Source organism: Onychomys torridus, chromosome 4, assembly GCF_903995425.1.
Source record: "Onychomys torridus chromosome 4, mOncTor1.1, whole genome shotgun sequence".
Classification (NCBI taxonomy): Eukaryota; Metazoa; Chordata; class Mammalia; order Rodentia; family Cricetidae; genus Onychomys; species Onychomys torridus.
Genome location: NC_050446.1, coordinates 106,371,460 through 106,440,118, shown reverse-complemented (window position 1 = coordinate 106,440,118; position 68,659 = coordinate 106,371,460). Strand labels below are relative to the sequence as shown.

The 68,659-nt window shown below is 48.2% G+C and overlaps 1 protein-coding gene across 1 annotated transcript; it reads left to right on the top strand.

Moving 5' to 3' along the window:
* The first annotated feature begins 9,756 nt into the window (after positions 1-9,756).
* Rassf2 (Ras association domain family member 2) lies at positions 9,757-48,777 on the top strand. The gene is made up of 11 exons (XM_036185289.1): positions 9,757-10,038; positions 28,331-28,421; positions 31,311-31,386; positions 33,382-33,533; positions 35,483-35,571; positions 36,338-36,498; positions 37,938-38,039; positions 40,102-40,153; positions 40,797-40,918; positions 43,139-43,236; positions 44,951-48,777. The coding sequence occupies exons 2-11, from the start codon at positions 28,363-28,365 to the stop codon at positions 45,018-45,020; spliced, it is 981 nt and encodes a 326-aa protein (XP_036041182.1). The 5' UTR covers positions 9,757-10,038; positions 28,331-28,362; the 3' UTR covers positions 45,021-48,777.
* The last annotated feature ends 19,882 nt before the right edge of the window (positions 48,778-68,659 follow it).

The following is a 68,659-nucleotide window of genomic DNA, read 5'->3' as shown; positions in this document are numbered from 1 at the left end:
GGAGGCTGCAAGGATGGGATAAACCTGACTCTACCCAACTCCGGGACATATCCCAGCCTCAGCCTCAGCCTCAGCTCAGGTTCATCACCGGTTTCAGGTGTAGGTTGAAGGTAGAGTCTTGGTGAGGGTCAATGGGCATCATCTCTCTGCTGGGCCTGGCTGCTCAGGAGGAAGAAAGCAGCTGTGCCGAGAGACCATTCTCCTGGCTGGGATCTTGAATGAGTCATTACCCACTTGGGGGCAGGAATAGACTTTGTGAGGACTGAATGAGCTGCTGCTTGTAGCACTTGGAGGTCTGAATGGCCATTATACACATGCTGTGCTGCCCACATATTGCCTTCATAAACACTCACTTACTCCACTCTGTGAGTATTCCACACTGCCAAATGCATTTCTTCCTTTGTTACGTGTGTGCTGAGCACTTGCCGACAGGCGAGTGGATGAGGACTAGGAAGGTAGAAAGCACTAATTCTCAGCATGGCAGGATGCTCCTGGTAGATACATCTGGGAATGGTGTGTAGGGCCCCTGAGGAAGCAGGGCCAACTGTGGTGGTAGTGTTGTAGAATGTTATTTTTACATTTGTTTATGCTGTGGAACATTTGTTTAATGAGGCAAAGACGTGTTGCATTCTTTATGTTGCATTTGTTTAACTATGAAACTGTGTTACTTTGCCTGTCTAAACACCTGATTGGTCTAAAAAAGAGCTGAACTGCCAATAGCTGGGCAGGAGAAAGGACAGGTGGGGCTGCCAGGCAGAGAATAAATAGGAGGAGAAGTCTGGGAAGAAAGGATAGATGGGCAAGGGGAGAAGAAGAGGAGCCAGCCACCCAGCTACACAGCCACCCAGCCACCCAGCCAGCCACAGAGTAAGAGTAAAGAAAAGTGCTGTGGATATTGCTCTCTATAAATAAAATAATGATTGGCCAGTAGCCAAGCAGGAAGTATAGGCGGGACAAGCAGAGAATAGAATTCTGAGTCAGGAGATGCTGCCAGCCGCCGCCGCCATGAGTTCCAACGTGTAAGATACTGGCAGGCCACGAGCCATGTGGCAAGGTATAGATTTATAGAAATGGGTTAATTTAAGATAAAAGAATTAGATAACAAGAAGCCTGCCACAGCTATACTGTTTGTAAGCAATATAAGTCTCTGTGTGTTTACTTGTTTGGGTCTGAGCGGCTGCGGGGCTGGCGGGTGAGAGAGATGTGTCCTGACCGTGGGCCAGGCAGGACTGGAGAAAACTCCAGCTACAGAAAAGTATATAGAATAGAGAAAGATAAAAACCCAGAGGTAAAAGGTACATGGGATCATTTAAGCTAAGAAAAGCTGGCTAGAAATAAGCCAAGCTAAGGCTGGGCATTCATAAGAAAGAATAAGACTCTGTGTGTTTACTTCGTAGCTGGGTGGTGGGCCCCCAATGAGTAAAGAGTGAAAAACAACCAATAACATGATAGTGATGAGGAAAGTACTCCCCAAGGAAGGTGGCACTTGGCCAAGTTTGGGAGGTTAAGAAGTCCCTGTGTGTGTAACTGTAGGAGTTGGGGAGGTGGCTCAAAGTTGAGAGGATGGATGCTCTTCCAGATATCCCAGGTTCAATTCCCAGCACTCACATGGCAGCTCACAACTATCTGTAACTCCAATTTCAGGGGATCCAATGTCCTCTTTTGGCTTCCATGGGCACTAGGAATGCACAGAGACACATTCAGGCAAAATACTCATACATAAAATGAAAAATAAATAAAAATTTAAAAAGGAACATATGTATAAAAATTGCTTAGATTGTATGTTGATGCCAGAGGCCAAAGAAGAGTAGGCACTTATGGGGGTTATGCCACTGGGCAAAGTCTTCCCAGATCACTGTTGACAATGCCGTGGAAGAGAGTGGTAAGAGAACCATACAAGAAGACAACTCCTGGGAAGACGTGGAGTACGGAAAAGCATTACTGCAGGAACCCCACATCCAGGATCTCTCAAGGATGGTCAGGGCACCAGGCTGGTAGACCTTTGGACCTGGAACCTGGCCACAAACCCAGGTAGAAGAGCCAACAGATGAGAGTTCAGCATGCCATATGCACACTCAGCTACTCATAAGCCAGGCATGGTAGTGTGTGCCTGTAATCCCAGCACTCAGGAATATCAGGAATTTAAGACCAACCTCAGCTATATAGCAACTTAGAGGCCAACCTATGCTACCTGAGACCCTATTTCAAAAAACCCAAACAGAAAACAAACTTCCCAGAGATTGAGAATTATTTCCTTTTCTGCTTACCCCTCATCCTCATGGGAATACTGGCCTATCTCCTGTCTAGGGTTCCACCTCCCTGCTGATCTCACAGGTGGCTCCTCTGAGTGAGCTAACAGTGGATACAGGATCTCTAATCCTATAGACACTGGGGCAAAGGTTACTATTAGTCATAAACTGGAGCAGAGTGGAGAGAAGACAGTGTAAGAAGCAGGGAGGAAGTGAGGAGGAACCAGGGAGGCAGCGTCCTGTAAGAGACAGTCCTCTGGATCTGTCTCGTGTCCTTCACTCAAGAGACTCTTGCTGTTTGAAATCACTCTTCACTTAGGCTGGCTCACACACCGTTCGTTTTTGTTTTTTCAAGACAGGGTTTCTCTGTGTAGCTTTGTGCTTTTCCTGGAATTCACTTGGTAGCCCAGGCTGGCCTCAAACTCACAAAGATCCTCCTGCCTCTGCCTCCCAAGTGCTGGGGTTAAAGGCATGCGCCACCACCGCCCGGCCACCATTTGTTTTTATAAGCAAATAGAAAGATGACATGATTTCTCTAAGTTCCCACTAATACATTATTGTACATGGTGCTCCTTAGCATGGCTTTGGTTTCATGACACTAACTTTCCCTGTCTTCCACCTGCCTAATGTAGAGGCGTTCACACTGCTGCTGTCTTCCAAACAAACGCTGATATAGTTGCTCATTCCATTTGTATGGACTCACACCGAAGAATACTGTTCCAAGTAGAAGAGAAAACTTTAGTGGGCTGTAACCTTGGGTCAAGGAAATTTGAAGCCATTCCCAGAAAAATTCTATGGCATATTCTCTCTGCTTCGAGATGGTTTGGGTAATGTGTACATAATAAGCATGTTGTTCAGCAGGGTGACTTGTGAGCTTAGTCTGGAGGCTTATTCCCAAATACTTCAAGTGAAAAGAGACATATTTTGGGGGCATGAACAATTCCAGGTGACCTACCCATGATCCTTTGCCTTCTTTGCTTCTTACCAGATCCGTTTGTTATTTCAGGTGAGGAGGGAATGTCTAGTTAAGATAAGTCTGTTGTGTAGGGATGTGCAAGAGCTCTGAGCTCCTCTGCTCTTGCGTCTCCAAGGATGATTCCAGATACTGTGCCATATAAATATTTTAGACACCTGCGGATGAAGTGGACTCTTAATTAAGATAGTCCTTCCTCGTGAAAGCCACACTGGGAGAGTTCACTGACAAAATCTTTACTTCTCAGATTTCTCTGGGTCTCTCCAGCTTGTGAGAACAAATGGGGTCATGTTAACAGCTGTTAATCTAAATTTTGCCAGCTCATTCAGACTTGAGCTGTGTGAAGATATCACTATGTCACGTGGGTGGGATTCTGGGGGCACAGCAAAGCCTGGATGGGAGAGTCCCAGGTCCCTTGGGCAAGTTCATAAACAAATCCAGGCATCTGAACTTGGGCCCTATGCTTGCACAGCCAACGCTTTACACAGGGAACTATCTCCTTAGACCCTGGGTTGCTATAACAGAGTACCCGAGACTGGATAATTTGTAAATAAAAAAGATTTCTTTGTCTCATGGTTTGAGGTTGAGTGGCTACATTTAGATGACCAAAAGCGCCAGGATAAGCAGGTCATTCCAAGAAATGATTGAGGCTGACCTCTGTCTTAGTTACTTTTCATCACTGTGACCCAAATCCCTGGCCCAAGCAGCCTTAGGGAGGAGCCATCTGAGGCAAGAAAACATGGCAGCAATGATGTGTGACAAAGGAAATTCTTCGGCTCCTCTAAGACAGGAAGCGGATAGAAAAGCAGACAGGGTCCTTGTAACCTTCAAAAGCACTCCCTCAGTGGCCTACTTCCTGTAGCTAGTCCCTACCTTAAAACTTCCTCAAAATAGTTCCCTCAGCTGGAGACCAAAGGTTCAAAACATGAGCCCACAGGAGACACTTTAAATTAAAGCACTAAACCCTGCTTTTTAAGAAGCACTGTGAAGTTCAGGCCCACTGAGGACAAGAACTCACCTGTGAAAGACAGGAGTCTATTTGGGAGGGCCTCCACAGCAGCCAGCTTCTGGGGGGGGGACTAGGGGGTGGGTCACTGTACAGTCCACCTTCTTCTTCCTGGGAAACACCAAGCCAGATGGTAGTCTGTTGTCCCTTCAATGTTACTCAGCCGGGGAGTCCACAAAGTGAGGCTCTGTGGGGCTCAGACCATTCACCTCCTTCTATCAACTAAGGCCTATCTTGTTTTGTTCTTTTCTTAGCACAAGAATAATCTCCCAGGGTTGGGGATTTAGCTCAGTGGTAGAGCGCTTGCCTAGCAAGCACAAGGCCCTGGGTTCGATCCTCAGCTAAAAAAAAAAAAAAAAAAAAAGAATAATTTCCCAGAGGGCACTTTTTATCTCTCAAACAGATTTCCAGCCAGCTTCCTCTGCCAGAGTTCCAGGTGCATCCAGATGGGGCTGGGTCCTCAGGGTAGATCTTGTTTCGACTTCCTTATTTCTCAGTACCTCATTGTATTTCCTTGTAGATTTTATTTCCAGCATAAAGGGGTGGTGATGGTGGTGATGGTGGTGGTGGTGGTGGTGGTGGTGGTGGTGGTGGTGGTGGTGGTGGTGGTGGAGGTGGTGGTGGTGGTGATGGTGGTGGAGGTGGTGGTGGTGGTGGTGGTGGTGGAGGTGGTGGTGGAGGAGGAGGTGGAGGTGGAGGTGGTGATGGAGATGGTGGTGGTGGTGGAGGTGGTGGTGGAGGAGGTGGTGGTGGTGGAGGTGGTGGAGGTGGTGGTGGAGGTGGAGGTGGTGGTGGTAAATGCAGTCATTTAAATAATCCTTTTGGTCTCTGTAGATTAAAATCCTCTTGGAGTTCTTTCATTTCCAGCTGTCTTCAAGGGGGTCCTGGGGAAGTGTCTTCCTTTCTTTTGTGGAAGCATGCAGAACTAAAGGCACCAGAATCTCCCTATCCCCACAAGACTCCCGGAGGTCCTGCTTTGACAGACATCTTGAAAGCAGAACGCCAAGGAATGGCAGACCCAACCCTGATGGGTTAGTTGACATTTGCTGCTTATGTCTGTGGCCGTGGAACTCATGGTCTGGGTGCCCCACACCTCTTCAGGGCTCAGTAACACTGGCTAGCTCTTGGTCACCAAGAGACCATCCTGCCTTCCTGCCAGCCCCAGCCGGTCTCTAAAGCCCATTTGCCCCTCTCTGGGTGAGGTCTTAAAGCAGATGACATGTGTGTTCTGTATTGCATCTTCTGGGTCCTCCAGGCATAGTGACTTGTCCTGTTGGTGTGATAGAGAAACTGGTTCCTCTGCTCAGGTAAAGTGAAACCTCTGGCTATGTCTTGAAATCGAGTTTCAGAAGGAGTCAGAGGAAGCAAGGTCAGTGAGTTTTTAAGACAGGAGAGAATACGCTTGGAATTCACACAGGTGTTTAGAGAAGAGTGTCCTTAGGGGCTCCACAGTGGCCCTATGTGTGATTCTATGACTTACACGGCATAGCTCTGAAGATATGATTTACAATAAGGTTAAAGATTAAGAAAAGCTGAGGGGTGTGGGGGCACACACCTTTAATCCCAGCACTCGGGAGGCAGAGGCAGGAGGATCTCTGGGAGTTCCAGCCTGGTCTACAGAGTAAGCTCCAGGACATCCAGGGTTACATAGAGAAACCCTGTCTCAAAAGACAAAGAAAAAAAAAATCACCTGAATGAGATTCTAGGTGGTCTTCGGAGGTGTGTTGTTTAGACTTGGGGATGAGAGAGCAGTGCAGACAAGACAAGTTGAGCCGCAAGTGCCCTGGCTCTCACTTGAAAAGTCTCCAGGAAGGAAACCCAGGCTCTGGAGGCAGTTTTGATTTTATTTCTGACTCCCTGCCAGATCCTAAGGGAAGATGCTTTGTCTCCTCCTGAGTCCTCTTAATTTCCCGCCTCTCTATCCTGCCCCTGTCACAGAGACGGCAGCCTCAGCTCCCTTTTCTCTCTCAGATGTTCCCTTGAGGCCAACAAAGGCCACTCAGGTCAGGAGGTCTGAGGAGGTAAGCTAGGCTGGAAACAAGACTCAAATGGTCCGATTTCCAGAAACTGCCCAGTCCCCCAGCCTCAGAGTGGCCAGCTCCGAGGTTTATTTACCCTGAGGACTTGAGCCCTCCATGCCCACAGCAATAGTAACTTATCTATTCATGTAACCCCGGCAGCTTCTCCCCTGTCTATTCTCTCACTGTGGCTCCTCGTCCTTGCTTTCTGAGTCCTAAGTAAGTGACCTGCACCCAAGGCTAGCCTGTGCCTCACAATCTACCTTTGTTCACACTTCGGCACGTCTGCGGTACCCTGGCATTTATGGTGACCCCAGTCAGCTAAACCCAGGCCCTCCCCCTATGTAATCTTGGGGAGCATATCTTCCTATCTCCTGGCACACCACCTCTCTAGAAGCTACAGCAAGAGCTATAGGACATTGGAAAAATGCTTTTCTTTCTGTGGGTGTTCTACATTTCTGCCTGTGTTTTGCTGATGACATCAGAGGGCTTCCTCACTCACTATGGAAGCTAACAGCCCTGTGCCATCCTGCTGTGGAGGCTTCTGAAAGTCACATGTGGCTGTTGAATTGGTTTATGTTCTCTTTCTTTTTTTTTTTCTCTTTTCCTTTTGGAGACAGAGTCTCACATTGTAGCCTTGACTGGCTTGGAACTCACTATGTAGAACAGGCTGGCCTTGAACACTTAGATCCGACTGCCTCTGCTGGGGTTAAAGGCGTGCACCGCCACAGTTGACTGGCTCAAATTCTTAAGGAACTGAATTTTTAGTTACTCAAAACTCAAATTAAAATTTAGATATTGCTTCTCAGTGCAGTTACTAGGTATGTTTTAAGTATATTTGACCTACTTCGGTATGTGAGTCTACTTTTCAAACTAGAAATTTTAGAAAATGTAACTACAGGTTGAGAATTTTTTCTTCTTTTATTTTTTGAGATTATAACGTTATATCATCTTCTCCTTCCCTTTTCTCTGTACTAACCCTCCCATAAAATTTCTTACTCTCTTTCAAATTCATGGCCTCTTCTTTTTTTTTTTTTTATTAATTCTTGTTACTATATATATTCCTAAATACATAAATCCAAATGAGAATTTTTGTTTGTTTGTTTGAGACAGGATTTATCTGTGCAGCCCTGGCTGTCCTGGAACTTACTTTGTAGACCAGGCTGGTCTGGAACTCACAGAGATCTGCCTGCTTCTGCCTCCCGAGTGCTGGAATTAAAGGCGTGCACCACCACCACCCAGTGAAAAAATTTTAATGAAAATTTAGCATCTAAATTATGATGTACTGAAGTATAAACATACTCATTTTATCCTTACTATAAAATCAAATGTAAAATATTTAATGAATAACTTCTTTATGTGTTTATGACTTATTTATTTATATTGCGTATTTATGGCTATTAGAAATTTTAAACTCATACCATGGCTCTTGTGAGGAAGCCAGGGCTTTACCCAAGATAGGGACATTATTTCCTTCTGAGTTACATCCCCAGTATTTGGTTCCTTCCTCCCACCGCCCCTTTTTGGTTTTTTGAGACAGGGTTTCTCTGTGAAACAGTCCTGGTTGTCCTGGAACTCACTCTGTAGACCAGGCTAGCCTCAAACTCTCAGAGATCCTCCTGCCTCTGCCTCTCGAGTGCTGTGATTAAAGGCGTGCACTGCTGCTGCTGCCGCCGCCGCCACTGCCGCCACTGCCGCCACTGCCACCACCACCACCTGGCTTAGTACCATTTTTATTGGGCAGTTTCTTTTAGACAATGTTCCTCTGCTGCTTTCACAGGCAGTAAACTTCCTGTCTTTGCATGTGAAAATCTGCAATGTTGAAAGGTAAAATCCAATGAGTGTTTCCTATTGAGAAAAAGTACCTCCAGCCCAGATGCATCACTTCTGCCTTCTCTGGAAGGATGAGGAACCATTCATCTCTCCTGTGGCTTCACTACAGGAAAAGACCATTAGAACGGGGTTTCCAGTGACTCAGAAAAAGCTGAGGTGCTTTTTAAAGGTCTTGCTATGTAGTACAGGATGATCTCAAATTGTCTTGATGTCTTGTCTCAGCCTCCAGAGCACCGGGTGTGTGCCACTAGCCCTGGCAGATTTGGATTTAAACAGGGCCGAGGATCAGTAGTCCTGGTATTTGGAGTGTACCCCTAACTGGTGGGAAGCCAAATGATTGGTTATAAGATGACTATTTGACTCAATGGGATTCTAGCAGTGTCTTGCAACCGTCTTGAACAGCAAAGCCTTACTGTTAGGAGTCATGGCTACCCTTTGTCCGGTTCTGAGGTCATGGAAGGCCAGGTTAGAAGGGAAGAAAGAGCCCTCGGAGAAGGCTTCCTGGAGATTTACTCAGTTCTCCTAGCAGTTCTAACCCAAGAAACGCCCATACCCTCAGGTTACATTCCTCCTGGGGTCCTGACACCTGCGAAGGAAAGCAATTACCTAATACACAGTAAAGGCTCCAGGGAGAGAAATTAGTGGGGCAGGTTTGTGTTCATAGCTCAAGGGGAAGAAACTAGATGCATTTATCCATTCTTTTTTTTTTTCTTTTTTCTTTTCACAGTAGAAAAGCTGATCAGTAGCCTTCTTGTTTAGTATAGTGGGCCGTTTCCAGCACCACCCCACAGCTGCGCTTTGGGTTCAGCAAATTTGTGGCTGGCCTGGGAAAGGATCGCCGTTTATAACATTGTTTCTATGGGAGACACATTCCAAGATCCAAACAATGAGTTTAGCAGAGACTATCTGGCTTCCAGGCTTCCAGGATGCGCTTGTCGGCACTTGGGGATTTGGCTACCCTTTCTTCAACTGCTAGGTTATCGTCCTCTTCCTCTTCAGTTTGGGGACCCACTGCAAGGTCGAGGATGTATAGAATTTTGGTGAGAGGTTACCGAATCCGCAGCTGGGTGCTTCCTCCTATGCACTAGGTTCCCTCGAGGTCTAAAGATGGAGAAGAGGAGGAGGCGGGGGATGGACAAAGAAACTTGACTTCCTTCACATTACTGTCACGTCTGCTGGCCTGTGAAGTCGAAGGGGGCCCACTTAGCCCTTTAGCCGCTCAAACCCTTTCGGTAAAGAGCCCGGGTGTTAGAAAAGAAACACCACCCCACCCCACCAACTGCACATCCTCTGCTAGGAAATCTGCATTCTCTAGGCGGGCTGCTCCCTGGAACTGACTGTCACTGTGCCAGGAGAGCCTAAGAGTCTAGGCCAAATCTCCATGCCGCTTGGAGAGGGCCGGCGCAGTGGGGTGAGAGGAGCCACCTTATCCTCTTCACCCACGCCCTCCGCCCCTCCTCATTCATTCCAGCCGGTCCGGAAGAAACGCGGGCAGCCCGGGCGAGCTGGAGTGGAGTGGGGGGGATGCTGGGGGGGGGGCGGCAACGAGAAGTCACAGCATTGTCTGTCTTGCTGGGAGGGGAGAAGCCCCGCCCCCTAGAGGGGAGGGAGAGGAGGGAAGAAAGGCGAGAGAAGAGGGGTGGGTAGAAGAGAGCTACAAGGGTGACGAGTGGGTTGGTCAAGGATCGGCAGATAAAGGCAGAGCTTGGGGAGGCGGGGCGGAGGGGCCAGGAGGGCGGGGCGCCCGCCCCCAGCCGCGCTGTCGCCGCCCAGCCCGGCCGGAGCGAGCGGGTCTCGCGGATCGCTGGCCAAGCACGCTGGAACACCCCCCACCCCCGCAGCGGCGCCCCCACTTTCCAACCCCTGCGGCGCGCGCGGATGCAGCTGGCCCGGGACGCAGGCAAGACACCAGGCGTGGGGCGCGAGGAGCCGGCTATTGGCGCGGGATGCGGACGCAAGGTGCGGGCGCCGGGGGTCCTGTCTCCCCCTACCCAGCCCAAAGTTTTCCCACATAGGCCCTTGATCGGCCTGGCCGGGCCACTGAGTCTCTCCTGTCCCAGCTCGCCAATCCTCCCCAGAGCCACAAGGTGGTCCCAGGCATGCGGTCTGTCCCAGGAGCAGCGCAGACGGGCGCCCCAGCCCACTCGCTTTCCCCGGGTAGAAAGTTGTGGCTTGGAGTTCATCCTGCCGCTCTGACCCCTTGAGGTCTTTTCTGCGGTCGACACCAAATGCAGTGGCAGGAGAGTGCCCCCTCCCCGGAGCAGGGTGTCCCGAACTCCCTGGCCAAGTGGAGCGGGACAGCAGGTGCAGGCCTGGGTAGCTTAGGGGAGGGTCGGACTGTAATGCGCCCCCTGGCTCCCAGGGCAAGGGTCGTGTGGTCGTCCGGGAGCGGCCGGGGCCAGCCCGGTCCGACCGCCTTGGCCTTCAGAGTTTCAAAGCGCGCAGTGCTTAGGCTCACTTCCCGCTCCCGGGTTTCACGTCCCCCTCCAGAGCTGGTGCCTGAGGTCGCTGGAGGCCGAGCTAGGCAGGTGCTTTCAAAAGGCGGCCTCGCCACTTGTGCATCTAGAGTGCTTACTCTGCACCCAGCTCTACCCCAGCGTCCTAGAGACAGCAGAGTGGGGGTGTCCTGACAGGGACGGATCTCGACCAGCCACAGCACCCCTGTGCTTCAGTGGCAAGCTCAGTTCCAGGCTTCATAACTGCGCGCTTCAGTCCCAAACGTCTGGAAACCAGGGGATTAGAGCGACTTTTCCCTGAGAGCAGAGGCCAGGGTTACGGTAAGCAAGCACCCCCCAAGGGGAGGATGCCTATGTGAGGCAGCGGTGGACGAATGATAACTTGTGAGAGCAGTCTCTGTCCCTGTGGTCTTGGGTCTTGGGGCGGTGGGAGGAAAGAATTCGAATCACGATTCTTACAACACAGCTGCCAGATTCAGCCAGGGGACCTTTTCTGAAGAGCATGTGAACAAGGAATCTGAGGTTGATTTGTCGTACTTTCAATCCACATTTATTAAGTGGAAACTTTTCCTACAGGTGGTCTAAGGGTTAATCCTCCGTGGCTAAGCTATACCGAGTTTGAGAAGAGTGCCCCCTTCTCTCCCTTGTTCCCTTCCTCCCTTCTTTTCTGTCCTAGGGGACTGACTGTGGTGCCTTCCTGAGCGGTGCCCATTGGAGCTCAGAGGCCCTAGAGTGGGGCTGCTGAGTGGGGACAATTTTCTCCTTTGGACAAAAGCCTGATTCTTGGGACCGGCTGCAGTCTAACGGGTCTCAGGAAGGTAGAAAGGAGCATTAAACGATGGCTGAGCTTGGAGAGATGACCTTAGTTTGCAAAGAAACATGTTTCTGACGCTACAAGTGTGTGTGGTCTGCCTGGCCACCTAGGGGTATGGGCTGGTAGAATTTGAGATTGCCTGTGCTGGGAGTCTCGGGAAGCCACACCCATTCCCTCGTTAACAAATCGGAGAGTGCTGCAGAAACACAACGAAACACTGGGTTCGAACACAAATGATGAGAAGTAGCCTTGAGAAACCACCACTGGAAGACCAGGGTATCCAAGATCTCCACGCCAGCAGCACCTGTGGGATGGCCTGCTTGGCCAGGGCATGCGCTCTCTCTACTTCCCGCGGTTTCTGCTGCCAGCATCATCCCCACTTTGCCCAGGCCGATGTCCCTGAGCCCCTGACCTCCAAGCACACCTCTCTTCATCTCAGTCTGGCTTCTCTTTAGAGGTGCCCGCTTTGCCTCTATTTTGTGGTATTTTAGGGGGAGGGCAGTGGATGCCACACCTTGTTTTCAGTTTTCTTCCTCATTCTAACGTTTGGGTCCATGTGCAGCATCTCAGGGGCCCGCTGGTTTCACTTTGGCTTCTTTCCTGGTGCCTCAGCGTCAGGCTCCTTGTCTGACTGTGTGCGTGTGTGAAGTAAGTGTGTAAGTTACTTCGGAATGGCTAAGGATCCCGGCTAGAGATGCCCAGGCGGTACCTTGGCATCTCTCCGCTACTTCTCATTCGGGCTGGACTCCCTCTGTCCAATCACAAAAGAACCTGAGCTGATGGCTGCTTTTAGTCCTCTTTGGGGTTCTTAGGCAGGAAGTGTCCTCCCAGCTTGGGAGGAGATGGAGGTGGATAGCGCAGAGCAGGACTGCCAGAGTCCTCAGGAAAGGCTGACAGGGAATAGAGTGGGAGTTGTCCTGAGAACAGCCTTCGGGCCTGCCCAAGCCTCCTTTCCTCTCCTCCAGTGAAAACCTGCTTGTCATGTGCTTGGAATAGAAAATGCCCTGTCTCTGATCTCAAGTCTCAGCTGCCAAGAGCTGCCCCAGCTGTGTTTATGATGCCAGGGCAGCAGTCCTTCATGCTATTTCCTGACGCCCTTCACAATGTGCTCCGTTTATTTACCCCAATGACACACACACTGTCACATATAAACACCTCCCTGACTCCTCCAAGTTTTTATTTTGGTTGTTCATTTTTTGTTTTATTTTGTTTCTCTGTGTAGCACTGGCTGTCCTAGAAACTCATTGTGTAGACCAGGGTGGCCTTGAACTCCCAGAGATCCTCCTGCCCCTGCCTCATAAATGCTGGGTCTAGAGGCTAAAATCACATGCCATTACTACACAGCTAACTCCCAGAAGAATTTTTTAAAGTCCTTAAGGCAGGGTAAGCTCACCCCTTAAGCCTGTGACTGCCAGTTAGTGTATCCTCAGAGGACATGGCTGTCGGGGGTGGGGGGGAGCGGATGGAGCAGTGGGTACAATAAACATGTACATGCTTAGTCTCCACAGAGTGGGTCACTGCTGATCATCCCTGGATGAAGAAACCAGAGCCTATAAGCACAACTTGATGCAGTTGCTTGGGTTAGTAGTTTGGGGGTTCTGTGGACTCCTGCTCAAGGCAACTGTGGCTGAACCAGAGAGTGAAGGCCATTTTTCTAATGACTTCCAAGTCCCCCCTTCCCCACTGAACAGCTGACAGAAAGATACCCTGTGTTCTCTTTGGCTGTGTCAACCCAAAGTGTTTGGCAAAGTAGGCATATCCCATCCCTGTGTGGTTTTACCAATGGTTGGCAGCGAATCATGCTTGTTTAGTTAACTGCTCCTTTTTATAGGTAAAATGGGTTGGGAGTTTGTCTAACTTGCTTTTATTTTCTAGCTGAAGGATATGGGTCATGTTGTAGATCTGGTCAGTGTCTCCTTCTGTGCCCTTGGCTTCCCCCAGTGACTGATGGGAGGGGTTATGTAAATACACCCCAGTCCCCTTGCTCTGATGGGATTACTTTGGGACATGTCCTGTGCTGTCTCTAAAGTTCCTTCTTGGAACACTCTTCCAACTGCTCACAGGAATAACTCTTTCTCTTTTTTCCTTCTTTTAAAGACTTTTTATTCTATGAGTATAGATAAATTCCTGCATTGTATGTGTGTGCACCAAGTGAGTGCTTGGGGTCCCAAGAGGTCAGATAAGGGCATTAGATTTCCTGGAACTGGAGTTACACATGGTTGTGAACTGCCATGTAGGGGTAGAAATTGAGCCCGGCCTAGACAGCAGCCAGTGCTCTTAACCACTAAGCCATCCATCACTGTGTCCCCCTTCTTGCCTCACATACCCATCCTCCTTACACTTGAACTTGAATTCTTGTCTCTGCTTCTGGGGGAACTCCACCTAAAATAGATGTTAGATTTTAGTTTAAAATTCATAAGATGGAAATTCTGATAGCTATTCCCTGGTGATATTCTGAAGACAATGAACTGTCACCTACCATCAGAAAAGGGCCTGGCACACCTCAAGCCTTCAGGAAAACATTTCCTATTCTTTGATGGATACGAAGGAGGCTGTGATAGGTCTGAGAGTGTGTGATGGTGGAACATGGAGAATTAGGTTTAGAAAGAGAAGCTGTTAGGTGTGAAAATGGAGGTCAGCATCTCAGGGGTGCATAGCTAGGTTGTGATCAGTGATACACCATAGCATTGTAATGGCTAGCTCTCAGAAGTGGGGTGTGGGGAAGCCTTGCTTTGAGGTGCTCGCCTGTTTCTGTAGTGTAAATATTCCTAGTATAGCTGGTTCTTAGCTATTAGCGTGGCGTCATTGAACACTGAGTTGGCCAGAATGAAGACATGTGACACCTTTGGCCATAGCTGAGCTGGGATACCCCAGTCATCTCACTTTCAATTGTATGCACCGAGATGGGGAGGATTATGACTGTCCTGGGTGTCCAAAATTTCTCCTGACTTGACTGAATCACCGTGTGAGACAATTCTGGGGACCTAAGGTGGTTATTGAGACATTTACACTGAGTCTTTCTGGGCCTTTCTTCCACATCTCAAAGGCAAGGGATTAGGTGGTTCTCTTCTAGCCCTGGGTTTCCTTAGGAAGGGTCCATTGCATTTTAAGGATATGTTTACACATTTACTCAAAACTGAAATTTTGAACAACAGAAAGCTTTTCCAAAAGCATGTGTACATCCTCACAGGCGTGCATCCCTGGGCACCTTCCAAGAGGTGCTAGGGTCTCCTGCTGGATAAGAAGTTCAGTGGACATTGTCCCAGGATGACCCCGCCTGCCCTTCATGGCCCACGCAATATGTGAGGCCAACGAAGGCCTGGGAGGGGAGGTTAGGACGGATTCTGTGGAAAAGATAGTCTAACTCCCTGAACACTATGCAGTTTCTTAGGAAGCCAAGAGGAGTTGAAGAAAGATCCATGTGGAGAGCAGAGTTTTGGAAGACAATTTTTCATATCCTTGGAGTAGCTCACTCTCTCTGTTTGGACAACCTTCCTGATGGAGCCCCTGACTGAGCACTCCACTAAGGCTATAATTGGACCAAGTGCTTGGGGATGTCCCTTGAGTCATTGTTTACAATGCCTACAATCTCCAGTTAGTTAATTATGGTATGGAATATCATGTGGCTTCAAAACTAAAGGTTACGGATGTGCATCTGTAAACATGGACAGATACTATGTATTTCTAAGAAGGAAGCTACCAGGCAGGGTACTGCTTTTGTGAAACATGCCATCCATTTAGATTTGTGTCTGCAAGGATGGACGACAATGCGCTGATGGCAGGTCTGTCTACGTGGCAGAACTTTGAGAGATTTTGATTTCCAATCTTCTTTTTTCTAGATGGAATAGCTTTACATTTTAAATGCCCCATTGAAAACTGCAAAAATTATCCCTTTGATGGTTTTTATGTGTACAATTCAGTGTCAGCAAGCCCATTTGCAATCTTGGTATGTAGAACCCTTCAATAGTCGTTCCCTTCCCGCTCTCCTCAGTGCCTGGCTATCACTATTCTACATATTGTCTTTATGAATTTGCCTGTTCTAGGTAGACTCTATATAAACAGGATATTCTGATATTTGTCCTTTTATGATTATCATTCCATATTAAGCTTTCTGCTTATCTACATTTTAAAAAATACAAGCAAAATGTGCATATTATTTATATAATAGTAAAGAAAGCCCCAGGAGAGAGGTGTGGTATTTGGTGTTTATGGTTCATTGCATGCAGGGCCACAGGACCCTGGCCAATCTCCCTGACCTGGGACAGGTGTCATGCTCCACCTCCATCCATCTCAGCCTAGAAGGATAGAAGTAGATGGTTGGAGCTGAGGTGTACAGCCCTGCTGCCTGGGAGCTGGAGATAGCTGGGTTTAATGGTTGCTAGCTACCGTGCCTCAGGCGCTTGCAGCTGAACTGTCTTACCCCAGGATTATCTGTGTGGGTGGTGAGTTGGGAAGGCGGGTCAGTAGATGTCTTCTCGTGAGTGAAATTCAGTGATGGGGATGTTAAGACCAACTTCGTTAAATATGGACTCTCAACTGTTCTATGTTAAGCATCTTTTGTGTGTTCCAAACCCTGTGGCTGACCTGGACTCGCTGAATGCCTCTCGTGGTGACCTGGGTATGCCTACTGATGCTTTGATTACAACATGGTCTGGGGCACAAGGGGGACTTTAGTTGGTGGGGTCCATGAAGCTTCGGGTATTCTGAGGAATTAAGTAATAGCTGCAGATGATAGGTACCCTATTTATGAAGTTCTATGCAGGATCACCTGGACCACGGGGACATTCAGGGTGAGAATCAGTCTGCTGCGCCATGTGGAGGGTCAGCTGTGGTGTGGGAGCAGTTCCAGGAAACGTGTACTTTGAACTGGAACTGAGGTGAAGGTGGTCAGGAGGCTGAGGTGCCGAGGACTGGGAAGCCTCGGGTACTCCAGGGTCACTGAATGGGTCAGGATGCTTTTCTAGGAGGAAAGCCTTAAGATCCTTACAAAGGGAGGTCCTGTTGGGCCCATGGGCCTTCACTGCATTGATCAAAGGTAGATCTGGGAAGCCTCTTGGGAAGTCTCTGTATCTGGTTCTGCCTTTTCATCTGCCTGGTGGGAAACTGCTTTTACATCCCAGGCACTTAGGGAACTGTGAAGCCGATTCTATAGAAGTAGCCATTGAGGACCCAGAAGAGGCTCTATTTCTCATGGTGCTGATTTTCCTTGTAGGGCTAGTCAGCTGATAACAGGGTAAGCAGAGCAGGTGTGACTATGATGCTGTGGAGGATTTCCCTTGGAATGCAATGGAAACCCCAGATGTGCAGTTTTTTTTCTGGTGCTGGGAGATCGGCTGTATGATGCTGCATTTTCCTGTGTTCATGGTAGGTCATTATGTTTGTGAAGAGGTGGGTTAGATACCCTGCTGTGGCTGGCTGCCTGGAGGCCCTTCCCTTAGTCTAGGGAACCTGTAGGCTCTGGGAACAAAGGGAGTCGGCCATCCTGGCTTTTGACTTTTCACCCTGACCTCAGGTAAAAAGTAGAGGAAACCCCAAGATTCGAGTATACAAAGTTCAGATTCTCAGCTTCTAGCACCAAAAAAGGAAGCCGTGTGGGGTTCCCTTCAGGAAGGGGATGTGAAGTCAGAGGTGAGTTTCAGTGTGGCCAGTGACTTGGAAACCATGCTGTAAACAGGACGTGTGGCCCTCACAGAAACCTATCATGGGAGGAAACCAGAGGCAGTCCTTCCTTACCTGCTCGGGTCAGTTGGCAGGTCTGCTGAGCTGGGGGCCAGCTCGTCGATGGGAAGGGAGGACCAAAGACTGGCCCAGAAGGGAGTTCAACTGGCCTTCTAGGGAAGACTTTTAAATTACCCTATAAAATAGCCTTTGCTTTTGAGAAATGCAGGTCAGGAGTGTTTCCTCTTAGGCACGTCTCCCCAGTACCCCCTAACCACTTTGAGACAAACAAATCCCAAGAAATTTCTATCATGGTTGAGTTTCAGTTCACGGGGCGGCGGGTGTGTGTGTGTGGGGGGGGTTAAAATACATACACTGTGACACTGTGACAGGGCCCCTCCGCATGTCAGCAAAGGGTCTGTGCTCCATGGGGTTGTGATGAAGCGCTTCCCTCCAGGGTCTGTATGTAATGGGGGGTGACCACCAGCAGCCTAAGACTCTGCTCTCCTGAGCCAGTCTGGATTCTCTCATCTACCTCGTCTACAGTGGGTGGCACAGCTTCTAAGCAGAGTCCAGAGTGGTCTTGCCCATATGCTGGGAGGGGCCTGCTGAACAGAGAGACCATGATGCATGGGGCCTTGTTTGTTTTCCTCACCCAGGGCTCAAACGCTGGATCACACCCCTTTCGTGCAATCCTGTTTCAATACAGCTGTGATGCTTCAGGCATCTCTCTGTAGGGAGGTCTCCATGCTCAAAGGGGTTTAGAGCACTTCCGGTACCCTGCACCAACAGAGGGCCTGGGAGCATACAGGTCTCCCAGACCTCACACTGTGCTCCTCACCTACAACCTCTGTGATACGCTTCACAGTCAACCTTCAAGGATAAGTACTTCCCTGAGTGAGTTCTGTGAGCTGCCTGCCTAGTAAATTAGCCAGACTGGAGGAGGTGTTGTGGAATCCTGATTGGTAGCTACCCAGTTGGTCAGAAGCATGGGTTCTGGGTCTTGTGACTGGCATATGAAGAGAGGGGATGGTCTAGGGCATTGAGTCCCCACCTATGAGACCCAGTGCTGCCTCCAAAGATAAACTAGTGTCAGGACTTAACTGGACTAGGGGACACTAGATGTCCAGAACTGATTGCCACTTGCTGGTGGGAGAAATCCCACTATCTCAAGGCTTGAATGGGGTATGGCAAGGAAAAACTCTGACATGTTGCCCTGGACCCCCCCATATACATACACCCATACATACACACCACACTCAGCTCTCTCACCCTCATTTCACATCCTGTAACACTCTACACACTCACACTGTCGTGCCTATCTTTACACACACCCTCTCTTACACACCTATACCCGTACCTTCATATCTACTTTTTCTGTTAGAGTTTTTTTTTTAACTTCCTTCATGGTCTTTTTTTAGTTTGTACCATGCTGTTGTTTCCTCATAAGAGATGAAGGGCCTCTGAGTTTTCCTTCCATAAACATCCATTGAGAAGGCGGAGAAGCCTTCGGATGCCCGAGGGATGTCCCTCTATAAACAAGCTGCTGTTCTTCTGGCCAGGCTGATTGTCTAGATGTCTCAGGGTGGCTCCAGTCACTCACTTGGCCAGTCTCTGCTGCTGTGGAGCAGGAAGCAGGTGTTCGGGGCCTCAGCTTCACTTCCTGAGATCTCCTGCAGTAGCTGTGCTGGGGAATTCAGACCTGAATGTGCAGGGCCTGAGTCAGAGGCCCAGGTGGTGTGGAAGAAGCTGGCCTTTGCAGCCCTAACTGCTAGGGGAATCCCAGCCCAGCCCCCTGCGGTGGCGGCTCAGTTCTGCATCTGCCCAGGGGCCCATGGGAGTGAGGTGGCCTGGATAGGACCTGTGCCTTTGCTAGTAGTAGTGGAGGCTTTTTTTCTGAGGGTAGGGGTGGGAATAAGGGACTGAATGTGGGGCGTGTGATGAAGGAAAGTAGTTTATTCTCTTGACCATTGCTAGGATTGAGGTTCGGTTTGCTGTGATTGCCAGGCCCATGGTCCTGGACAAGGAGCTTTATGCTCTGCCCTGGGCCTGGCTCTTACGGGTCTGCCTCTCCCACAGCCTGTTTGCTGGACCACTCCCTTCCATCTTCCCTTCTCCTAACACTCTCAACCTCTGTTGGCTGGTGCCGGACCCAGCCTTTACTGTCTCACTGGCTGAGACCGGCTCAGCCAGGCACTGCACCAGGAACACTGGGCTCTGTGTGACCTTTCATTTCTTCTCTGATGCTTCTTCGTTTGTGGTGTGTGGGGTCAACGCATTTTCCTCCTAGTCAGAATCTCCCGCGTTCTCTCCCACCTCCCCCATTCGCACCCCCCCACCCCCCACCATGCGGTCCTTGGTGACTAACTCTTCTGCTTTGCCCTTTAATCTCTCTCCTGTAGCATTCACCAGGCTTCCGATGCTCTCCTCCTCTGGACCGGATGTGGCCGGAAGATGTACTGAACCTTCCCACTGTGCTCCCACCTCAGGGTCTAAGCATGACTGCCGAGGTCTCAAGGCTGTCTCCTAATGTTTAACATTCTAAAATGTTTAAAGAGTAAAAAGAGTAGAGCTTTGTGTGGGATTTTTTTTTTTTTGGCGGGGGAGCTGAGGATTGAACCCAGGGCCTTGTACTTGCTCCGGGCAAGCGCCCTACCACTGAGCTACATCCCCACCCCAGTGTGGGATGCTTTTACCACTGCTCAGCTCCAGCCCTCCCTGTGGTGCCGTGTGCTGCCAGGGAACTCAGGTGCCAGCTGCCAAGGATGGAGGTCGTCTGAGGAAGGATGGAGAGTAAGCAAGTCTCAGAAAGGACACAGCCTGGCCAGGAAGTGGGCCCCGCCTCGGCCAAGGCATGTAGACGAAGGCCAAGGGTTGGAAACCTGAATTTGCTCGTGCAAAGTTGTGAAGCACTGTGTGGAATCCCTTGTCTTCTGTCGATCTTGGCAGGGCCTCAGCCCGCAGCTCAAGTCTCCTTCCTTGAGTGGTGCAACGCCGCTGGGGCTTCCTGTTTGCCATCCGCTCTTCTTCCTGCCCGGTGTGAGGGGGCTGGAGCACAGAGGGCCTGGCACTGTCCCCTCTCTGCTCCAGCCCCTCCATAAAGCTATTATCCTCTCAGGTGACCTGACCAGTTAGTCTTTAGCTCTGTAGTCTGAAGCACTGTGTGGTTGCTCTCAGGGAGGGGGGGGATAGTGTACAGAGGAGGGGTAAAGACCAGCCCCCAAAGGGGAAGCGGAGCCTCTAGCAAGCATTTCCTTTGCATCAGGCCAGAGCCTGGGGCAAACTTTCTCCCTTCTAGTTTGCAAGAAGAGGTGTTGGCACCAGCTCTGTGCCTGCACATCACGGTCCCTGGAGATGTTCTGTTGACTCCTTTCTCTTTGGAAGCATAAGTCACAGGGAGAGATGCTAAATGCCAGCTCAGTTCTCTTTGAGGCAATCCTACTCTTTCCTGTTTGAAACACATTTGGTGTCGTCCTGGGTCTGCACAGCTCTTTATCAGATTTCACAGTGGCTCTTCTCCGGATCCATGCTGGTCTGATCTGGAGAGGCTCCCAAAGACACTGCTAATCATCAGTTTTTCTTGTGGCCTGGACATCATGGTTTTTGGAAATAATCCCTCCACTGTCCTGTTCCCTGACCCTCGGGTGCTGTGTACTGAATGCTACCTTACCTTATCCCTTCATGGCAGCTGAGGTGGGGATTGGGTGGGGCCTGGTTCCTGCCACACATCCAGAAAGACGGTTAGAAAAGGAAATGAGCAACAGCTACCAAAGGGGACTGTCCACCTGCCTCCCTGTGGGCTGTCCCACCAGGGTCCTACCTTTCTGTCCTGTATCTGCTTTTCTTCTCCTGGGTCTTTCCAGTGGAGAAATAGGAGAGACAGACTCAGGGCTGAGATGGAACCAGAGTGCACTTCTGGGCTCCCTGACAGCAGGGAGTAAGGGCGCCAGCATTGGAAGGAAACAGGACTAAGAAGAGAAGGATCTCACTGTCTTTGGAGGGAGCTGTGACCTTTCTCAGGTCCGGGGCTTTCTTGAGGCCTGGCCTCTGCTCTTCTCATGGGAAGCTGAGCCTGTAAGTTTCTCAGGTTTGAGCAGCCCCTCACTGATTCTGTGGAGCCTGGTGTGAGAGGCTGGAAATGCCTTGCGCCAGGCTTGTGAAAGGGAAGAGGGAAGCTTCTTGGAAGGTCAATGATAATGTCATCGCTGGCAGGTCTGTCCCTAACCTACCACCTGGCTGCTCAGAGCACCAGGCCTGCTTTGGGGGAACAGCTGCTTTACCACAGCCAAGCCAGGAGTATCTAATTCCAGACATGGCTTGGTATTGTAACCAGAGTTTTAGGGCAAAAACCTGGCTCTGCAGCCATGACTGGCTGGGCTCAGTCACCATCCCACTTAAAGAGAAGACCAGTAATGGCAAAAGTCTGCATCATCAAGCAGTCTGTTGTGAGGTTGACCACTGTCTGGATTCTGGTCCTTGTGGTGGTCATGCCTTGAGGGGTTCAGAGCGGTTGCTTTAGGATACATCTCCCACTGATGGTTGTCACCCTCCCAGGGTGGCCCATCCCGTGAGGCTTTTGCTATTCCTAGAATCCACAGCGACTGCAGGTTTCCCACAATGACTTGTTTCTGTGCCTTCAGCCTTGAAGAGGGGTGAGCTAGGTGGTCAGACACTCCTTGAGTGACTAGCAGGCTCGTGCAGAGTCCAGAGTGAGTTTGACCCAAAGTCAAACATAGTGAAGGCAGAAGCACCAGCTTTTAGACAGTATCTAGTTACTTACTGATCTCAAGCAAGGAGTGCATGCCTTTTAGACAAAGCTGTTTCTAAAAGTGCCTGTTGGGTGTGGTGGATATTGCTGGTACCATCTGGACCTCTTTTGCTATTGCGTGTGGAGTGTATTTCCCATGTATGTCTTAGCTTGTCCTATCCTGAGACTGGCTCATGCATGGAATGCCTGGGAGGTTGCTCTTCCTCCCCAAGGGGCGGGGCTTTTGGCTAGTGATAGCACTGATGTCCCTGGACAATTCCTTGCTGTTCTTCACACTCCAGGGCCCCTATGGGAGCTGGCAACTGCTTGTCTCCAAGGGAATCAGCATCACCCCTTAGCTTCCTCCCCTGCCAGCCCAGTCACATGTTTCTCTGGAAGAAACCCCAAGGGAATCCCTCACCCTGAGAGCAAGTTCTCCTTCATGGCTGCAGTTGAGCCCAGGCTCTCTGTTGCAGGGGTGATCATTCCTGGGAACCTGGACAAGGGAGGCCTCAGGATGGGAGCAGCTGGCCTAAGAGGGTAAAGAAGGCCCCACCAGGTGGTTTTTGTATCATAGCTGTTAAGTACTGTAAGGAAGGGCAAGCTGAGGGTGACAGCCTGTTCCTCCAGCACTGTCCAGGCCATAGGTGGCTGGGTGAGTTCAGAAGGTAAGGGAAATTTGGATTAGGATTTAGAGAACACAGGAGCTTGCCTGGGTCTGAGTTGAAAATGAAAAGCAGGCCTAGGAGCTTCTCTGTGGTTGAGCTGTGATCATGGTCAGTGACCAAGGAAATATCTTTTGGAGGGACATTCTCTTGGGTTTAGGGAGGGAAGGTGTGACCTTGATGTGTTTTTAAAGCAAGCAGGCAAGAAGTCATGATTGTTCTCCATTTGGGACAAACTAGGCCCCTTTGACAAGCTGGGTAGCATGATACAGGAGTTTGATACTGCTAAGGAGAATCTAGAACAGTCTGCTGATGTATGGAAGCAGTACCAGAGGGAAATCTGACTGGTTGGTGTTCTCATGGTTGGTGGTTCATGGTGAGTTCACCGTGGGGCCTGTGTGGCCTGTGTCCAACAGTAGTCACATTTCCAAATATCTAAGCAGACATGCTCAGTATTTAGGGGACATGTTAGCAGCTCCATGTTAGTAATTGTTTGGGTGAATTCTGCTCTCTCTCTCTCCCCCCCCTCTTTTCCTCTCTCTCTCTCTCTCTCTCTCTCTCTCTCTCTCTCTCTCTCTCCCCCTCCCTCCCTTCTTTCCCCCCTCTCTCTTTCAATCTCTCTCTATCTTTTGAGACAGGACTTTTCCATGAAGTCCTGGCTGACCTGAACTCTCTACATAGACCAGGCTGGCCTTGAACTCACAGAGATCTTCCTGCCTCCGCCTCCCATGTGCCAGGATTAAAGGCGTGCGCCTCTACACCCTGCTTGCCCTTTCTTTCTTGTCCCTTTTCTTCCCCCCTTTCTCTCCTTTCTTCTCTCTCTCCTTCCCTCTCTTTCATCTTTTCTCAGTGTTGTAAGTCAGAGGGAGTTTCTGCCCTGTACCTAGGATGTGATGTGCCTAGCTGATGTAGCCCCTGTCTTTCTTCGTGTCTTTTCTACAAAGACATGGCAACCCCCAGTTTGGTCCCAAGGCATTGTGGGACATGATGCTTGTAAATGATTCCTCCAAGGCATTTGGAGTACAGCAACCTACAAATTCTAGATAATAACAGGGAAGACAGGAGGGTTACCACCAGGAGCTAACATGTCCCTCTTTCAAAGGCATAGAAACTGTGGGTAACCCTCAGAAGAGGAAGTCTCCAGTTGAACCCACATTTCTACTCCACCAACCATCTTCCTTTGACCCTTCTCTTGTCAGAAACTTAACTCTAAATTTAACTCTAAATTTCCATTCCACTGTTACAATGTGTCTGGGGCTTGCCCTGCAGTGTGTGTGTGTGTGTGTGTGTGTGTGTGTGTGTGTGTGTGTGTGTGAACTTAGCTTTATCTTTCCAGCTGGGTGGGAGTAGTTAGGGATCTGGAGAGATGGTTGGAAACTCTGTAAAGAGAGATGCAGATCGTGGAAACATGGGAAGGAGATGGTGGGTCCTGCAACCATCTACTGCATGTCAGTTCAACAACATGGTAGCCTACGGAAGTATTCTCCTTACACCCCAAGAATTGTAGAAACAAGAAAAAAAGAAATGTGAGGAGAAGGCAGGCCTAACATGAGTCTGAAGGGCAGGCTTCTTATGCAGCGAGAACAGCAGACCATTTCTGGCTGTGCCCGTGGTGAGATTGCCACGAGCTAGAAAGAGTGTGAGGCCCTGGAGAACCTCTGCAATTGGGGCTGCCAGGTGACTTGATTCTATTGACCCGGCAAGTAAAAATGGTCACGAGAGAGGCGGAAAGTTTTTCAAAGATTTATGAATAACTTGAATTGATAAGGCCCTTTCCGTATTAAAGGTGTTAGCCCTTTGTTGTATGCATTGTGAGTATTTCCTCCTATTGCCTGTTGACTTCCTATGGAGTTAAAAATTGTGTTTCTAAACAGAAGTTGAAAACCTTGATAGTTTTTTAAAATTATTATGTTTCTGGATTTTAAATCTTGACTGGGAAAATTTTTTTTCCTTCCTCCTATCTAGTTTAACACACACACACATATCAAATTCTTTCACCATTTTATGATTTTAATATTTAAATTTCTGTGCATGTATAATCTTTCGGTGGAAGGCATAAAAGAGAATTCATTTCCCATCTCCACGTCTTCCCTCTCCAAAGGCCAGCCAGCCCTCTAGTGACACTTTTGGCTACTTTGTCTTTTTCTGTTACTTAAAGATGCTGCTCACATTCTGTGTTTCCAGATATATTTGGGTCTAATTCTGGAAGTGTATTGTTTTGTTGATCTGCCTATTTTGTCTCTAGTATCAAGTAGATTTTAATAACTACATGGAAACCTTCTATTCTCTAATTGGTATTCCCAGTAGGTTTAAGAGGATGTGGTATCAAAAGGGAACTGTCTGAAGAGCAGGGTAGATTGCTTTCAGATGCAAAACAAAATTACTAAATTATAGGTTATGATGGAGGCAATGAACAAAGAGAGCTTTATAGAAGATACGCTTGGTGAGTTAGAGACCAGCTAAATAATTCTGAAGAAAATAAGGGATGGAAATTTTGGATGAAAATAGTATGAAGCTTGGAAGATGGATGAATGGATGAATGTATAGATAGATAGAGAGATAGAAGGATGATAGGTAGATAGAGATAGATATATAGAGACAGATAAGATAGAAGGATGGGTTGGGAGGATGCATAGATCAGAGGATGGATGAATGGTACTGGACAGAGGGGATAAGCTTTTTCAGAAGAACCAATAATAGAAGGAAGATAGGAATTAGGCAAAGAAAAGAATATAATATTACTTCCTCTGCGTTTGAGGTGAGAAAAGAGCTAGTGACCAGGCTCATTCTTTACCATTAATCTGATTTTCACTGGAACCTGACTCTAGAATGACTCTGACCAAGGTCACCTACAACTTTCATGTAGTTCCAGTCAGCCTCCACGTGTCTGTCTGTTCCCTGGGCTTCACCACCAGCTCCTGGCTCCACTATCACCTCTGTCTTGGACACCTTGTCCTAAAGATTTCAGAACACCACGTCTCTTGTTTCCCCTCTGCCCACTCTCTTGGCTGGGCCACCTGGAAGCTTGCCCTAACCCTCTCCGTTCTCATGATGTTATCTGTTCTAACTCAGAGGCTCACACTCCCATCTTGTACAAAGGGTGTGTGTTATTGGTTGTTTTCACTCTTTGGCTCTTTGGGGGGTCCACCACCCAGCTCCCAGATGAATCACCCAGAGTCTTACTCTTTCTTATGAACACCTGGCCTTAGCTTGGCTTGTTTCTAGCCAGCTTTTCTTTACTTAAATGATCCCATCTATCTTTTGCCTCCGTGCTTTTACCTTTCTCTATCTCTGTATACCTTTCCCTTCCTTCTTACTCCCCCCCCACCCCACCCCCAGTATCAGAGCTTTATTGGGGGGAGGGCGGAGGACAAAAGAACCAGGCCTGAAGGAAAGCACGTGCAGAGAGCAGAGAGAGGGAAAGAGAGATAGTGGGGGCAGAAGAGAGAACAGAGAAGGGCCTTTTCCTTCCTTCTTATTCTGTGTCTGGTTCTGTGGCTTGGTGGCTACCCCCCTTTCCGCCCCCCCATCCTCCTCTTTTCTCGCTCCTCCGTCTCTTCCCAGATTTCTGCCCCCTTGTATTCTCTTTCTGCCAGCCCATCCATTCTTTCTCCTGCCTCACTATTGGCCATTCAGCTCTTTATTTGCCCCTTCAGTGTTTTAGACAGGCACAGTAACACAGCTTCACAGAGTTAAACAAATGCAACATAAAAGAATGCAACACATCCTTGCATCACTAAACAAATATTCCATGGCATAAATGAATGTAACACATCTTTAACTAATATTCCATAACAGGTGTACTTCTGCCTGGACACATCTACCCTGTACTGATGTCGTCACCTTCTTGTCAGTGACACCTGGTGTGTGTGTGTGTGTGTGTGTGTGTGTGTGTGTGTGTGTGTGTGTATCACTGAATTCAGTTGGCCCCCAGGACCCAACCTAAACTCAGATGTGTCCTTCCTGTGGGCCACCATGGTCCTCCCTTGACAGAACTGTTTACTCTTCCCGTTTCTCCAACCTGCACACTGAGAGCAGGGAAACTGTTTGCTTTGCACAGACAGGCACACAGTGAATGCTAATGGAATGTGGAAACCTGCAAGTGCATAGGAAGCGGACTTTTGGGGGTATTTGCTAGATAAGAGTAACTACCACTTAAAAAGGAAAGAAAAGCTCTTAAAACAGTCTGCCTGCCCTGTTATTTTCTCTTCTTTCTGCACAGTACATACTTACTTGTTTTTATAGTCAGATTATGTTGGGTTTTTGGAAAAACACAAGTATTTAGAACTCAGACCCCACTGTGTCCTAAGGGCCCCACTATTGAGTACACAGATGGGCTGTGCATCTCACTCTGGCTGAGGAAGCCTTTTATTCATTTCGCATAGTTGCTGGGACAAATCACCCAGACCTGGGGCCTTAAAACAACACAGATTTATTGTCTGACAGGTCTGCAGGTCAGAGGTTTGGCTCAGTTCTCTTGGAGTCAAAGTCAAGGTATGATCAGGTCAGGCCCCTTCTGTTCCCACAAAACAGTGAATTCAGTTTAATGATAGACATGCTGAAGTGTGTCAGGGAAGGTGCCTGGTGCCCATGGTGCCTCAGAAATAACAGGGCTTGGTAACTGGCAGGAAGGCAGAATAGGCACCTACCTGCCACAGCAAGTATGTATACTAAAGTGGTGAGGATGGGCTAGCCACCAGCCAAGCCTTACCTGCTGTCATTTTTACTTTTTAATGCTTTTTTTTCTTTTTCTGACATTTATCTGTTTTTATTTGATGTGTAGAAGTATTTTGCCTACATGTGTGTCTGGGCACTGAGTGTGTGCAGTATCCACAGAGGCCAGAAGAGGGCATTGGATCCTCTGGGACTGGAGTTATATTCAGTTGTGAGCTGCCATGTGGGTGCTGGAAGTCCGTCCAATCTGGGTCCTCTGGAAGAGATCCAATGCACTTAACTACTGAGATGTCTCTCTAGCCCTGGGAATTCTCTTAATAATTTTTTTTTTGGGGCGGGGATGGGGGGGGGAGGCTAGGGGTGTCACTCCTGAGAGAAAGCAGCCTTTTACTCATTTACAGGGGGCACTAAGTAATATCTAGAGACTTGGCTTTTCTTTTGTGCACGTAATCTCATTATAGTCTAGGTTTGTCTGGAACTTGCCTGGGCTGGCCTCAAACTCACGACCCTCCCGCTTTGTGCCACCATTGCTCAGTGTTAGACACTTTTGTGATAGTCATGCCTGGGACCGTGCTACTAGTTTCCAGCAGAAAGAGGTCAGGGAGGCTGGCAAGCATCTTCCAATGCAGAGGGCAGAGCCACAACAGAGCACAGTCCAGCTGCACATGTCAGTGGGTGAAGGCCGAGGAGCCCTGGCATATTATGTAGCAGATTGGAATATATGCTTTCATATACGTGGGCTGTGTAGACATATGCATATGTTACTGTGACATGAAATAAAAGAATGAGGCTGAGTTTCCTAATCCATTACTTGTTTTCCCAAGTAATGAACTGCCTTCACACACTGCACTCCAGTGGCGCTCACAGAGCTGTGCTGTGCTGCTGGGCATGGCTTTATTTCAGATGGTTTCCTGTCCTAGGTCAACTTAAATAGACTTTGGGATGTCCCTGCCAGATGAGACGCTGTTCCATGTGGCAGATGTCCTTTTAGAGAGAAAACCCATTGGCCATCCTTGGGATCATCTTTGTTTTCCGTATTTTCCTTGGCTGGGGCGGAGGTCATACTCTTTCTTTCCTGTGGGTGTTTTTTTAGGGTGTGAGGCCAGCGGGAGGCAGTATAGCATCTCATCAGCTCTGGCTGTGGATCTGGGGGAAGGAGAGCCATTCCCGCTGATTTTGCTGGATCTACCAAGGTCACCACCTGACTCTAAACCCTGGCTTCTCCTTTCAATTACAGGCCTCTTCTTCTGACGAAAAGAGAAAGGAAGGATGGACTACACTCACCAAACTACCCTAGTCCCGTGCGGACAAGATAAATACATGTCCAAGTAAGACATCTTGTCATATTGCTCTGCCAATGCTGGTACCCCGCGGGTAGACAGAGCCACTGGGAGAGGGGTCTCACTTGTGTGAGCAGCTAAACAGCTCAACGTGGACTAGGAAGAGCAGCGGCAAGATAGCCAGCAGCCATAGATGAAAACATGCCTCAGGGAACCTAGCCTGACCAGTAAAGGGATGATAGGACACAGCACCTGTGGGAACTCAAACGAGGCTTCCGGAAAGAGGAGTTGGCTGAGGGCTGCTTGCTAGGGTCCGAATGTGTGTAACCCACCCCACCCCCATTTCCCTCTGAAGTCTATGGTGATGGATTGGGATGTGGGCTTCTGTAGGGGTGGAACCCTTGTCTGTGAAGGGAATTAATGGCCTTAGAAAAGCCGGAGGGTGTTGGCTTATCCTTCTGCCACATGAGGAAGCGGGGAGGAACCAGCCCTTGCTAAATGCTGACTCAGCTGTAGCCTCCTCCTGGACTCCTCAGCCTTAGCTGAGAAGTGAAATCCTATTGTTTTTAGGCCCCTTAGTCTATAGCCTTTTGTCACAGCTCCCATAAATGGACACAAACACGGCTCACTGCTCCTCCTGGGGTTGCCTCTGGAAAGACTAGGCTGCGATGGTGTCATGGACTGCCATGGCTCTGACTAAAAGAGGCACAGGTACCCTCTGAATAAAAGAGAGAGTGGGGTGTGGTGATATACACCTTTAATCCCAGCATCTTGGAAGGCGGAGGATTGCCAGTTCAAAGCTAGCCTGGGCTGTGTGGTGAGTTCAAAGCCAGTCAGGTAACTTAGTAAAATCTTATCTCAAAATTAAAAAGAAAAAGGAGCTGGGATGTAGCTCTGGCTACACTTGCCTAGCACCACCAAGTACGAGGTTCATTCATACTACGAGGAAGGAAAAAGGAGAAGGGACTGGTCCATGGCTTTCTGTACGTTGATGTCTCTGGAACAGGCTTTGTAGCTAAAATGACAGAGGTTGAGTAGACATTGATTCCAATCTCCTCGAGATCAAATCCAGGGCCTTATAGACTAAGCTGTGCCTCCAGTAGGGATTTTACCTCTTAGATACTTCCTACCTTTAAAAATTACTTAGCTTATCTGAGACTAAATTGTCTTAGCCACTACATAGCAATGCCTATTGTATGAGATCCAGAACATTCTCAAATCTTCACCAAAGGGTTTCCCTGGGGACTTCTAGTGAGCAGGAATTTTGAATAGCACAGTGAACCTTTGGTTGGGTTTTGGGGAGTGACATTTTTCTCTAACTCAGTCCAGCTTGTGTGGATGACTCCTTTGCTGAAGTTTGACTAGTCTGAGTTTCGAGGACACTCCAGTGGGTTTAACTTCCACTGGGGCCCACACTCTCCATTGGGGTCGAAATCTTCCTATTGGCCTGCTGGGTTTAGATGGGCTGAGCTCTGTCACCTCTTCCCTGGGAAGCAGGCAGACACACAAGATAGGCAGCTTCCCAAGCTGTCACCTGGTGTCGTTCATGGAGTGATAAACAGTAGTCACATGTATCAAGAGCAGAAGATTGCCAGGGTCCCAAGGAATCCTCTGGCCCATGTCTATTTACTGCTCCCCAATAGGTCTGCCTTCTTCCCCTTAACATAAGACACACGAGACTCATCAGTGTAGTGTGTATATTCATTGCTGTGTTAACCCATGGTGACAGTAACTTCCTTTATTCACCTAGTCTGTTGATAGGCATTTGCTAAACCTCTTCTTCTTTTCCCCACTCTCTCCTCCCCCCCCCCCCCCCCCCCCCCGTGTGGCCCTTTCTTTCTCTCTCTCTCTCTCTCTCTCTGTCCCTCTCCCTCTCCCTCTCTCTCTCTTCCAATAAACCTCTAGAAAGCTAAAAAAAAAAAAAATTGCTAAACCTAACAGGGGTTTGTCAGTGAAGCCCAGAGTCGGGGACAAACACCTCCCCACCCCTTGCAAGCCTCGTGGCCTGCAGTGAGATGATCCCTGAGGGGTGAAAAATGAAACTCAGGTCAGTGCTGTCTCTGCAGACACTGGGTCAAGCCCTCCAGGGACTGACCTCAAGGTTTGCTTTCTTTACACATTTAAATATAGTAGAACTTGTAACCTGTGACCTTTACAATAAGAATGGATTCTATTGGCTGATAAACAGAGCTCAGGGCTAGGGCCTAGAGAAGAATCTGTGATTCACATAAGGATAGATTTGTATTGGTGTAGGATGCCAAGTACATGGGGCCCCTTTTGTAGGGATGTGGTCTAAACAATGCTCAGGATATTGAGGGGATTCACGTGGCGGCTGCCTCCTAATAGACTAGCAGAGAATCACCAGGCTGACTGATCACTTTTTACTCTGGCATTCCAGGTGACTAGGCATCTCCCATTTCCTTCCATTGAAGAAAACAGGCTTTTGTAATTGACAGGCTTGGTTTCTCCAATGCTTTAAGCTGAGCCTCCAAGTCATCCCTGTCAACTCCCTAAAAGGGCTAGAAGTCTCAGAGCTTTGTGAAAGCCGATAGAGGTCACCTTGTCCTCACTCACAGTAGAAAGAGAGAAGAAAGGCCAGAGAGAGGCAGAAGTCCTGTTGGCACGGAAAGGCATTTGTCTGAGTCTGTGACTGACATCTGCTGGTTGGGGCCCAATGCTGGAGATGTTGGTCTTTGTCTACAGGCTGCCATGACGTTCCCAGGCTGCTTCCTAATGTTGATCTTGACCCTGATCATGGGGAAAGGTGTCAATGGGGTGGTTGATGCAGAACTCTTCATGCATGTGCGTACGTGCGTGCATGCATGCACACCCATGTGTGCATATCCTCAAAGGACTGCTGAGGCCAGTTGGAGGGTGAGCAAGAGAGGGAATGATTGCACTGTGATGACTTCAGCTGGCAATGTACTTCTCCCCCAGGAATGAACTTCTCCTACATCTGAAGACCTACAACTTATACTATGAAGGCCAGAACCTGCAACTCCGACACCGAGAGGTAAGGTGTCCCCATGGAGGCCTGGAGGCTCCTGCCCTGGTAGAGTTCAGTCTCTTTCTTGTCCCTTCTGCCATGGCAAATGACCCTAGGATTTAGGATGTCAGTGGGTCTTCTTCTTTTTATTCATCCTGTATCTGTTTCTGTAAACTATAAAGACGCTTGTTAGAATAACTTATTCTCAGTTGTTCTTGGCTAACTAGAACACATTTTCAAGGGATCAGCCCCTGGCGATTTAGTTCATAGGAAGAGAGAGCAAGTGGTGACTTTCAGTTGCTAAGGCAAGCTGTTGGGGAATAGCATACAAGGTACTGTGGCCTTTCTCTGTCTCCTCAAGCACTTCACTTACGGTCCTATTGCCTGTTAAATCCCATCCTGCTATTAAGCAAAGTAAAGGAGCGATGCCAGTTCTGGCTGGCTGGAAACCATATAAACAGCCCGCCTACATAAAGCCTTCCTCCTTGAGAACACCAAATGCCCTCCCTAACATTGTTACATTCCTCGCTCATCTCTTTTAGTCTCACCCTTCCCATGAGGACGATTCGTTAGCCCAAATCCGTTGATCACTCAACAGATGTTTGTGGCCCTGGTTCTGGCACTCATGAAAGCTTGGGTTCAAAAGGGAAAAAAAAAAAAGCCTGACCCTTGTAGGGGATTAACTGGTGGCTGGGCTGTAAGCGTGAGCCTTGCTTAGGTCCTTGCATGGCTGTCCTGCTTCTATTCTTGGATTACTTTGTGCAGCAGTGAATGCACAGCCTGGCAGACAACTTAAAAAGAGAGAGGTTCTATTTGTGCTCACAGTTTCAGAGGGTTTGGTCTGTGGTTACTTGGCTTCATGGCCCAAGTAGAACATGCTGGTGGTGGAAGTATGTGGCCGGAGAATTTCTTCACCTCATGGCAGATAGGAAGTAGAGATATATGGGAAGTTACTAGAGAGCAGATATAACCCTCAGTGATCCACTTCCTCCAGTTAGACACTTCTTCCTAAGGTGTCCACCAGCAAGGAACCAAATGTTTAGCCCATAGCCTGTGGGAACATCTTGTAATCAAACCAGAAAGACCCTGTAGTTCCTCTCCGAGATCTCACAGCCTGAATCGGATTGGAGAGCTGCAGTTGGGGAAGTTTTACATTGAACAAAAGTCAACAACCTTTTGGTATAACTTAGAAATTCCTGAAGGATTTATTCACCTCTTGGGAAGTGTTGTGGTGTGTTAGATTGTGACAAGCACAAGGGAGTTTTGCTTTAAAAAAATAATCAGGTCAACATGGCAGCTGGCAGACAGTTGACACCTTTTAAGGCCACGGTTCTGCTCCAGGAGTGTGTTCTGTAAGTAAACTTGGGGAAGGCTTTGAGTCTCTGTTACCCAAAGTCAGGTCGGATTGCTAAACACAGGGAAACAGCCAGCTCAAGGGGTTTCTTCTTCCTTCTAATTAGTAAGGCCAGTCTCTGTTACTTTAAGGGCCTGACCCTCTCTCCCTCTCTCCTTCCTTCCATTTTTGTTGTTTTTTTCCTCCCTCCCTCCCTCCCTCTTGCTCCCTCCCTCTCCCTCCCTCCCTTCCAAACATGTCTTTTTTAGGTAGGTGCTCATTCTGTAGCTCCTACTGGCAAGGAGCTGATAGCAATCCTTCTGCCTCAGCTTCCTGAGCACTGGCACCCGAGGTATGAGCTCTCCCTCATACCTGGCCATTGTATTCTGATTTCCTTGAAGTCATTAGGCTAAGACCATACAAAGCTTTTGATGAACTGCACATCTGTATCTCAAGCAAAGAAACAGGATTTGGGGAGCGTGTTGCTGGGGACTCTCTCACATGCTGCCAAGAGCCTTCCCTCAGCTCAGCTCCTTCCCAGAAACCTTTGTGCTTCTGACCTTTGAGGTCAGTGGCAGGGAGCTAGGGACTTTGCCACAGGACTTCACTACAGAGCGAGCCTCAGAGCTAGGATTTGCACACCACGCGCATCCCACTCTGGGCTCAGCACCCTGGTGGCTTCGTGACAGGAAGAAGATGAGTTCATCGTGGAGGGACTGCTGAATATCTCTTGGGGGCTGCGCAGACCCATTCGGCTCCAGATGCAGGATGACCATGAACGCATCCGTCCCCCTCCGTCCTCTTCCTCATGGCACTCCGGCTGTAACCTGGGTGCGCAGGGGTGAGTGAGGGGAGATGAGTTTGAGGGTGTCTGGGGCCCCTGGTCCTAGAACCCCCTCTGCTACCTGCCGTGGTTTTGGGGTGGGGAGGTCCACAGGCACAGAGTGAGGAGGAGTGGTTCTGAGTCAGCAAGGGGAAGCACTGAGGAGTGGGCTGCAGAGGGTCCTTCCTCAAAGGTTCTTGTTAGTGGCTCACTGCTCCAAGCTTGCAGGCTTCTGACAGGGCGCCAGCCCACACACATCCTCCTGGCTGGAATGGGCCTGCGCCAGGGACATCTAGGATTTGAACCCACTGATCAAAGTTCTCGCTATCTTGGTGGAACCTAATGGAAGAACAGGAATGTTCTGTCTGAGCCAACCAAGTGAGGTCAGCCAGGGGTCTCCCGTACACCTGGAACAGGTCATGGCACTCTCCTATTGGTCCTCACTGCAAGTCCGGTGAAGACCATGTCTGATCTCCCACCTTCAGTGGCCAGATGAACAACTGGTTGCCAGCACCCGGCAGATCTTTTGTTCTCTCTGGGACTTCAGTTTTAAGATCAAGTGACTAGCCTTGTTCCCCTCGAAACTTGCTGAGGTGGGTGGCGTTCGGGCCAGAGCCTGGGTGGAGTGGGATGTCTGCTGAGCCAAAACCACAGTGACGTGCTTTCTACTTTAAAGGGGAACTGAGCCCTCCCTCTCTGCTGGCTGCCTGGAACAATGTTGCATTCCACAGCCAAGTGTATCATTCTCCTTAGTTGAGAAATATCTGCACAACAGCCAAACCTCCAATCAACCTTGGCTCTTCCCAAGAGACCGGAAGGAGGGAGGTTGTTGCCCCGCCCACTGGGCATGGGGAAGCCTGGTCAGGACTTTTGGGCTTGTTCTCAGCACTTTTACTGTGCTTCTGGGCCGGACCCTCCGTGCTGGCACTGACCTTTAGATTGTTACATTCTGTTCTTTAAGTAAGACAGTTTAAAAAATCCCGTTTTCCCCTGATGCCCTTGGCTGCAGCTGCCCAGGGGTCCTTCAGTCCACACTCTTGCGGTTTTTCTCCACTCCCCATGATAACAAGCTGGTTCTTGAAGCCTGTAAATATTTTAAGGGTTTTCAGAAGCATGTCCCAGATGCCAGCACAACGTAAATGTTGCCTACAGGACTGTGTGTGAGGTGGCAAGGCCAGTTTCTGCTCTGGACCCCAGAGAGAGGGGGGTGCCACCTGGGCCAAGCGCCTGCCAATCTGTGGAGGGTGCGGACTGAGTCTTAGACAGCCGTAAGGAGAAATTCTTGCAGCTTTTCAGTTTTCCCTTTCTTCCCTTAACGCCATCCTCCCAGGAACACAGGCCTTAGAAAGCCCCTCTCCTCACCTCGGCCCTTACTGTGGAGCAGACTCTCCCTTCAGACTGAATCCCCTGTTGGTTTCAGATGTGTTTTTCTGAGGTGCCTCCCCTTCTCTTTGGGGCTCCCAGTCAAACCCGGGTCTCAGCTCAGGTGACCTGTTGTGTGGCCCCTTCTCCGGCTTGCAGCCCTGAGAGCATTCCTGGTTCCTGAGCCGTAGATAGTTCCTGAGATATTCTTCTAAAGAAAGAAAGGAAGAAAGAAACGCAGCCTGGTATCGTGTCCTGAGAACATGAGCTGTAGACCCCACATGTGCTTTGAGAGTCGGTACAGGCCACACACAGGCTTTGTTCTGGGTCTGATGATGGATCGGGAGCTTGTGCTGGTGCAGAGGTGGGGATGGCCACCTTCCTCCCCAGTTCCCCGCCCCCATCCAGCCTTAGAATGGGCTCTGTACCAGCCCCTGGATGCGCGCTCACTCAGCACAGCCTGTCGGCCTCTTGCCTGACGGATGGGTGCTAGTGCCCTCCTGCATGGCATGGGCAAAAGCTTGCTCCCATTGCAGGAAGGGGGCGTGAAATTGGGACGTGTCCTCTCAGGGGCTAAACAAGTCTGTCCTGCTTGCTACCTTCAGCTCCACCCTGAAGCCTCTCACCATGCCCACCGTTCAGATCTCGGAAGTGGATACGCCTGCTGAAAGCAGGGAGACACCCAGCCCCACAGGTATGTGAACGGCAGAGGACCCTCCAGCTAGAGGCCGTTTGAGTGACAGCGCCATGGTTTAACCTGTGACTTTGTGTAAATATATAAAACCCACATGGATCAGTATCTTTTTTTTATTTTATTTTAAGTTGAAAGAATTTTAAATCTCCCACCTCCTCCCCTTTGGTTTCCCTCTCTTAAAGCAATCTGCAGCATCCTTCGCAATGAAACAGGCAAATGCATGCAAATTCATACAAATCCAGGCAGACGGCCTGCTCTCCCCACTTGGAGAGGGCATGGCTCCTTCTTATCTCTCCGGATGAGTGACAGCTTTTGTCAGAAGCCCTATTCCCCCAGTCCCCTCATCAATAGCAGCCACCATTTGACTTCTTGTCTCTGTGACTTTGCTCTCTTGTGAGTTGACTCACAAAGTACACACCCTTTCATGACTGGCTAATTTCAACCCAGCCTTCAAGGTTCTTCCAGGCTGTGCCCTGTGGCAGCTTGTTTGCAGCATCTGGCACGCCCTTAGGTCAGGCACTGTTCTCAGCCCTGTTCTATGTGTTAACTTCCTTACACCCTCACTTGTTGCCCCTTCAGAAAACTGAGGCACGAGAGGCCAGGGAAACACGGCGGGGAGAGAGCCTGAGTCTGGAGAGCTGGCTCTGAGGCCTGTGCTTGGAACCTGTGCACTGTTAACTCCTCAGGAAACTGGGTTATGTCTCCTCCAGCAGGAAATCATTTTATAAAGGGCTCAAGCAAACAGTTCACTTCTCTTCCTTTTCAGACTCGAGGGGCCTGAAGCCTGTGCAGGAGGATACCCCACAGTTGATGCGCACACGCAGCGATGTTGGGGTGCGCCGCCGTGGCAATGTGAGAACATCCAGTGACCAGCGGCGCATCAGACGCCATCGTTTCTCTATCAATGGCCATTTCTACAACCACAAGGTAGAGGAAAAACCTCGGGGACATCACTATTTTCTGGGTATCTGCCACTTCAGTGCTGTGGCCATGTGGTCGCAGGCCGGGAGGTGCCGGGGTGTTGGGGGAGGGCATGGGCACAGGACCTGGGAAGCCAAGAAGTTTTGGTTCAGTCTAAAGGTTGTGAGTGTGATGGAGGCTTTGCTGGCTTCTTGAGAGATTCAGGACTTTGGGTGAGGAATAGTCCCTACTAGGCGTGGGAGATTTCAGTAGGCTGTATGAGGCAGACTTAGCTTTCAGAGTTCCATGAGCACATCTCACGAACCCTTCCCTTGCCTTGGCCGGTCAATCTGTGTAGTTAATTTCTGTTCCCACCTGGCCTCCCCCAGCACCCAGCACCCTGTGCTTTCCTCCTAGTGTGAGAAAGTGACCTTCACTTCATTATAAGAGTACTAGAGACCTAGTGAAAGTAGAGAACAAAAGTACAAAGTACATTTCATGACTTTGCAAATCAGTGGCATCCTAGAGAAAAGGTAGGCAGGCTGCAGGGCCATTTGGTACAAAACATTGGTTTTTATATTCCTAATCACATTTAACTGATCCTTAAGTTCCCAACTGGCTGAGTTCTTTAGAGAGGTACAATTCCCCATCCTATTGGCTCTGGATGCAGACCTTTCTAATTTCTAGCCTGGGACTTGAATTTCCCTCCTTTTCTGAACATAGGGCTCAGTTGGGTAGCAGACTGCCTGTAGCTTTTCAACAGTTAGGATGGACCGAGAGTGTTCAACCAAGTAAGCACTGGTACCAGCAGGAGAAGACAAGGGCTCGGTGCTGGTACCCCCTGCTTCTCTGTTCCCCGACAAGCTGTGAATGTACCCCCTGAAAATGGACCATAATGATTTACTCTTTTCTCTGCTGCCATCTGACCTCCTGAGCTGATAACTAATTTTGAGCAAGGCTACAGGTCTCAGTTCAGCTCAGCATACAGCCACCTCGGGGACCCCAAGCTAGCTAACCCTCCCTTTCTTTCCGCTGCTTAAATCCCCCCAGAAGCAAGTGTGTGGTGGGAGGGTGGTTGGAGACTATCTCATGCCCAAGTGCATGGTGCAAGGGTGGCCAGAGACCACCTCATGCCCAAGTGCATGGTGGGAGGCTGGCCAGAGACCACCTCATGCCCAAGTGCATGGTGGGAGGCTGGCCTCTCAAAAGAAGGGTCTTTGAATATTTTGCTTATCTGGTCTCACCTCTAACCCTGCTCTTTGGAGCTCAATTTCCCAGGTGAGCATAGTCTGAGCTGGGGAAACTCTAAGGGCCACTTTGTCTGCATCCATGCCTGATGCTGGCCAGAGTGTCTGGGGCTCTCCTCAAGTACATTTCCAGTACTGTCGCTGGGCCCCTTACGCGCTGGCTTTGATACTCAGCCCTTGTCCCCGCTCCTCCCCTAAGCCAGACCCCTCTGTTGACAGACATCAGTTTTCACACCAGCCTATGGCTCTGTCACCAACGTGCGCATCAACAGTACCATGACAACCCCCCAGGTCCTGAAGCTGCTGCTCAACAAATTTAAGGCAAGTTCTCTCATTGGCTGAGGGCCTCGGGGATGTCAGGGTGGGCGGAGCCGGGGCGGGGCCTCAGGGATGTCAGGGTGGGTGGAGCCGGAGCGGGGGTGGGTGGGGGGTGGGTGGGGGGTGGGGTGTGGGGGGGTGGGGTGTGGGGTGGGGGTGTGGGGGGGTGGGGGTGGGGGGGTGGGGGGTGGGGGGGTGGGTTCTGGGATGTCAGGGTGGGCAGGGCCTCAGGGATGTTTGGGTAGGGGGGCGGGATGTCAGGGTGGGCAGGGCCTCAGGGATGTTTGGGTAGGGGGGCGGGGGCTTGCCGAGTTTTCCCAGGATTCTACAACCCCAGATCCATTGCCTAGGGAACGGTGCCACCCACAGTGAGCAGATCCCCTGCCTCGATTAACATCAAGATAGCTCTCACAGACCTACAGACTCTAGACATCCCTCTTTGAGGCTCATTTTCCAGTGATTCTAGATTATGTCAAGATGATAATTAAAACACCAAGTATTTACTTGTAGCGCAAATCCTAATTGCTTGCAATAATAAAAACCTGGAGCCAGATATCAAGGTAAATGCTGAAAGATCAGAGAGACAAAGGAGCAAGCCACAGCCACCTCTTACCTCCCCAGCTCCTCAGCCTGAAAAGGGGGCTGAGCTGGGAGAGACGGGTGGTGGTGCACGCTTTTCATCCCGGCACTCGGGAGGCAGAGGCAGGCGGATCTCTGTGAGTTCCAGGCCAGCCTGGTCTACAGAGCTGATCCAGGACAGGCTCCAAATCTACACAGAGAAACCCTGTCTGGAAAAACAAACAAAAAACAAAAGCAAAGGGGCTGAGCTCCTGTCTTCTCCCTCCTTGCACTCCTGTCTCCATCCGGCCATATCACTTCATGTCTCCACTTCCCTAGTGCTGGGATTAAAGGTATGCTCCACCACTGCCTGACTTCTATGGTTAACTGGTGGCTAGCTCCATACTCTGATCTCCAGGCAAGCTTTCTTTGTTAGAGCACAAACAAAATATCACACATTTACTTTTTTTTTTTTTTTTTTGAGAAGAGACCTCACTATGTTGCCCAGATTGGCCTAAAGAGAGCCAATGACTTTAGCCTCCTGACTGGCTGGGACTATAATAATGAGCCTAGCTAGTATTCTTTTTCTTTTTTTTTTTCCAATGATTTTATTTTTATCTATATGTTTAGTTTTTTTTGTGTGTTGCTAGGACCCAAATCCAAGTCCTCACACTGAGCAACAAACACCCTCAGCCCTTGTATTCCTGTGTTCTTAATTTCGTATTTATTATCTGTGTTTGCTTGTGCCAGGGTGTGTGTGTTTGGGGGCGTGTGCCACAATGCATTTGCAGAAGTCAGGCGACAACTCTGTAGAGTCCATTCCCCCCTCCACTTTTTATAGGCTCTAGGGCTCAAGCTCAGGTTGTCAGGCTTACATGGCAAGCACCCTTGCCCACTAGCTGTCTTACTGGCTAGAGTTTTGTTTTTGTTTTTGTTTTTTGTTTTTTTTTCATGGAACCAGTGCAACCTAGGACACAAGGCTCAGAGTTTGGGTGCCCTGGCACCACCTGCCAAGTGGCTGAATTGAGTGGGGCAAGTTGCCTTAACCTTTCTGTGCCCCAGCTTTCTTATTTGTAGGCAGGGTGGTGCCCACGTCTTGTGGGATGCCATGGTATGACATGAGCGGACACGCGTTAAGTGTGTTAATTAAACCAGTCCAAAAGCTTGAAATCTAAAATGCACCAACCTCAGAAACTTTGTGAGCAATGATGTGACTCAGTCATCATCTCGGGTCTCAGGTTTTTGTAGAAGGAAGCTAAACTGGTAAAACTTCTGCCCAAATCCCCAAACCTGAAACGTGTCTTCTCCCGAACATTGCCGGCGAAGGATGCTCCGATGCTATTATCTGGCATGATTGACAGTTCCCTTCCTGTTGCGTGTACTCCTGGGTTGTAAATAAAAGGTCCTGACTTTGCAGAAGCCTAGAGTCTGGCTTTGAAGAGTGGAGGTGGAGGGAATGGCTCAAAGCTGGGATGTTTCACTGGATTATTTTTTGTTCTTGATTCAGATTGAGAATTCGGCAGAGGAGTTTGCTCTGTACGTGGTCCATACTAGCGGTGGTGAGTCTGAAGAGCACAGTACACTTCAAATCCTTCAATTAACTCAAAATAGCAAGTTCAAAACAAAACTCTTTATTCCATTGTTGATGTTTCCTAAAATTCTAAATGCTGTTTGTTCCCAAGCCTGGTGGGCTTGAGGGACAAGAGCCCCGGGGAATGTCATGTAAGCAGTAATACTAAATCCCCAAGCTTAACTGCCTATTAGAAAATGAACTGGAGTAGCATCTTCCAGAGGGTCTGAGGCATGGTAGTGTATATGGGGGGGAGGGGGAGGAGGCTAGTGTGTGTGTATGGGGGGTTAGTGTGTGTGTATGGAGAGCTAGTATGTGTGTGTGGGGCTGGTGTGTGGGGGGGGGGGCTAGTATGTGTCTGTATGGGGGGCTGGTATGTGTGTAAATGGAGAACAAGTGTAGGGGGGAGGGGTAGTGTGTGTGTGTGTGTGTGTGTGTGTGTGTGTGTGTGTGTGTGTGTTGGGGGGACTACTTTTAACCACAGATGGTGAGTAGTTCATCCCAACATAGTCTGACTTGTGTGGCTGCATCTCCTAAGTTGCCTGTCCCATTTGGAGCAATAAACTGGCCGCCATTCCTGGTGAGAAAGATCTTGGGCTGAACTCAATCAACCTTGATGGTGTTGCTTTCAGAGAAGCAGAAGCTGAAGAACTCCGACTACCCCCTGATCGCCCGCATCCTCCAGGGCCCATGTGAACAGGTCTCCAAAGTCTTCCTGATGGAGAAGGACCAGGTAGAGGAAGTCACCTATGATGTGAGTCCCTTGTGGTTGGTGGTCCGCCCTCAACAGCAGGGGGGGGGGGGGGGGGGGGGGGGAGGAGGCTTATTGGTTACAGTATGATTTTTTTATTTTACATTTACATTTTTTATTTTATTTTATTTTCCAACCACAGATCCCTCTTCCCGCTCCCCCCAGCACCCCCCCCACACACACACCAAACCTGTCCTATTCCCTCCTTCAAAAGGGTAAGGCCGCCCATGGGGAGTCAGCAAAGCTTGGTACATTCAGTTGAGGCAGGACCAAGCCCTGCCCCACTGCATCAAGGGTGAGCAAGGCTTCCTGCCATAGGTAATGGGCTCCAGAAGCCAGCTCAACAGCATGACTTTTTAACCAGAGCTTTGTCCCCTGTGGCTGCCCTGCTTTAATGGCAGGTTCTTTTGACAGCAGTGGAAGGTAGGCCCTGTGGGGATTGTTAGAGGATTGCATTTCTTGAGCCTCTAGAGGGTGCTGGGGTTCTGAGAGCTTGGGAAGCATGCTCCCAACACCAAGAACTCAGCAGGGAATTTCTCTTCTTGGGTGTTAGTTGATATAGTAACAAGCACCCCCAAATCCAAGTACCTTATAACCTTCACCGTTTTTCTCACGATTCTGCAGCCCTGTGCTAGGCTCTGGGGTGAGTTTGTATCTTATTCAGACCCAGCAGAAGGGCAGTGGCTCCCTGGGCTCTTCTCCCCACAGTAGGTGGTTAGGAGCATAAGAAACCCGTACTGGGGCTGGGGAGATGGCTCAGTGGGTAAAGAGCTGCACATGTGTGAGGAGCTGAGTTCAAATCCCCAGGCCCCACATATATCTAGGTGTGGCAGCATGTGTCTGTAATTTCAGTGCTCTACAGTGAGATGGGAGGTGGAGGCAGGAGACTCCACAGGGGTCTCCTCACCTCTTGGGCCACCTAGCTTGTCACATACAGTGGCAAACAACAGAGACTGTCTCAAACAAGGTGAAAGATGAGGTTTTCCTCTGACCTACACACCATGGTACACGCACGCACACCGTGGTACACGCACGCACACCGTGGTACACGCACGCACACACACCGTGGTACACGCACGCCCTTTACTTGAGCTCCTGTACTCACACACATGTACATATGTACACGTTACAAAACATTTTTGAAATTTTCAAAAGAAAAAACCTAGTCCAAACCGGGGAAGCTCATTTGAAGCCTCCATTGAGATTGAGTGTGTCAAGTCTACAAGAATTCCAGTGTCCCTCCCCCCCCAAGCCACCCAGACAAGCTCAGCACTTGTAGGGTAGAGGAACACCTGGAGTTGAGCTGAGAGAGCAGGACAGGGGTGGTTTTGTTTGGTTGGTTTTGTTTGGTTGTTGTTTTGGGGCTTTTTTGGTTTTTTTTTTTTTTTTGTTTGTTTGTTTGTTTGTTTTTTAAAGACAGGGTTTCTTTGTGTAGCCCTGGCTGTCCTGTATCTCGCTCTGTAGACCAGGCTGGCCTCGAACTCACAGAGATCCACCTGCCTCTGCCTCCTGAGTGCTGTTTTGTTGCTCTTGTTGTTGTTGTTTGTTTGTTTGTTTGTTTGTTTGACTGGGGAGGGAAAGCTGCTTCTTTAACTTCCCTGAAGCAAGTGCCTATTTGGATACCCAGAGACTGGAGACTGAATCTGGGCTGTGATGACTCCTCATTCCCTCTGGGGAGAACAAAGCAGTTTACTAAGGTCTTCTTTGGTCTTTGATTTGTTACAGTTCTGGAGATGGAACTTAGAGCCACCTCCACCCTGCCAGCCCCAGGAGGGATCTAGAGCCCATCCCCACTCCCAGCCACACCCCCAGCTCTAGAAGGGAATGGAGCCCATCCCCCCCCCCCCCCCCAGCTCTTGGAGGGAATGGAGCCCATCCCCACTCCCAGCCACACCCCCAGCTCTAGAAGGGAATGGAGCCCATCCCCACCCCACCCCCAGCCACACTCCCAGCCCTTGGAGCTCTTTTTCTGGGTCAGTATATGAAAGGGAAGTACTTTTCTGTTTGAAGTCACCAGAGTTGTGGCTTGCAATAATGAAATGAAAACTGAGAAGTGCCAAATTGGAATCATGTAAATGCAGGCTTTTTCGTGCAGACTTGACCAGCCTGGGGTAGAAGGAGGAAATCCTGGCTTAGTGGGGAAATAGATTTCTGAAGACTTTGTGCCTTGAGGAAAGCGATAGCAAAACTTTTTATAACAACAGGATTTGACCCCCTCCCCAGGTGGCCCAGTACATAAAGTTTGAGATGCCAGTCCTTAAAAGCTTCATTCAGAAACTCCAGGAGGAAGAGGACCGGGAGGTGGAGAAGCTGATGCGTAGGTGAGCACAACGTTTGGGTCAGACTGGACTTCAGGGCCCCGCTGTTAGCTGCCTTGTGGGGACTGGTGCCTGAGATCTGACAGATCCAGATCTCAGACAGGGACCTGAGCACCGGGTTTTGGTTTCCCACTTGTGTGTCAGCAGCTTACTTGGATATGAGATAGCTACTATCCTTTCCTTTCCTTTTATGAAAGAACACTGGGAAAGAATGTGTTAGCTTCAAATCTCTTTGGAATCTGGATTTAGAAATAGGGAGGTCCCTTTCTCTTGGGTCTTACTCTATTGTCTGTTTCTGTAACTAAACACTCGGGGCTGGGTAATTTAAAAGGAAAAGAGATGTATTTAGCTCACAGTTCTGGTGTGGGGTTTAAGGGCACACATGGCCCACATCTGCTTCACTTTGGTGAGGGACTTATGGCAGATGATGTGGCAATGATAACCACACACGAGACAGGAAGCCAGAAAGGGACTTGGGGTGAGCTTTTTATAAGAACTTGTTATTTGAAGAACTAACTGGAGTCTTGTGAGACTATATTAACTCGACTCTTACCTAACATCACCATGTGGAGACCAGACTCCAGACACACGAACCTTCGGCAGGAGGCAGGGTCAGACAGTGGCATGGTGCTGTCACAGCAGTGTGACGAGGCTCCTAGAAGGAAGATGGCGTTCCCTCAGATGAGGCTCAGAGTCTGGGGTTATTTGAGGACAAAGTCTGGAGGTCATTTGAGGGTCCACCCAGGTTCTGGGGCATTTCTCAAAGGGGTGCAGGCAAAGAATGCTAAGACACAGATGCGCTGGGAACCTTAGGAAGGTAGTCTGCAGAGCAGAGATGGCCTGAGCTGCCCACTCCGAAGTCCTTTCCGTCCTTCCTCCCTTTAGATGTGTTCTTCTGGAAATGTCATTTGGGCTGAAGAGTTCAGCAAGCATCTTTCTGAGAGGAATCGATGATTTCAGTTTGGTCACAGAATAGACTGCCTTTTGTGGATATAATAGAAGGTCGTTAATCTGGTGTTGGAGGATAAAGCCAAATATTTATTTCCTGTTTTCACTAATTCGTGTGACAGCAGCTGACATTTTATTGAACACTTACTACGTCCTGGACTTTAACATAGCTTTTGCTGTATAGTACAAACTCCAAATATGAGGAGTATGCCCCCTGGGTCCTGTACCATGATGCCCAGTCCAGCAGTGCCATAGCTCAGGAACTTTGTGGGAAACAGAAGCCACCCACCAGCCATGAAGCTGTGTGTTCAGTAGTTGTTAAGGGCCTCTTCTGCAAGAGCAGGCACTGGGATAGGCAGACCCATCTGAGGTTACCATTTTGATAGACCCTCAAAAAGTAAAACACTGGTAATTTTATATGGCTCGGCCTTGACTAACGTCCATGAGATACCCTCCCTGCATACGGAGCACTGTGCGCAGTACCTCTAGCTTAGTAAGCACTCAGTAGACCCTGGCTCTATTGCTGTTGGTATCTTTGTGTTTCTAGCCACCATTTGCCACACTTTGTAACCATAGTAAAAGAGTCTAATTTGGAACTGACCCCTTTCCCTGTCATCCTAGTGTGCAAGGGTGTGTGAAGTGGGTGAAAGGGGTCAGTGATGAGAGCTAAGATGCAGGGTAGTTGGGCTCTGGCGTTGCTTGGGTGGCAGGGGAGGCGTAAGAGGTGTGTTGTAGACTGCCGTCTACTTCTGGCTGCTTTTGTTTCCAGGTACACGGTGCTCCGGTTAATGATTCGGCAAAGGCTGGAGGAGATAGCAGAGACCCCTGAGACCATCTGAGCTACAGGAACAAGGGAAATCCAGACACTCCAGGGGCCGCTGCTGACCTGAAAAGACCCATGGGAAGCTAGGCACTGTCCTTCCACAGAAATGTTCCCACACGAACCTCTGCAGCACCCCCAAAAGCCAGCATGGTTCCCAGGAGCTGCAGACAGCTGGCCATCTCTGGATCCCTGCTCTCCTTTGTTTCATTCTTAAGAGCTTTCATTCCTAGGAGGACCTGCCATGTGTGTTCACATACCCGAGTGTTTGTGTGTGTGTGCTCACATACCTGGGTGTATGTATGTGTGTACACACATGTATGCATATGTATACTCACTATGCCCATATGCCTCTCTGATGTTTTCACATGCAATTAAATTCCAAGCAGCCAGCACAGGTGCCATGAAGCTGGCAGACATACTGCTCCTGGGCAGGAAGAGTAGAGGAATAGCTAAGACTTTTTTTTTTTTTTTTTTTTTTTGCCTCTTCGAGTGCCAACGGCAGTCACATGTATCTGCCATGTTTGAAAGGGAAGAGGATTCTGCAGACTCACCATTTGGAATGTCTGAAGGTTTGTAGCAGAGAGTCTCCCCATTTGCCAAGAAGGATGGGTGACGGTGAGACCCTTGGGAATTGGTGAAGTGACAGCGCCATGCCCTTGGGGCAAGTCCAGTGAAACAGAAAAGTGAGACCACTGCGGGGCAGATGCAATGAGTCCGTGAGTTTTTGCACTGGAAAGGTCATTGGAGATAGCACAATGAATGTCCTCTGCTCTGTGGACACCTGGGAAAAATGGATCCTGCCTCTGTTCTTGGTGTTTGGACACTTCTGGGTGTTTCTGCTCTCTTCGTTTGCCACTCCGATTCTTGGGCTCCTCCTTGGCTCGAAGAAACATCTGAAACAAAAGTGTCTGGAGTGCATACAACTCTGACCTGCTCATGTGTCAGGGCTGGGTGTGTACTGAGATACAGGGCATCCAGAAGTTTCTAAGCATCAGTGGGGCTGAAGGGAAGGATAGAGGCCACCTGCTGAAATGACAGGTGCCTTCAAGCCCTCGAACACCATCCCATCAGTAAGCGTTGTTCCCGCATGGAGTTGGGGCTTTGCGTTGGAAGCTAACACGTTCTTCCTTCTGGCCTCTGCACACTTGCAAGCACCTTCACCTTATACATGGGGATGAATTCCAAGAATGAAGACTCGTCCTGTTGTTGATTCAACACAGGGATCAAGGAAGTTCTTTGGGAGTCCTATGAAGTGTGGACAGAGAGGACAGTGCTCACTTAGCCTCTGAGCTGCCATGCTGCTGATTTTTAGAATTAGCCTCATTGGCAGAATGGGCAGGATGGCCCTGTACACCCTCCACTAGGGAAACTGTCAGGCAGCTGGCCGCTTGTGTGGCTTGTACCATTTGAGGTGGGACAGACATGATAGGAGCTTGGTGCTGGTCTATGAAATGCAACCAAGCAAGATGAGCAGCCTGTAACTCAGGCATCCCCGACCCTCACTGCCATAAAGTGTTCCTCCCTGTCTGCTCTCAAGAAAGCTCTAGAAGTGTAGCAGTTGAGGGACCGAGGGCCCCTGACCAGAGTGCCTTTTAAGGACGGTGGACCTCTGCAACAGACCTATTCCTCTGTAAGTGTGTTGCTGTTCTCCACCCTCCTTAGAAGGTCTCATTGTGGGCTTTCAAATGATGGCTTGTGGCTGGCCATTTTGCTGGATGTCACTTAGCAACCTAGCTCCTCTGCCGGGGTAGCACCGTCCGTCCTATGGGCAGTGTGAGGGAAACCCAGAGCAACTTAGTCTCAGACATACGCTCCAGTGGACATGAGCAAAGCACAAAATTAGGGGCAGGGGATGCACCTTCCCTTATCATCAGAAGCTTCGGTGGACTTCAGTAAACCACAGAACTCCGCAGGGAGCTGGGGGTCCTTTATTACAGATGAAGAGCAGCTTTGCAGATGCAAGTATTTGAGGAAATGATTTGGATAATTTCCCTTCCAGTTATTTTTATCTTGACTCTTCGGAGCCTATATTGCCCCATCATTCCCCTTTGGGAGCTAAGGGGCTTTCCACAGAGCACTATCTCTTACTGGAAAAGGATTTCTGGTTTATAAAGGTCCTGTGTGATCCTGTTAATTGGTGACTGTTGGAGAGTGTTGGGTTGCCAGGCTCTCCAAGAAGGTGTTGCCAAGGTGATGACTTTTAAAGTGTGGGGTTCAGAAAGAGAGTTGGGGTACATATCCACTAATCCATCTTGGCCTACCCTCTAGAGTCATTTCTCACATCCATATAGCTGCTGATCAAGAGTTTTAGAAACTTGGCTGGGGATGTGACTGTGTGGTAGAGCACTTACCTAGCATGTGAGAAGCCAACTGCCATCTCTAGTACCACAAGAAAAAAGCAACTGAGTGTGGTCCAGTGGTAGAGGGATTACTTAGTGTGTTAGGACCGACTAGTTGGTTTCCGACTCCAGCACCAAGCGCCACCCCACCCCATGAACTTTGGAAACCTTTAAAATAGCCGCAGCTAAACAGGCCTCTACAGTGGCAACTGGATTTTCTCACTGGTGCCACTTGGCTTCGAAGCCTTGAACCTCAAGATTGATTTGTGTAGCTTATGTAATTGTGTGCAATGAACCTGAAATCCTGTGGAATAAAAGACCGATGCATGGAGGCGGGGGAAGTTAATCCGACTTGTGGAAAGTGATTTGGCCTCATCTGAACTCCTTTTCCCCGTGAAAAGGCTTACGTTACAAGGCGATCACGTGAAGAGGACACCCGACTCCATCTGAGTGGGGTGGGGAAGTCAAGCATGGGCTCACATTCTCGGTGACCACACTGGTGGGAAGGTGATGGCTCTGAGCAGGTGCGGGTGTTAGTTGGAAAGGGGCCCAAAGCACAAACACCAGCCTGCCTGTGCTACTGGTGAAGGGCACACTGCTAACACTGGACAGACAGCAGCCGAGGCTGGGAGAGAGACTCAAGAGGACATAGAGCCCAAGGCCAAAATGTTGGTCTTAGTCACGATGTTTTGAGAGGAAATATTTGCACCCTTCTCCTTTCCTATTTCTAGAAACCAGATAAGGACATTTTATCACTTTATCTGTGGCATATGATCATCTTCCAAAATCTGTTGTCCATGTAAAAGCAGCTTGGCAGGAATTGTGTTTTGTGGGTTTATTGATGTCAGGAGGGTAGACGAATCTGGCCGAATGGCAAGCACACTCAAGAAATTCCAGCTCTTATAAAATGACAAGAACAATAAAACCTCAAAACAAAACCCATGTTTTAGTTGAAGCTTTGTAACATGGAGAACTTGGGGATCAGAGATACATTTCCAAGCAAGAAATATGGCCAGTGACCAAAGGAGTCTTCATGTCCCACAGCAGAAGGCCGCCCTGAGCTCACTCCCACAGCCTGCCTGCTTTGAAGTTTTTACTTGGGTTGTTTTCTGTTAAGTTGGCTTCTGCCAGATGGGAGAGCATCGGAGAGAATAAACCCTGTGTGACATCCCTTCCTTCAGACACAATTGAAAGTGTTCACCAAGTCTTGGGGTACATCTCCCTCCCCTCCTCCTGCTCCCCGTTAAACTGAGCACTTAACTGTGAACTTTTGGAAAAGCCTCCATCTCCAGGCTGCTGGCTTCTGGGGTTCCTTCAGGTTTCCTCTTAGTTGTGTGGAGTCTTTTTCTTTGTTATAACTCGCCTATTAGGAATGGTACACGACTTGGTTCAACTGTGGGTTCTAAACTAATAAACAGATGTTTGTAGGCCTCAGTGGTTTTGTAACCTTTTATTGAAAGAATTTTTTTTTTTAAATGCACATGACTTAGACCTTATTTAAATAAAGCAGTTTTAGAAGAAAGTCCCTGTGGATTCGGTCTGTAGGTCTCGGGAGGGGAACTCTGCTTCTAGAGGTCAGTTGTAAGGTGGAGGGTGGGTCTTGGGAGGGGAATTCTGCATCTAGAGGTTGGTTATAAAGTGAGCACACAGTTCAGCTCATAAGCCAATTTCCTTCCCAAGGGGTTTATGGTTTGAATGTGCCCAGACTTAGCTGTAATGTTTTAGTCCATTTGGGGTTGCTATAATGAAATAGCAGAGAACTAGAAACTTATGAAAACGCATAGCTCATATTCTGGAGCCTGTAAGGTCTACAAGCATGGAGTCAGCGCCTTTGTGATGTATGGTGAGATCAGATAGCAAGACAGAGAGAACATGTTAGAGAGAGCTCCGTTTTACAGGTTGTGTTGTCGGTGTTGGGAGTTGAACTCAGCCTTGTGCATGCTAAGTACAAAACCGCTCCTACAGTAGCCCACACTCCTACACACCATGAGCAGATTATTCCATTCACCAGGGCAGAGTTCACCCTCACAGCACTCTGCCACTGGGGACCAGGGTGAATTTGGGGAACACGTTCAAACCACTGACTGTTTCGGATCAGAAGAAAAACACATGTATTCTGTGAGTCTAGCTGAGGCCACTGGTACACCGAGTATGGTAGAAGAGCCGGGACCTGCCGCATAGTGGGGTTGGACTTCACCCTGAGGCCATCCCGACTCCTTAGGATCCTCAATGGATCTGTTCTGCAAACCAGGCTCTGGGGACCCGACCCTGCTTCATTGGAAGCACCCACTGAGTGGTTTCCACGAACTTGGCTTTCAGACTGCCACCTAAGTTCCACTCTGGTGAACCTGTGAGTGCACGGTGGCTGGGGGCAGTTATCAACTTGGTTAGGCCATAGTCCAAGATGTTTGTCAAGTGCTAGATGTTGTGAGCTTTTTCTTTGTTTGGGTGGTTTTTGTTTTTTAGGTGAATTTAACATTTAAGTCAGTAAACTTGGAGTAGATTACCCTCCACAATGAGGATGGGTCTCATCAAAGTAATTGGAGTCCTTAAAAAAAAAAAAAAAAGACTGAGTCTCCAAGGAAGGAGTAGTTCTGCTTCCAACCTGTCCTGTACTTTCAACTTGAACTGTAACTTCAGCTGTATAAAGAAGTGCCTTAATACATCTTTTCTCCGTGTGTGTGTGTGTGTGTGTGTGTGTGTGTGTGTGTGTGTGTGTGTGTGTGTGTGTGTATGTGTGTGTGTGTAATATAGTCAGATCTCTCTATCTGCAGATTCCATGTCATTGGATTCAAGCAGGTGTGGGTTCAAAGTAGGTGTTTATTTACTTATTTTTAATTCCACAATGTTCCCAAAGGCAAACTTAAGTTTGTCATGTGCTCTACAGAGTCTGAGTGAATGCAGCTATTGTAGGTGTGGCCTGTGGGACAGGCCTGTGTTTCCTAGTTCCTCTGCCCTGCGCCAGCACTCACTTCAACATTGGTTGGCTTGTGTTTTATTCCACTAATTCCTTGTGAGTTCTACACACACACACACACACACACACACACACACACACACACACACACTTTGTTCTGTCTCTCTAGAGACTCCTGACTAATGCAGAGGGGTAGGATGGTTAGTTGGTTTATAAAGCCTGAACATGTGATCAACGGTTGTCTTCCTGGGGAAACCTGGTCAGGATTATAATTACCGTAATTTGTTCTCTAGAACAGGAAAACAACCAAGAAAGGATTTTAATGATGTTTCTTCAAAATGCAGCAGATTTTTATGCTGCAGGTCACAGGGGTGTTGGTGACATAGACAAGAGACAATGGCTGGTTTGGGGTCTCACAAAGATCCAGGCACACAGTAGGTCTCATAAAAGTCAGTGTCTAGATTATCCAACAAATATCAGCAACCTGCAAGGGAGCCGGCGGCTCTTGCTGTGCTTTGTGGAGATGGGTTTGATTTGGTGTCGTGCTGTCTGTCTCTCATGCTGTAGTTCCTTCCCAGTGGGGTGCTCCGTGAGCTCAAGTCTCTAGTGGCAGATCTGAGATGCACCTCAGTAAGTTACTGGGATGCTTAAGGATAAGCAAACAGTACTCAAAACTGAACTTGAGTACAATCGCCATTGCTGCTTTCCCTTTAAAGTGGTCCTAACCCAAAATCACCTCCCTCCAAAACCATGAACACTTATGATTCAAAAACACACATAAGTTACTATACACACACTCTATATAAGTGACATGTTACTAGTACATACTTTGTAAATTGTATTTACAAGTGTTAAAACTGCAGGCACATTGGTAGGAACCACATGGGAAATTAGCAGCTATGCTTATCATCCTAGTCGTCATTGAATGGATATAACTTTTATCAATTATACCTCAATAAAACTGATTTGCTATGAAGTATGAAGTGGTTGCTACAGTAGCATTAATTAACACATCCATCATCATGCAGTTACCAAGTTGAATGTTTGGGGGTGGGGTTGTAATGTAAGGACACTTTGGCTTGACTTTCCCAGCAAATTTCAAGTAGACAATACAGAATTAACAACCACACTCCACATTTAACAACCACAGTTGTATGGGCATTTTATCTGCATCTCTATATGTGCACCTTGTGCATGCCTGGTGCCTTCAGAAGCTGGTAAAGAATGTTGGGTCCCCTGGACATGGAGTTACAGATGGTTGTGAGCTGCCATGTGTCTCCTGGGAATCTAACCCACGTCCTCTAGAAGAGCAGCCAGTGCTCTTAGCCACTGAGTTGATCTTCTAAATGATAGCTTCTGTCCTGACCTTTTGGATGTGACATGCAACTAAAGCAAACAGCTGGAACTCTGTGTAACTATGTGGAGCTGAAAAGCTTCCCCACAGAAAAATGAAAAGATGCCCACGGGACGAGCAGAGACTTTTGCAAAACACGTATCTGACAAGAGGTTAGTGTCTCGAGTGTCACTCCACAACTCTTGACCCTGAATGTCCCCTGCTAGTCACCAAGCCCCTCTGAGTTGCCATGGTCCCCCAACCCACACCTGCATAACCAGCTGGGGTCAGCAGTACCAAGGCAGAGCACCCCAGGCTTCTGGAAGGTAACTGAAGCCAAGATTGGGGCAGAAGGAACAGGACAGCGTGGGCGTGCCCAATTAGTGGAAGATAATTATGTCTCAGAGATGTCTGGGGTTTAATTTGGGGAAGAAACTGTTGAGAACTCCCACGCATACCAAATAACTGTCTGGTACATTCAAAAGCTTTGATCCAAAATGATCCTGGGTAAAGATCTAAGGATCAGGACTGTATATGAGAAATATAATTTTGGTTAAAGTTCCATAATCAGATTTTGGCAATCACACAAAATTGACACAAGAATCAAGTAGTTTGGCCTACAGCTCGAACAAAATGAACTAGAAGTAACAACGTCTATGACCCATTAAAAGAAAGCAGAAAGTATAGACTGAGTCTAGTAGTCTAGAGATGAAGCAGAGGAAACATTAAATGAATTTGCAAGGTTGCTAAAACAGTGAGAATGTATAAAATATATTGTATTTCTAGGTATAGAATCTAATAAAAATTAAAAAATAAAATGGAAAAATAGACTTTATTCATAGATTGGAAATGTAGCAGGCTCCCCAAATTTATCTATAGACTCAGGTAACCTCAATATACCAAGGAAATTAGCCCTTTCTCCCGGGTTGCTTTTCATCAGGGTATCGGTCACAACAGCAGGAAGAAAACTGGAGCAGTTATCACGGAAAGCAGACAAAAGAGCATGCTTGATACACATGCAGGCAGATATATAAAAGTCCATGAAAGCAATGACCACGAAAACAAAAACATAATGGTGGAGTTATGTTTTCTTTAGGTTTCTATTATGTGGACTTTTATATAAAATTTCTTGTTTACTGAATCCAAAGATGTGGCTCTCTCTCTCTCTCTCTCTCTCTCTCTCTCTCTCTCTCTCTCAAATGCATACGCACATGCACATGCACACTCTTTTAAAAAATTAAAGGGAATGAGGCACAGAAGTAATGTTCCACTAACTTACCAAGCCCTCTTGTGGGGAATTCTGGCTAACGTGGATCTTGCACATAGACCACTCCATGCTCCCCCATCCCACACGGGCACCCGAGACCTGGGCTACGAGTTCAAGAACCGGGTGAGAGTTGAGAGATAGTGGTAATGATGATCATTTCTGGACTGACTCAGACAGTTATCAGATAGAATTAATAATTGCCTCAGAAGCCTTTTCTGGTGCCTGCTCAGAATATATACACTAAACTAATAACACATGACATGAAAATTACCCAGCTGACTGATCTTAAAATGCCCACAGAATTTCCCACCCTCAAAACCTCAAAGATCCTGAAAAACCCACGTAAATCCTCAGGTTAGTGTTTTCGAGCTTCACTGAGTAACAGAATCAACAGGAACTTGACCCTTAGCCTGCTGGGCCACAGCAGTTGCTCATTCTGCAGAGGGTGGGTGGAGATTTGCGTGTCTCTCTCTCTGTCTGTCTCTGCCTCTGTCTCTCTCTCTCTCTCTGAGTTCTCACGAGATGGTGGTGTTTAGGTCAGCATACTCTTGTGCTTCTCAACACAAATCTGAGGCACACATTGCCATCATCTGGGCAGTTTCTAAAAATGCTGATGGCTGTGTTACATACTAAGAGATTCAGATTCTATTTTGGGGTGTCTTCTTTTGTTTTTAAAAGTGTGTGTGTGTGTGTGTGTGTGTGTGTGTGTGTGTGTGTGTGTGTGGTTTGTATGTGGTTTGTATGCAGAGTATGAGCGTGTTGTCTGTGTATAAGATGTAGGTTCATGTGTGTGTGCAGGTGCATGACTATTCCCATGTCAAAGGAAGATGTTCAGGGTCCTTGCAGCAGGCTTTCTGATACAATCCCTCATACAATTTCTGATCTAATTTCCTGTCAAGCTCTACTCTTGCCTGTGTCCCTATATGCACTAAGCTTGAGAGCCACGTCACCAAACAATCCTATAAGCTTCCAAATCCAAATCCAGACAACCCTAAGCCATGATGCATCATCCCATGCAAAACACTGAGACATGATCTACGAAAACAACACTAAGCTGTAGACTCCTATTATTCAACCCTACATGACCGACCCCAAAGAATCCTAAAAGATCCTAGATGACCCCTAGTGGCCAAAACTCTTAGACAGAAAGAAGGAAAGAAAGAGGGAAAGGAAGGAAGAAATGAAAGAAGGAAGGAAGGAAGGGAAGGAGGGAGGGAGGGAGGGAGGGAGGGAGGGAGGGGGGAAGGAAGGAAGGAAGGAAGGGAGGGAGGGAGGGAGGGAGGGAGGGAGGGAGGAAGGAAGGAAGGAAGGAAGGAAGGAAGGAAGGAAGGAAGGAAAGGGTCCTGTTGTGTCCCACCTTCTGGACGGTCACTGTGCTGCTCTCTCTGGCTTTGCTGCTCCTCAAACATGCCAAACACCCTGCTTCCAGGATTGGAACTTGCCACTCCCTCTTTCTGGAACAATCTTTCCCAGCTCATCACAAGCTTGTCTCCTTTCTGATGGAGCACAACTCTGGCTGGTGATATTCCTGGACTGAGCTTAGCCGTCAGCCTCAGTCACTGCCGGCTTTCATTTTCTTCAAAGTGGTTCACTGCCTGAATTTGTTGATGTGTTTGCTTTCTGCTAAAAATACAGACTCCGTGAGGATGACCCAAATACCTTGAGTGGTACCTGGCCTTTGCCAGGCACTGTGATGTATGTGTAAAGAATGAATTCCAGATCCATCTTAAGCACAAAGACCTTGAACCTTCAAGCTTCAGTATTAACAAGCCCAGCATCCCAACCTAAATTCTCTAGCAACCTTAATGCCCTCTAAAAAGACATTGCAGAAGACCCAGGTTCGATTCCTGGCTCCCACATAGTGGCTCACAATCATCTGCAACTCTAGTTCCAGAGGCTCTGATACTTTTTGCTGACCTCCACAGGCACCAGGCATGCATTGTGGTGCACAGACAAGCATGCAGGCAAAACACCCATACAAAATACCCATAAAATCTTAGGAAAACGTTTTAAAAAATGACCTTAGATCATCTCAAACTATCTGGTGTGCCATAATCACTCCAAATAATCCTAAATCCTTTATGACACTGAACTACTCCAAGTGGCCTAAGACTTAAACAATCTTAAAGATTCCGAAGAGGTGTAAATCACAAAAAACAAACAGGAAATGAAAAAGAAAAGGTGTGTGTGTGGGGGTCTAATATTCCTTCCAAGGACAGACCCCCTAGTGACCTGACTACTTCCTCCAACCAGGCCCTGAAGTTTCTACCCTTCCCAACAGTACAGACTGGCAGCCAAGCCTTTTACAGATGACCTTTTGGGCAACATGTAAGATCCAACCCATAACACTGCTCTAGCACAGAGCTTTAATACCTTGGATATGGAAAGCAATTCTTGACTGATCATGTTAAAATGTTGACTGAGTTCCATCATATCTGTTGAGGGCCCAAGATCTGTGCTACCAAGCTTCTAGGGGTACTGCTGGTGGGCCACAGAATACACATTAACAGCAAGCCTGGATGATTCTAAGATATTCCTTAGAAAACTAAAACCTGAACTATAAGATCCCAGACAACTCAAAAGAGCCTGAAGTTTCTGATATGATCCTCAAATCCTTCAGTTCAGACTTTTTCCACACGACCTTAAAACTACCAGGAACAGCTTTGAACCCTAAGGATCCGATACACCCTTTCAGATCTTATCCTACACCTGTCTATAAAGTTTTAGCTTTATGCGAATCACTCTAATATGCAAATCACTCTAACATGCAAATCACTCTTATATGCGAATCACTCGAAAGTCCAATAGTCCAAAAGATCCCCAAAGGGCCAAGAGATCTTAAATGTACCTAAAATTCTCACACCGCCCAGAACTGTAATTGTTTAAAAGTTATCCTCAACCTCAAATGAGTCCAAGCAGTTTTGATAGAGCCAGAGTCTCAGCTGTTATGATTTGGTTCCTAAACACACTCCAAAGGCCCCTACACTAAAGGGTTATAGCACTATTTGGTGGGGGAGCAAGTAGGTCAATATCTGCTTGAAGCAGATGTTGAGACCCAGGCTACCACACAGTGAGCAGTTCTTCCACCAGGTACTTCCTGTTCCGATGTTCTGCCTCCCTCATTCCAGGCCTCAGAGCAGGGGAGCCAACCAGCCACAGATTGGGCCCTCTGAAACCAGGAGCTCAGATAACAACTTCATCATTTTAGGTTGTTTATCTCAGGGATGTTGCCATAGTGACTGACAAGCAATTTTCCAGTCTCAAGGATGCTAAAGCTAACAACTGAAAAGACTTAGACATTAATGACTCAAGAATCCTCAGCTCCAACTTGTAATGGAGTAGCCGTCTTGACAACAGCTCATCCTGACTACATCACTTCCTATGACTGAACACATTCATGCCTTCAAGCAAAGCTCTGATTATATTCTTTGACTTTAATTGTGTTTAGGGATCTATTGCCCCTGAAGAGCCTGAGTTCCCAATGATGATGGATTAATGTATGCTTGACCTCAACTCACCCCCCCCAATACCAACAAATGTAAGGCCTAATTAACCACGAACTAATTACTAAACTAAATTCCATAAGGCCACATACACCCTGCTGAGAGCCCTAACCTACATGGCCTTCTTAATGACAGATTGCCTTCATAAAGAATTCTAATGACATAAGAGCCACAGAGATGTCTAGGGCATTCCCATCTCCAAAGCTTGACTCTGATCCCAAGGTCCTACATCCTATTGAGCTTAAAGTTAACTCCAAACTTTATCCAACACTTAGAGTAGCATTGGATAGTCCAAGCCTGATGCTCCTGATGAAGACGGTCCTACTCCACTTCAGCACTCCTTCCCCTAAGCAGGGATGTGAGTGTGGACCAGGTCTGCAGCATGGGGTATAACTGCTTAAAGTAGTACTATATACGAGGTAAACTTTCAGCTCTTCTGCACATCTGTAAACTTACTTTAGCATCATTTCTTCATCTCTGAATTTCTTGGATGTCCTAAAATAATACCCACCTCTACTCCAGGTGACATTCCAAATCCCCCCCCCCCTTTTTTCTTCCAAGATAGGGCTTCTCTAAGTGATCCCAGATGTCCTGGAACTCATTCTGTAGACCAGGCTGGCCTCGAACGCAGAGATCTTTCTGCTTCTGTCTCCAAGCGCTAGAATTAAAGGCATGTACCACCACGCCTGGTTTGACACTACAAATATTTATTTAGGGTCCTCCTAAATAATTCTTGCAAGGCTAGTCTCCCTTTAGAATTCACAGGTCCTAGGGCTTGGACCTGATGGCTTTAGGAATGTTTTCCAGCTCACTGTGCTCTGGAAAACACAAGAGTTGTTTGGGAAAGGTGAGGTTAGACATACAGAATGCCCTTGGTCAGCTGACCCTTGTTCAGTGGACAAGAAAATGCACAACACGGGCAGGTCGGACCATAAACATCCTGGTGCTCACTGTAGCCCCAGCTCCTGGCTCCCCTTCTCAGCCAGCTCTCTCTTTCATTGTCAGCATACAATGCTGGGGCATTCCCCACACAGCTGGGAAAGCTTGGGTTCTTTCTCTCCTCCCCCCCGCCCCCCGGAATTTGACACAAGGAACAATTAAGGTCCTGGATACAGACACAAAAAAGGGCATTTACAGTATTGTCACCTCTGCAAAGACACGTGTCCCAGAGAAGGAGCCAGGCAGTGACTTAGAAGGCCGGCTTGCTCTTTGTAAGCATGACGGACATGTCACAGTCACCCATTTTCTTTGATTTGCTCCAGTTCACTTCACCTCCCGTGAGGTCTCTCCTAGTCCTGCCCTGAGGAGCCCAGCCGTTGGTGCTTGTGGTTGCCTTGGATCTCAGAGCCTGCAGGTAACTGCTAGACAGAAATACTGACAGGTATTTCATGAAGCCCTGGCTTCACCTTGTTCTGTGGGGGCCAAGCCAGTGTCTGGGCTCTGGCTCTCCAGGCCTCCTTCGCCCCTTCTGTGGAGCCCTAAGAGCAGACATTTGGAGAGCACAGGCCAGTGGCCTTCCTTCTCGTGGATTGCAACCGAGTCTCCTTTCTCCTGACTCACTTTGTAGCAGTACTGCTGGCAGTCTTTGGGAGCATGCACTGCTGTCTACTTGCTGAGCAGCCCGGACCTTGGGGTGCTTCCAGTGAGACTGGCACTTCCTTTCTTTCCTGGCTTCCATCTGGTCCCGCTCATGTTTCCTAACTGTGGCGAAGGTATTGCTTGGTTCCCACCTTGGTGCCCATCTACTTTCCAGACCACTCCTATCTCCAGAATCTTTCCGGCTGCTTCCTTGCCCTTCTTTAATCTGCCTGGCTGTGGTCCCAGGACTGATCAGATTAGGAGTCTCTCTACCTTCCCTTCATCTCAACCCTCAGTGGCTTCCAGTTGCACCCAGGATGAATTTAGAACTCCTACATAGTCTTCAAGATCTCATCGTGGCCCCCAGCTGATCCTTGACACATCTTGCATACCTGTGATCTTGCTCCTCCATCCCCCCTCCCCTCACCCCCTGCAGGAGGAGATAGCAGATCTTGGCATGACATGACCAACTAATTCCACTTCGTTCTCACTTCCCAGGACTCAGCCCATCTTGACAACCCAGTTAATGCCTTCTGCCCCCAGGTATTCTTCTCACTGCACATCTAGGTGTACTGTGATCATGACAAGTACCTGTAATCCCAGCACCCGGCATGTGAGGTTGGAGAATAGTGAGACCAGGCTACATAGTGAGTTTGAAGCTAGCCCAAAGATGCACTGTGAGGCTGTTCCAGACAACCAGAACAATCAAACACCCCCATGCAGTCAACACTGCAGCCCCAACCCCACCCTTTCTTAGCCATCCTTCATGTTGTTCCATCCATCCTTGCAGCTGTAGAACTTTGCTCACTGTCTATTCCTTTCTCTGTAGAAAGAGAATCCATCCCGGAAAACAGAGCTCTCTTTGTTTTGTTCACTGTTGTATTCCCTCTGTTCAAGACACCTTTCTTATCTGTGCTGAAGGAGTGAGTGGTTTTCCCAATGGAAGGAGCTCACATGGCCACTGATTTCTGGGTGGACTCACCCAAGGATCTGTGAGGTTAGAAACAGGCTTCTCTTGGTGGGATGGAATTCAAGTATACACACGCCTCGGTGGGGGGACCTCTTCCTGTGGCTCCTGGGTAAGAGTTTATCAGAGTTCTTTCTTCTGTTTCTTGTCACCCCATCATATCTGTGTCACCCAGCCAGTCCCACTGGACCATCTCAAGGCTTTAGTGAGTGTCCCAGTGCTCTATGGTGGCATCACAATGCTCCACGTGAACTCACAATGTGAACTGTGCCATCACACTGCTGCACTTCTGTCACCATAATGTCCCACCCTGACAGCTTGAAGAATGGTGACATTGCCGTGTTCCATTGTGCCGGTACATGCTCCATTGTGACATCATAATGTGGCCTTGTGTTATCACATTGCCCCTTTGTGTGATCACCATGCTACACGCTAACATTACAGGGAACCAGTGTGTCACTGTGACATCACAACACAAGCGTTCCATCACAATACCGCATTGTGACGTCACTGTGCTAAGTCATGACATCTTGGAGCACCTCCCTCTTTCTTATTCCCTCTGGGATTTTGGGTGGTGGATGAATGTCAGAGGCAGTGCGTGTGTCTCAGGGACACCCTTCACATCGATTTCTGACCATGAAGGACCTCCCGAATGATGTTCTTTCAGCATTCACCAGGGAAGACTAAAGAGCTCATCTCCAGAGGGCACCTGTGGAGGCAGGGCTCTATGGCGCCTCCTGGCCCTACTTCCTATCCTGATGGCTCTGGGAGAGTTTCCAGGTCGTTGTCTGTCTTGAGAAGGATTTGGAGCTAAGGAAAGATTAGGCTGTCTTTCAACCTGGCTAGATGATGGCTTATAAAAATGGAAAAACAAACAAAAAACAAACAAAAAACAAACAAAAAACAAGAACTCCTTGGAAGGCACCTTTCCAGCAGTCCATCAACTGTGAAAGCAGCTGGAATTGGGCGGTGTTAGGTCGCCCCCTAGTGTGATGATACACTATAGCAGCCATTTCCCAGCTCTAGCAGGGTGGCCAAGTTGGGTAGGAAGGGAAGTGTGTGTGTGTGTGTGTGTGTGTGTGTGTGTGTGTGTGTGTGTGTGTGTGTGTGTGTGTGTGTGTGTGTGTGTGTGTGTGTCCTTTTTGTTCCCCATCCGAGACAGGATTTCTCTGTGTAGCCCTGGTTGTCTGGGAACTCACTCTGTAGACCAGGTTGGCATCAAACTTAAGAAGACAGATTTGCTTCTGTCTTTGAGTGCTGGGACTAAAGGCATGCACCACCACCACCACCTGGCACCCTAGTACTTCTGATTGTAGGCCAGGTTAGCCACGTTTTTTACCTTGATGTCCTTACTTGGTTTGTGCATTTGTTCCATAGCACCTTGCATAAGATAAGAGAAAAGATGTAATCACTTCCTACCTTGGATCTATGTTTTCCCACACTCAATGGTTTTGGACACAGTTTTTGATCCATTCTGGTGCATTTTGCACTTTGGTATTTCCCCTTCCTTCCTTAATAATTTCTTCCCTCCCTCCATCTCTCTGTCCCTCCCTCCCTCCCTTCTTTTCTTCCTTCTTCCCTTGCTAAATTTGAGACAAGGGCCAGGTGGTCATGGTGCACACCTTCAATCCTAGCACTTGGGAGGCAGAGATAAGCAGATAGATCTCTGTAAGTTTGAGGCCAGCAGCCTGGTCTATAGAGCGAGTTTTAGGACAGCCAGGGAAACCCTGTCTCAAAAAAACCAATAAATGAATAAATAAGTGAATAAATTTGAGACAAGGCTTCACTATGTCTCTTTGGATGACCTGGAACTCGCCATGTAGACCAAATAGTCTCAAACTCACAGAGATCCATCTGCCTCTGCCTCCTGAGTGCTGGGATTAAGTGTGTGCACCACCACCATTCCCAGCTCTTTTGATGTTTACTGAGTCAGAATTCTCAGGTTCAAAATCTTGATTCCCTTTATTGTGAGTCTATGCCGCCCACCTCCATTACTTCATCAGCCTGATGGGATAGCGTTTGTTCTCGTCTTGTGGGGGCTGCATCAAGACAGTGTTGGCCTCCTCCACTGGAAGCAACTACTCCTGTCGCTATTGGTTTTAGACTAAAATCCTCACAGAACTCTGGAAAGACCCCAGAGGGCTGAGGAACAGCTCAGTCAGCCAGGCAAGCGTGAGAACCCGAGGTCGATCACTGAAACCAGTATGAAAAAAGGCCAGGCCTGGCGGTAAATGTTTGCAATCCCAGTGCAGAGATGGGCAGAGCTCTGTGGCACACTGGCCAGTCAGTTGAGCCTACTTGGTGAGGTGCAGGCCAGTGAGAGATCCTGCCTCAAACAGAAGAGTGAGTGGTGCCTGAAGAAAGACACTGGAGGTTGACCTCTGCCCTCCACTCTCGTCTATCAAGGCTTTAGACAGGGGTTTTAAACACATATGGAAAAATCCCCATCTGCTGAACTCAGTCCCTGTCTTCTGAGCCAGTCGGTGCCTAGTTGGCAGTGATGTCACCTTCAGTCTATTCCCAGGGAAAGGCTTGTGTTCAGAGTCATCATCCCCTTGCACAGCACAGGAGCTGCTGGGCCAGCTGCAACTTCTCCCGGGGGGCTCCGGCTTTCCTCTGTCTCTTTGTTCGGTGGGTTTCCTTTCTGGCTAGCCCCTGGTCTTACCAATATCAGGAAGTAGTGACAAAAGCCGGGGCCAGGGTGTCCTTCAGCTGGCCCCCATAGTGCCTTGGTGTGCTGGAGACTGGAGAACAATGGCGTTTGAGAAAGTCTGCCTTCTGTTTCCTCAGGACGGACACCTTCATCTTCACCTCCGGTTTGGACTGAAGCGGTTTCGCTCGGTTCTCTGGCAGAGACGCCCACTGGAATTTTTGCCTCAGGAATGAGGCTTCCCAATACTAAGGTATAGGATAAGCCTAGGAGAAGGACCCTGTGCCAAGAATTGGGGAGGCAAGCTGTGAACTTGAGTTTCTCTGTGTGGTTTTGGAGTTTCCCATTCTTCAAAACAAGAGGACAGAGTGCAAGGCCGGCCAAGCCCTGCTTTTCCCTCTAGTATCTGTAGACAGCTTTCTAAGGTCCCCATCCGTGTACTCTGTCATATCTCCCTCAGTCTAGTCCCACCCAGGGGACCACAGCAGAAGCCTCTGCTTGTCTCTGTCTCTGCCTATCTCCATCTCTACCTGTATCTGCCTGTCTCTCCCTGCCTCTGCTCTGTCTGGAGTCGTGTGAAGCAGCCCAGAACCACTCTACCTTGTACCGGGCTTGCTGGTGAGTAAGGCTCCCTTGCTCCTGGCTGGGCAAAGCCTGAGGTGTGTTTTGCACTCTCTCGAAGGGTCCTCCTGCAGCATGATGCCCCTGCTCCCCGTGCTCCCAATCGGAGAGCATTTGCATTTGAGCTGTGCCTCAGGCTTGGCAGTGGGGCGGACCCCAGCTTGTATCCTCGCTGTTGGTAGGCTTGGGTTTTGAATGTAGTGATAAAGGACAGAAGAAGATTCTTTTCATGACAAGAATGGACTGAACAACATGGAGAGTTCCTCTAAGACTGAGCAAAGAATAAAGCCATGTGTGGTCCCAACAGACAGTATTTGGAGAAACTCCTGGGAGGCCCAGCCTCGTTTTTCATTCAGATCCGGACATGGCCTTTGACAGAGGTCAGAAGTCATCTCAGCCTGCTCTTCAGCTAGCCTGCCAGGTCTCACGCAACCGGCAGGGCCTCCATGATGGAGAAGGAGCCCAGAGTTTTCCCTGAGAGGCTGCCTCATATAGAGAGGGCCAACAAGTAGAAGGATCGGCCACACTACCATGACACAGAGCATCCTTCTGATCTGGCATCTCCAAACCTTCGGGCAGGGCTCCGGCCATCCTCACTGTCCTGCTTTGGGTGGGGGGAGGGCAGGTGCGCAGACAGAGGTGTCTCCTGCCCCTCTCCACCTCCACATCCTTGATGGGAGATTCCAGCAGATCTTCCAGCCTTTCTGGTGAAGAGTAGAAAGCAACAAAGTTTATTAGAAAGAGAACAAGCAGCAAGCAAAATGGCCCCACAAGAAAAGGTGCTTGCCACCAATGCTGAAGATCTGAGTTCGAATCTTCAGAACCTGCAATATGAGAGGAGAGGAACGACTCCCCCAAGTCTCCCTCAAGTTTAGTTCTTATCTCCACATGCATGCTGTGTCATGTGCATGCCTGCACACACACACACACACACACACACACACACACACACACACACACACACTAAGTAAATAAATGAATGTAATTTTTTTTTTTTTTTTCTGAAACAAAGTTTCTCTGTGTAACAGCTCTGGCTGTCCTGGAACTCGCTCTGTAGTCCAGGCTGGCCTTGAACTCATAGAGACTCATCTACCTCTGCCTCTCAAATGTTGGGATTAAAGGTGTGCGCCACCACCACCTGGCTAGAATGTAAAAGACTTTTAAAAGGAGGAAACAAAGTGTGACAGAAGCATAAAAAGAACAAAAGAATGCGTGTGGGTTTGAAGCCTGTGTTCCTGCTGACGGCCAGTGGTGCCTGATCACCAAGCCCCAGGTTCCCTCTTCTGTAAGATGGGCTGATTTTACTAGGGTCCACCTGGTAGGTTGTTGTGTGAATGAAGCAAACTCCTCTTGCCTCGTAGAAGAGACCCTGGCACATAGTATTCACTCAATAAACCTGGCAGCTCTCTTTGCCATTTTCAAAGCAGTAGCATCTACATTGTTAAATATTTTGTTTTCATTTGTCACATTAAAGTTTTTATAAAATTGTTACACTCTTTCTCTCTTAGAAAAGTTCTTCTAAAATTCTTTCTGTAGAAACGACAGACAGACAGACAGACAGACAGACAGACAGACAGGGTCTCTTTTGCTCTTCTGTCAGTGTCTTCTGTGCTGTGTCACCAGGCTAGCTGACTTTTGAGCTCCCAAGAGTACCACTGACCCACTTCCATCTCATGTAGAGATACTGGGAACAAGGACACACACTAGCCATGCCAGATGTTTAGATGTGTTCTGGGGATTTGAACCCAGGTCCTCATGTTTGCATGGCAACTGTTTTACCCATTGAACCATCTCCTCAGACCATCAGTCTTTAAGCAAGTTGAGTGCATGGAAAGTGGATGTGTGTGCGTGTGCGTGCAAGTGCGTGCGTGCAAGTGTGTGTGTGTGTGTGTGTGTGTGTGTGTGTGTGTGTGTGTGTGTGAGAGAGAGAGAGAGAGAGAGAGAGAGAGAGAGAGAGAGAGAGAATTTAAACCTTGAGCAAAACACAGGCTTCCATTTCTCTGGTCCTTGTGCTCCCTTGTGGACAAGGTGGTCACTTCTCACTCCAGCCTGAGGTCACGGTCACACTAGCATGAAGCAGTGTGGCTTGGTGCTTTGGGACCTGCTTGAGGCTGGCCTTGCCCTCACAGCTGCAGTAGCTCTACTGAACAGGACACACTGATCTTGGAGGAAGCTTTGGGACCTGCTGTAACCTTCTTGCTCTTGCTGCTGCCTCACGGTTTTGGTTGCTAGTTTTAAAGTCATTGGACAGATGATCAGTGCCTTGGCCTTGGCCCTCCATCCTTCCCTCTTTATAGTCTGGAGCTGAAGGGCACTGGGGGTGTGGGGGTGTGGGGGTGTGGCCATTGTGGGTCCAGCATGCACACAATTTGTTTGGGGTGACTCCCTGTAGTGAGGCTCTTCTCTGTCCCTATGCCACCCTGTCCCCTGTCTCCAGCAGACCTCAGCTGTTGACACCTCTGTGTCCCATGACTAGGTCACCAGGACCAAGAATGGCTCCTCTGAATCTCAGTCCTGGCTGCTTGAGCATGGAAGGGTGAGACACCTGATGGGCCCCTGGTTCTTAGGCATTGACAGAGAAAGCCAATGAGGTTTTCCCGGGCTTCCCTTCCCCAGTTCTGCCTCCAGGCGGCCATCTCTCTTATGGCTGCTTTAATGAATCTCCTTTCCAGGTCTTGAAGCAAAGCCTCCTGCCAAGGGCCATGACATAGTACAGCAGGTGGCAATTAATATTCAAGATGCCAACCCACTAGGTGAATAATTCTCTGATGGGAAACTTCGTTAAGCATGGCTGTAGGGCCATAGACCCCAGAATATTGTTTGCTTCTGTGTGTAATTTCATATGTGCTTATTGCAATTTTCCCCTAATTGGCTATGGGAAATCCCCCACTGCCTGTATTGTAGTGTGTTTCTCTCATGAATGCAGCCCAATCTATTGGGATCTTTATCTGTGAAGATGACTCCTCCTTAAGCTGTATTGTCCATTTGATAGCAATAATGTTAGCTTACACAGAGTTTTGATGAATAATTGAATACAAAGTAATGCTACATGAGTCAGGAATTATAAGTCCCTGAGAGCTGTTTTATATTGTAGCTCAGGCTGATATAGGAAAATAGTTGTATTTCCTCAGCTCTAAGACAGCTTTTATCCCATTAGCTGAGTTAAAGCTTCAGAGTAACTTCGGATTAGACCAGGTGTCTTGATAATAATTTTTTTTTAGATAACCATTCCCTATCTTAGTGCACAAGGACATACTGAGCTATCTGGCTAGGTTGCAAATACAAAAAGCCCAATTATTGCTAGCTGGCAAGTGATTAAGTCCTTCTACCCATTCCTAACCTCAATTTGTGAAAATGTATTCTGACTAGCCAAGACTACAGAAAATAACCTGACTCTGTAGCCCCAAATGAGGGCTGTAGGTGTTCTTAGATAATTAGAAGCTACATCCAGGACAAAAACATATACATATATTTTAAGATTTAAAATAATTTTAGTGTCACTACGCCTTGGAGAATGCCAAAATGAGCTCATATTAAGAGAATTAAGGTAAACTTGAGTTCCAACCAAAGCATTTAACATACAGCTCTGTAAACACTCCCAGTCCAAGAGAAACTGACATTTTATGATTGTTAATAACAAAATGTTAGTTTAAAATGTTACTACGCTTAGAAATATAGAATATATGCACAATTTCTTTATTTTTCTTAGACTCCTCGATAGTTTAGCTTTATAACTCTTTTTAATCCTTCATAAGATTATCTCTTTAGTTAGATAACATAAAGACTGATTCTTTCTCTGCAGCTGCAGCTGTACTTTACAGCCCCACTAATTAAGAAGTTGAGATTTATCACATGTATATTGTCAGGACGACTCTGCTTCTTATCATTTACTTAAGAAATGAAGTATGGCCCTCAAATGTAACTTTTATATTGCCTGAGGGATGCTGTTGGAGTATATATAGCTGTGAAGAACAAAGAGATGAGAAAAGCCAACATGAGAAAATAAAGACAAGTAACCAGCTAGAGTATATATGAGTTTTTTCCCTATCCCCTAAAAATCCCTCAGATAGAAAAAATGTCTTAGTTTCATGGCGCTGTGGCTTTCTCTTTGAGCCCTGTTGCAGCCTGAGGCTGGTTCCCTGGGACTGTAATAGCCTCCCCTTCCCACGAAGACCCCATTTTGTTTTCTCTGATACAATGCCCTGCTCCCTTCAAATGCTCTGCTACCCCAAGGCCTGACCATGGCTCCCAGTTCTAATGAAGCTCATTCCTAGGAGGACTTTGTGTCAGTTCCTTTCCCAAACCAACCTCTTGCTGCCTCTTTATCTAACAAGGACCATGCTTCTGACAGGGCTTCCACAGGACATTCCAGAGCCACTACAGCCTGCACATGTCTTCAGGTTGGTATGCACATATCTTCAGGTCAGTATGTATGCATCTTCAGGTTGGTGTGCTTATGTCTTCAGGTTGGTGTGCATACATCTTCAGGTCAGTATGCTTTTCTGTGTCTCTGCCTGAGTAACCACACAGAGGCAGGTTAATCTTGCCTCCACCTCCCTGGGGCTGAGATTACAGGTATGCACCACTATGCCTTGCTACTATTCCCATTTCCATTATCTCTGTATTGGTGCCTATACAGTGGCAGAAACATTGGCACACACCTGTTATCCTAGCTGTTTGAGAGATGAGGCAGAGAGATCCTAGTTCAAGGCCAGCTTGGGCAGCATAGTGAGAATTCAGTTTCAAAAAATAAGTCTACCCTTGAGCTTCTTAGACACAGAGTCTCCTATCTATCTGTCTATCTATCTATCTATCTATCTATCTATCTATCTATCTATCTATCTATCTATCTGAAGGGACCTGAGTACTGCAGGGTGCTCCTCTCTGGACCCTGGATTAGGCACAGATCACACCCAAATAGCAATTTCCAAGCACAAACCAAACACAGAGATCCTATATTAAGCAGGGCAAAGAGACAAGGTGGCTGGATCTGAATTGGGCAGAAACAGCAGCAAATATCTTTGCAAGTGTTAATTTTAAGAGGGCAAAAAAGGGAGGTCTGTGTTAGAATGAGCTAGGAGGCATTGGTTAGTTCTGATTGGGTATTTTAATTAGGTTAGTCAAAATAATGAATTTTGATTGTTGGACTTAGATGTTTTGATAGTTGGACCTTGGTGATCAGTCTCAGGAATAAGTCAGTGGCTAAATAAGGGAATAGACCTTGGTGGCTAGCTTTAGGAATGTAATCTAATGGTTTAGCAAGGGAGAGAGAGGAGTAAAGGACAAAACCTTTGATGTCATGTTTTCTATGCTCAGGCCTGCTAGAGCCCTTCACACACACACACACACACACACACACACACACACACACACACACACTGCTCAAGAAATCTGTAGGATTCATTCATTCTGGGTGTAGAACTACAGTAATCAGCTCTTTTGGTTGCTGTATATATTCTGTGGTATAACTAGAACATCACCGTGCTGGAGGGTATTCAATCACACTGTGAACCCAGAGTTTGCATTTGCGTTCACTAAATAAAATCAACCTTGTGTCAGGACACTGAGTTAGCACTTAGTTGACAGAAAGTAATCATAGAGAGTCATAGGGTGTCTGGTAGACAGATGCAGAGATACACAGGAAGTAGTAGGGAGGGACTTAGTGCAGCATGGGTTCTTTTGTTTTGGTGAAGTCGAAGGACATTCTCTTGGAGACATGGGTAAAGAGAGAGGGTCAGCTAGCTGCTACTCAACCTCTCTGAGCTGGCAGGTTTTCATCCCAGCCTTTGACTCCCAAGTCTTATTGATAAATAGAACATAGGGATTTAATTAAAAGCTATATTTGGCAGCAGCAACAGAGCTGGTGCCTGTGGGACAGAATTCCCTCCAAGCCTTGGCCTGAGCAGCAAGGAAGCTGCCAGAGAAGCAAGCCAGTAACTTGGGAGCCACAGTTACTGTCTGTGGCAGCAGTAGATGAAAGTGCAGCCTCTGTGCCAACAGAAAAACAACATCACTGCAGCAATCCCTCTACCCCTGGGTCTTCGGGCAGCTTCTATGTTGTGGCTATTGTGTATAGGTGACTCTGAACATTTCGATGTGTCTTTTGTAGCCCTGGTCCCTATACTATATATGAGCATGACTCAGCTCTCTTACTCATTGAATTGGTATCAGCATTTCACAGTGTAGTGGCACTCACTATAGATTTGTGTTTCAGTGAGACTGAGTGCCTTCCTGTGTGCTCACTGGCCATTGGACATCCACCTACCACTGCTTTTTCTCTTCTTGTTTGTTTCTGAGGCAGGGTTTCTCTAATTTGGGGGGGGGGGCTGGCTGGCATCTACTTCCTCCTGCCTCAGCCTTTTAAGTCTCGAGGATTACAGGTTCAAATCTTCCCCTCAACTTTTATTTGTATTTTTCCTTTTACACTATGGTAAAAATTATGCCTTCATCTATCTCAAAAATTCTTAAATGTTCACCCTC

What these genes read in the sequence shown, in the direction of transcription:
- Rassf2 (XM_036185289.1), top strand. Translation starts at nt 28,363, where the DNA reads ATGGACTACACTCACCAAACTACCCTAGTCCCGTGCGGACAAGATAAA. An exon ending in TGCTGCTCAACAAATTTAAG is followed by an intron (nt 38,040 to 40,101) that starts GCAAGTTCTCTC and finishes TTCTTGATTCAG; the next exon opens with ATTGAGAATTCGGCAGAGGA. An exon ending in GTGGAGAAGCTGATGCGTAG is followed by an intron (nt 43,237 to 44,950) that starts GTGAGCACAACG and finishes TTTTGTTTCCAG; the next exon opens with GTACACGGTGCTCCGGTTAA.